General features: G+C 36.5%; 2 protein-coding genes, 1 long non-coding RNA gene and 2 pseudogenes across 3 annotated transcripts; 3 read left to right on the top strand and 2 right to left on the bottom strand.

Annotated features, from left to right (window-relative positions):
- The first annotated feature begins 2,987 nt into the window (after nucleotides 1-2,987).
- On the top strand, nucleotides 2,988-3,470 carry LOC143615361 (protein S40-4 pseudogene; annotated as a pseudogene).
- A 7,083-nt stretch (nucleotides 3,471-10,553) lies between these two features.
- LOC143615362 (CASP-like protein 5A2) lies at nucleotides 10,554-13,047 on the bottom strand. Its single transcript, XM_077088500.1, has 3 exons — nucleotides 12,659-13,047; nucleotides 10,894-11,026; nucleotides 10,554-10,812 (listed from the first exon to the last, which is right to left on the bottom strand). Exons 1-3 carry the CDS (start codon nucleotides 12,871-12,873, stop codon nucleotides 10,621-10,623), a joined length of 540 nt encoding a protein of 179 aa, XP_076944615.1. The 5' UTR covers nucleotides 12,874-13,047; the 3' UTR covers nucleotides 10,554-10,620.
- Nucleotides 13,048-23,269: 10,222 nt separating this feature from the next.
- On the top strand, nucleotides 23,270-24,240 carry LOC143615365 (uncharacterized). Its single transcript, XR_013150461.1, has 3 exons — nucleotides 23,270-23,670; nucleotides 23,764-23,834; nucleotides 23,964-24,240. It is a non-coding gene; the product is annotated as an uncharacterized LOC143615365 (long non-coding RNA).
- Nucleotides 24,241-24,677: 437 nt separating this feature from the next.
- LOC143615364 (BTB/POZ domain-containing protein At5g03250-like) lies at nucleotides 24,678-27,410 on the top strand (annotated as a pseudogene).
- A 7,721-nt stretch (nucleotides 27,411-35,131) lies between these two features.
- On the bottom strand, nucleotides 35,132-38,222 carry LOC143615359 (cytokinin riboside 5'-monophosphate phosphoribohydrolase LOG3-like). Its single transcript, XM_077088497.1, has 7 exons — nucleotides 37,897-38,222; nucleotides 37,464-37,561; nucleotides 37,254-37,284; nucleotides 36,710-36,809; nucleotides 35,726-35,796; nucleotides 35,507-35,650; nucleotides 35,132-35,417 (listed from the first exon to the last, which is right to left on the bottom strand). Exons 1-7 carry the CDS (start codon nucleotides 38,020-38,022, stop codon nucleotides 35,325-35,327), a joined length of 663 nt encoding a protein of 220 aa, XP_076944612.1. The 5' UTR covers nucleotides 38,023-38,222; the 3' UTR covers nucleotides 35,132-35,324.
- Nucleotides 38,223-72,089: the final 33,867 nt, after the last annotated feature.

Genomic DNA, 72,089 nt, shown 5'->3' with positions numbered 1-72,089 from the left:
CGCTCGTCTTTTTCTTCCTCTGATCTTACCATGAACCATGTTGATGCTGATGTCAACGGGCTTTCGTCCGTTGCCTCTGTACCGGTTATCATTCCTTCCTCCCTTCTTGATTGATGCCACAAGGTGTGCAAGTCTTCCATCCTTGACGAATGTTTCAACAATATCCTTCAAGGATGTACACTCCTCCGTACTATGACCTTTTGTCCCGTGGAAGTCACAGGATTTGCTTTGATCCGCATTAGGTCGCTGCCGGATCATTGGAGCTTTTGGCCATGGTAGTTTTTCGGTGGCAAATATCTCCGTGACGCTTTTGGTGAGTGGCGTCCACCGGTGTTTTCGGCTTGAAGGGTGTGTGTTATCCCTTCCGCCAACAAGAGGGTGAGAGCTGGATGAGGTGTCAAAGTTTACCCTTGACTGCCAAATACCTAGCTTCCTCTTTTTGTTCTGCCGGGCGATCCGAACATTGTTTTCTCTAGTCCTTTGCGTGTAGAGGTGTGTACTCTGGGGAAGATCCCTTCCCAGTTGCTTCTCCGTCTCGGCAAAGCGCTTGGCTGCCGTCATGATGGCATCCCATGTGGATGGCATGCCGTCCTTACCCGTCAATGTGCGGATAAGCTCTGGGTATTCGGCGCCCTGGATGAAAGCGGCGCGAACAAGATCTTCACTTATGTTGCCCAGACTTAGCTTTTTGGAGTTGAAGCGAGTGATGAAGTCTAGTAAAGATTCATCCTCCTCTCTCACGCAGTTGAGGATCGTCCACTGTTCTTCAGTATATTTCCTTTGTTGGCTGAAGTGTTGGCTGAACTTGTTTTGAAAGTCCGCCCAATCATAGATGTGGTGGACCGGTAAACGATCGAACCATGCCTTGGCCGCTCCAACCAGAGTCATCTGGAACATATAACACCACGTGGGCTCCGTCCAGTTACTGACGGTTGCCCCCGCAATGAATCTGTTCAAGTGGTCGTCTGGGTCGGATAGACCATCATAAGTGCCGATGTTGGACATTTGTTTGGCACTTCTCGGGGCGATTGCTTCCGCAATGTCCCTTGCAAACTTTGACTTTCCTGCATTTGCAGCAGTTGGTCTAAAGGTTTTGGAGAAGTCACGCGGGTTTCTCTCCGCATTCGTTGGTTTAAAGGTTTCTCCAAAATTCCTTGTCGGTTGGAAGTCCGTTTCCTTACGCTTCCCTTTTGCCTTATGGCGAGGGTTTGCGTCGGTATCGGATTCTTCCCGCTCATCGTCTGAGTACTCGCACTCACTGTTCATATTGAGATGTTGGCGAGTACTGCCGAATTCGTCAGCTTGTTGAAGTGAACGCAAGCGTTCATTCAACTCAGCTTGGAACTCTTTCTGACGTGCTTCGGCCCACGCCTTAACTTGATCTAGTGTTTGGCGAGGGACCCTCGTCCGTTTCTCCAACTGGGCATCAGTGAACCCCAGTGAAATATTGTTTACTGCACTTGCCCCGCTTTGGTAACCGGGGTAGTGTTCGTAAAATTTGTATAACCGCCGGTGTTCCCAGTTGCTGGGGTTGTGGTCACCGGGGTTTCTTGGTCACTTACTGGCCTTGGGACCGGAGTAACGTTAACCATTTCTTCAGAAATTTTGAAAAAACTAAGAATTAGTTCTAGCTTTTATGCACGGATGGCGCCAATGAAGAAACACTAAGTGACCCTGGGCAGATTACGGATAATATGGGGGTTAAGTAATGTTTCCCACGAGGATGAGGTCCAGCAAAGAAAGTTGTTCTTCAGGTGACCTGCAAAACAGACACCGTAAGCTCGTCACTGAGAAGGGGGGGTTCCTCCTTGTGACCACCCTCCGGCGTGAGAATCAGACTAGATTGCTCTGAATATAAGTGTATATTAAGAGATTGCTAGATAAGATAAGATAATGAGGTATCAGATGATGTCCTTACCATTCTAAGGTGTTGGAGTATTTATAGCCGAAGGTAGGTTTCCTAGAAGGTACAGCCGGCTGAATAGTATTCCTGTTCTACCAACAGTGGGCTACGCACAAGCCATGTTGGTTGGTGGATAGGCTGCGGCCGACAGTGACAAGGTCGGCTGTATACTGTTCCTTTACTGCCGGCTATGCACTGTTCCACCAACTGTAGGCTGCGCACGTCCCACAGTAAGGGTTGGTGAGTAGGCAGCGGCTAATAGTGACAAACAGTACTAGAGGGTGCACCTCCTCATACTGTTGTCGGTGAGCTGTCACCCTATGATTGGTTCATGGGTGTCTCTGGTCAGATCGTCTGTTTTGCCCATACCTTGGTAGGTATAGTACAAAAGATCTTCCAGAAGCATACGGACTGGCTCATTTGGGCGGGAGTATTCCCGCCTTGCTCATTCCTTCAGGTGACTACTGAAGTAGCAAGAGTTAGTGCCTTGTGCGTGTAGCCTTGCTATCAGTGCGGGTAGCCTTCCCTGATGGCTTGTATCCGCAACTGCGGGAACAAGCGGGGTACTTCACCATCGGGAGGCTTTCCCTGCGGGTACAGCTGGCGTACTGCGCGTAAGGTCTTCTCTGAGCATGGTGGGTCCTGCGGAAGCAGTTGGTCGTTGCGCAGACGTCCCTGTTCAAGGTGAGTCTTGCGGGTCCAACTGGGCTCTGCTGGGACCTACCTCTTCACTCTGTCATTAATATCCCAGAAAGAAACATTCTTGTAAGTCACATAAATACAAACTCAAAGTAACAATGTTATGTGTTAGGGGCTAAAGTCAAGTTGCATGTCAATATGTCATTACTCATTAATGTAATTATTAGAAAACATTAAGGATGCTTTATATAACTTCATATTTTCACATCAACCATTGTTATATTATTAAAAAAACTAATAAAGAAATTAGCCGGGCTTATCCATTACAACATTATATATACCTTGGGTGACCCATCACCAACCACTTACGCCAACCGATCAAACCCCATACCCACTTTTATTCACTTCCCACAAAACACACACAAACAACAAGCACCCCTCTCCTATGGCAACAAGAAAATTTCACCACCATGACCAAAGATCAAGGTTCCTTTATCTAGGTGGCGGCGGCGGCGGCGGCACCGACACCTTCGAAATGAACGAATCCGACCTATGGAACACAACCGGGGATGACAATTCACACGAGCATCAAAATCCCATAGCTAGAAAAACAAAGTTTCCATTGAAAGTTCATCAACAAAAAAAAACGCCTATGGAAACGGCCGCAAAATCATTGCCTGTCAACGTGCCTGACTGGTCAAAGATTTTGCGACATGAGTACAAACGTCATGAGACGAGAGACAATGATGACGAGGACGAGGATGAGGATGAGGATGAGGACAGTAAGCTGCCCCCACATGAGTATTTAGCAAGGACTAGAATTGCTTCATTTTCGGTTCATGAAGGTGTTGGAAGAACATTAAAAGGTAGAGATTTGAGTAGGGTTAGAAATGCTATTTGGAAGCAAACCGGTTTTGAACAAGATTAATTGTTGTGACACCATCGGATGATATTAAGTTAACATTAACCAATCGATGGTTGTAACTTTGTAAGTCTAACATTATGGATCAATGTCTCTCGATCTCGTAAATCGAAGAGTAAATAACTTTTCATATATTTCTCATTTTCAGCATGTATGTTATCATGTTCTTTTTTTCATTTTCATGTAATTTTTTTAATGTTTTAGACTATTTTTTTAACATCATTTTGTTTATTAGTTTCACTGGTGTCATGTTTGTCGTGGACAAAATCCTGAAACACATGATCGATCGTACAAAATGCTTTAGTTTCAACCATAAAGAAAGACCTATAGGTAACATATTTATTATACTGTCATAAATTAAAGCAATTCAGCCACAAAAGAAAAAAACAAATTTATTAATGAAAATACGATTTTGTCAAAAAGAAAGCGTGACAGATAAGAATTTTATTACGTATCTAAATCATTGGAAATAAATCGGTTGTCTAATCAAACTATTTTGAAGCTAGACGACAAGCTCTAGTAGATATTTTGGTCTTTAAATTTTAATAATTTGCAAAAAAGAAAATTATGGGGTATGGATTTTGAGAAATGCATGTAAAGAGGTGATCTAAAATCTAAATATGTAGCATGTTTGTATTATTATTTTTATATAAGTAGATGACTTTTTTGAAAAGCCTTTTAAGTAAGATTTAAACATATTAAACTTGTTCTCTTACTGTTTCAACCATTTAATGTATTATAATTGTTTGTTTTTTCTTCTTTCTATTTTCATGTTTTAAGAAATTATTAATACTAAAAAGAGCTGGCGAATAAACAAAAGACAAAAGAGCAATGTTGACTTTATTGTACGCAATGGGAGACTTTTAATAGAATTCCTGCCGTGAAACCCCACTTTGTTGAACTTTTATTGCTTACAAATATTAAAGATGGTTTATAAACTTTATATGAGTACGATATTCGTATCATGATAATTGTTATGTTTCCAAATTATTGTGATCTCTCTATTATTTGAGTTACTAAAATGCCCTATTCATTTTTAAGGCCATAAGCTGATAAATGGTTATGGTCGTGTGAAATTTTTGTTACACATTTAAGAAGATACATTGTCACTTTGTCAGAACAAAGAAATATAATATTGGCCCTTCTAGAATCCACAAGTTAGCTAGAAATGAGTTGCAACTGAGCCGGAGATGTACAATGATAATTGATGGCAGTACATGCACTAGACGTAAAGAGTATTTGGGTATGGTAGGGAAGAAAGGTGCACTGCATCTAAGATATCTCTTCAAGCTAAAGTAATAATTTATATATATCTTGATTTGCAAGCCTTTTTCTATTTCGCTAATGTATACAAACAGTCTAGTTTCTAACGTGGGAATTGTACGAATAAATTGGATAAGTACGTTTGAATTAAAGTAATTATTATTACTTTGTAGTATTACAATACTTTAATAACATTTACTTTAATTATTAATTCATTGGTTTCGTAAGGTATCCATATTTTTACTGTTGCAGTAACAAAAAGGTCAAATTTATCAAATTTAAATCATTTAAAAGTTAATCAATGGTTCCTATTTAAAAACGAAAAATACTTCAATACAGATGTGTAGGTTATAAACATGAGAAAAGGTTTTATCTATATTTTCTAAACATTTGCTTGCATTTATAAGTTATTTGTACGAATATAACCTACGTTATTTTTATTTAATATAACCTATACATGACTTGCACATACATATGCCTTATAAAATAAAGAGAAAATTGCTGATTGAGTCCCTGTGATCTTTAGACGGAGTCACAATTAGTCCCTGCAAAAAAATATGAACTTCTTACATCCTGATAGTTTACAAACTGAACTTTATGCGTCCCTCCTTCTAACAGCCGTTAAGTTATCCATCCAAATAGGCGTAAAATTACTCTCTTACCCCTGATTGATTATAAGAAATAAAACATGCCTCTTTTTGTTCACAGCCACAAAGATCAATCTGATTGTTCATATGGAACCCTAACAGCCACAATCAGTTCACAACCATCATATTCTTGCCCCTTTTCTTCCATGCTCCACTCCAGTAGTCCCTAATTCTTCTTCTCTAACCCTCAAACCCTTACCCTAACAATGGCTAGGTTTGAATTTGGCTGAAGGCTTTAGAGTCAGAGGTTTCGTTGTTATTGCTATCGATTTCAGGTAACCCCTCGAGTGTTATCGTATATCCCAGACGTATGCTAACCCGGCAGACGCTTTTTGTGCTATCTTATATATCGAAACACGGCTGCAATTGAACACATACATGAAATAGGGTTGTAATGAACGGGCTGTAAGTAATGAATGACTTGAAGGCCAGCGCCGGCGCCGACTGTAATGGTCGCCGGATTAATTAATGGTGGCCGGATTATTTTGAACGGCTGTTGTAAGTATGTGTATGTAATATTGAATGGCAGACTGTAAATGGTTAATATTGTTTAGGGTAAATGGTTTTAGATACAATATTACATAAATACCCTTAATTATAATGTTAACTTAACGGGCTGTTGGAAGGAGGGACGCATAAGGTTCAGTTTGTAAACTATGGGGATGTAAGAAGTTTATATTTTGTTGCAGAGACTAATTGTGACTCCGTCTAAAGACCACAAGGACTCAATCAGCAATTTTCTCTAAAATAAATTATACTTTTTTTTTCAATCTGCTTATACAAATTAAAGAAGAGATTAATAAATATTGTATCTCAACAATTTTCTTATACTTAAAACAATAATAAAATTGAAAAGTTAAATATTTTTTTTCTTTATGCTCTCGTAAAGATTTTGTTCTACATACGTACATACGTTCAAGTGAGTTACATATTAGTTCCGTTTGAAAAGATATTGAAGATAGTAAGAGCACCCAAATGACAACAACGAATTATGCTAAGAAACATTATTTTGTATGGAAGGTAGTAAAAACAGACGTTGACATTAGTTTAAAATTATGTGTTAACTGTGATAAACTTCCTAAATCAGTCAACCATCTCGTTGTCTCATCATGCGGTTTTGTGACCTTGATTTCGTTGCAAATATGTGTTATGCAAAGTGCAAACTACCTCCTCCCCTTCCCGTTTGTTCGACTGGGAGTTTTTGGAATACGCTAAATGTTCTCATTTTCTAAGTTCTACCAAAAGACGACACAAGTTGTGTTTTTGTACATTTTGACATATTTGGCATGCTCGAAATGATAAAATACACAACACAAAATCAACATTTGTCAAAAAATACATGAAGAGATTAATATGAAATCGTTTTATGGATAACAACATGACAATACTTTCATCCCTAGATTGATTACCATGGCCTACGGGTAATTTTAATTATCCTTTCAGTTTTCATTTGTTAAGTTTCATCTTTTAACTTCTTGATGAAAGCTTTTAATACAATAGAACATGTTCTCCACGGTTAAATAAAATACCAACTAATCGAGGTGGTCTTTTAGCCACCAAACACCCAAAAAGGTAAAGTGATTTTAATTGGCTTATCAATAGTTTAACTGTTAAAAAAACCATCAACAACTTAATTTATATTTTTTTTTCCTGAAAAGTATCGGAAGTGATAACAGTTGACCATAACTCATTGACTCCATAAGAGATTTGCTATACGTAAATGAAGATGCACGTGATTTATGTACATTTTTTAGTTAGTAATTAGTAAGCAATCAATCATATGTTTATCTTGATTACTTAGCCACTACAAAGGTGCGTCGAGCCTTCAAACTAATTAGTTAAATAAAATACAGTAATGTAATAAACTTAAAGCATATTAGGTAGGAAAAAAAGTACAAAAATAACATCACCCACTCTAATATTACTTATTACTTATTATTTTGGACTGACGTATACAAAATAAATTTTAATTATATATCAGAACCATATAAACACTTCCATCTACTGTTTATAAATGTAATCCATCAAGTGTGTATTAAATTCGTGTCTAAAGGTTTGAAATAATCTATCTTTGAACTTGATAGAAAATTATTTTACTCAAAATGAGATTTTCTTTTGCTGTCATATTATACTTTTCAGATGATTAACTACTGTTATATATTGTATATATATAATAAGAAAATATATATTAAAAAAATAAAATAATTAAGTTGCATGGGCTCATCTTGTGATCTATTGGTTTACTAAATAAAGATTAATTTGGTTTGATACACGATCATAATTAGAATCAAAATTCAATTCATAATCGTCACTTTATTCATACAACTAAAGCTATAAATCTATACATATCTATACATATCCTAAATATTCACACAGTTCAAACGCAACAAATACATTGAGTTGCGTATAAAAACGAGTAATACCGAAAAGCTATAATATACTTTACGTTTGGGTTTGTATATATTGGTGGTTTGGTGCAATGAAGATTTTTTGCTTTCATTATTCAAACAAGGACAACAGTTAAAAGAATTTAAAAAGCTTGTGAACATTTTCAACATGCAAATATTGAAATTTGCTTTTGGGATAACAGTAAAGGACAATTATTGTAAACAGAAATAGATATATATTCTTTTTTAATTAAAAAGGTTAAATTTCTAGATCATTATGATCAATAAAGTATATTAAAATTCAAGGCTTTAGGTAAAAGAAACAGCACGTTAGGTAGTAACTCAAAGTTGAACACGAGAAAGAAACTTACCATTATACCATATACATTGAATGGGGGAATATTGCAATAAACACTTTGAAAGTTTTAACCTCTGAGACACAAGAAATCGTTGCTCTTCGTTTTTTAGCGCATTTTCAAAATGTGAATGCGACATGAATCAGTCAAATTTTCAACTAAGCGTAGATTTATCCGATCACTAGTTAGGTCGATATAGTATACATCCACCAAGCGTGTAAAACGGAGTTAGTGATTAATAATATGAAAAGTATTTCTTAAACTTCCATAATCGATGTCAATGTTGGCTTTCATTTATTATTGTTAGGTTTATTTATGGACGGACGTTCTAAATACGGTGCTGAGTCATTCAAACCTCAGCTTTGGCACATTTTTTATATGTGAGTTATATTACGGCTTTTGATCAAATGTCGCGATTTTTGACTTCCAACCGTTGAGTTATCTAAACTTAATTGAAAAGATCAATTTATGCATTTGAGTTGCAAAAAACCAAGTGAAAACAAAGGTACCGAATTCGATTAATTGCTCTAATTATTTTTCTAAATGTTTATTGATCAATGCATTGCATTTTCGTGGTCATGGTTACCTTAAAATCTCACTGTAGCTTTTAGTTTTATCGTTCTTAACAACAATTTATCACTGTTTATAATACCCAACTCACCCTAACCCAACCCACAATTTTGTATAAGATTTTTTACCATCCTACTACCCTAAAAAGTAAAAAGGTAAACACGTCTAACTAAAATCCATTGAATAAAACAAACTAAAATAAAACCAATACTAGATTAACTATTTGTGTGTTGCGTACTTTGATTGTAATTCTTTTGACTATAGGAGCATTTATGTCCTAAATAATATCAAGTAGTATGAATTCTATAATATTATAAAATCTTCATGTGAAATTCACTATATTTTTTAACACCATTTAGAAATAGCCATGATACCCACTTAGTATTGTTTTAGATTTGAATAATTCATTTTAGGCTTTTAGCTATTATCAATGTTGTATTATGTGTTTAATATATTGACTGACATATTAAATTAAAAATAAATCACAAATCAATGCGGCAAATTGTAATTTGGTTGGTTTGTTTGGAATCTTGAGATAGTTTGAATAGTTGTTTTTTATTCTTGTTTATATGAAGAAGATAAAAGACTTGAAAATACACATTCGAAAGTTGAACCCTTGGTTGTCGAGATTAGTTTGGTTAAGTTAGGAAAAGCGTGGGATTTGTTTGCCTAACATTTATTCAATCTCCAGTTACGTGCTTCACGTGACTTATTAACAAATTACAATCCTTTTCTTTTTATGATATAAAACGACAAACAAGTTTTATATCATCTCTTACTAGTTACAACCCGTTTTCAACATCTCTTTTTTTTCGTTAAATGTTACTTATACTGTGTACACCAATAATTTTAGCGCACTCTCTTTTATAGGTTTGAACATGAGACCTGGCGTCTTATTTAGACATGTGCCTCGAACCCTCTTATTTAGAGGAAGTGTTTATTGTTTTACATTTTAGTATTGATAAAAAACCAATAAATACAATTTACGTTGTCTCAACTAGCGGGTAATGACCACCTCTTCGTCGCTTCTCTAGTCTTTTTCACCCCTTGCAAACTTCATATTTCATAAAGTTTCCGAATAACTTTATGAATCCGCTAGTCTCAATTTCAGGTTAAACTTAGTATTCAACGGTACAACATTTAAGGTGATTCGGAAAATCCATAAAAAAATGAGTATATATTTTCTGTAAGAAAAGCATCACAATGTTTAAGTTCAAACAACACAAAAAATACAATATAGTATTTCAATTGAAGGTTAAAACATTTGACAATTTTTCAGGTTACTATCAACATGATATCATTCAGCAAGAACTTTTTTTAGCAATACTGTACCATTAATGATTACTTAATTAGCATGTTCAATTCAGATATTGTTGATCGAGCAAGTTGATGTTGCTGCCTAGTTACTGGCAATAGTAGTTAATATTTTTAAACTATGATTGATAACACAAGTTTGTAACGAGCATACTTACTTTTGATGTAGTTACTAGCAATAGTATAACTACTATTGATCAGAGGTGCTGCTAATGATCACTTGATCAGTAACTATAAATTGATGAACCATGCAGCTAGACCAAACTGTTAGCAATTCCCAAAGGCGTTTCACCATGAGTACAACCCCTTGCAGACATATATCACAATAGTCTCAAACAAACGTGTACTTCACACCTTATGGCTTATGAAATGATGTTTATTATAATTCAGTTATAGTATTAAGTAAATTCAATTGTATTAAAATGAAATTTATGATACTAAAATCACCAAGATCACACGCTATAAAGCTAACACTATGGCGCTCAACTGAACTTAATCAAAGCCCTATAATAACCACACAAAATTTGAGATTTGAGACGTGTTGCTTACAGCCTTAGAAGTTAAAATTATAGATTACACTCCATTCAAAGATTCAAAAACTAAAAACAAGGATTCTGTGTCATCGTGACGCCAATGACCAAAAGTTGAATAAAAAAGATGGAGATATAGCAAACCAACTTATAAAAGCCATAGCTGTTGCTGACATGAAACTTTTGCAATGGTTTATGTCACATCTATTAAGATCATTGCTTATAAGAACTGTAATTCCGGCACATGCACACGCAGCAGCAAAAGTAAGGGTAGATGTGACCTGTAACAGAATATGTATCATAATTCACCATTAGATTTCTTATCATAGTTAGGATCAAGTAAAAGCTTGATGATATATTACCCCGTCACCAATGGCGTAAATGGTAATAAGTGCAGGATTCCTCAAGCTTCTTTTTACACAGAGTGCATATACATCAATCATGGCTAATGACAAACTCCATAGACTTTGCAAGCCAACAGCAGCCACAAGGTATCTAAAATTATTATCGTTGTCAGTTTGTCACACATGTTTAAAATCTAAAATAACCAATACCAACATTGTAGTCCACACACATTACAATAGTCACTCGAATGAAATACAATGAACACCGGTTTGATGGAACATCTAATACAGTTACTTTCCAGATTTAGCTCATTCAAGGGATCAGATGTATTAACTTTTTTTCTCATTAAGGCAACCCATTATGTCACCAACATATGTCCTTGTAATTTACAATGCATATTTCTCCTCTACTTATGATAGAAGGGTATAATTGGCTTTTCGCATCTCAAATATTATTATAGTTTGTAAAATTTAGGGGTGTCTTTTTGTCATTTTATACATATCCAACACTAGTTTGGCCGAAATTAGTATAAACAGAAACAAATGCATACTTGGGTTGCCTCTAGTACATTATTCCCTCATTCAATGACATATAAATATATAATAAAAAATAATTCAAACACAGAAATGGAACGCACAATAGTAATAGACCATTCTGTCAGACTTATCACCTTTTTCCTCTCACTTTCATTACGCAAACGTTTATCTTATTAACCTAACTATATGAAACCAAAATTTTGAAATTCAAGCATTCACATCCTTCACGATAAGATGAATACGAATAAAATCGTGTATTTGATTCACAATCAAGCTGTCACATAACTTTCCAAGAAGTACATCTGTATGGCCATGAGTGATGTTTCCATGTTTCCAAATTCATCTAATATACACAAGTGGATATTTAACAATGAAAACAATAATTACACACCTAAAATTTCATGCTCCTACATTTCAAAACATTTTACACAATCAAAGTTTAAGCCTTACAAAGATCGTAGGCACTAGGTATACGAAAATCTAAACATTAAATTAATGTCCCAATGCATCATCACCTGCCAATAAAAATGCCCTGCAAACTTCTGTTATCCGAAACCTTAACATGTTCATTCTAGAAAGACACAGTTTCCCCTATTATGAAAATATATATAAGATTCCACTCAAAATGAATATGTAATTCTAATACAAGAAAAAAAGAGTGGAGTGAAATCAGTTAACATGATTACAAGATTAACACCAATGATTTGTAGTGATGTGCATGCGCAATTATGCATTTTCAGCATAAAACTGTAGTAACAAGCGAACATATATCGACATTCACCAACATTTAACCATGATCAATCGAACAACAGTCACATAAAGCATGACCTCTTAAAACATCAGACCACTTAAGCTTCTTATGTTCAAAATTCCTTAAAACTAGCTTGCAACATCAATTTAAACTAGACTCATCAATCAGATTCGTACACGTACCACGTATGAATAAAATAGTAACCGACAGGATATTTTGCTACATTACTCTTTAGTTAAAGCTTAGATAGTAAGCATATCTTCTAGATATATCCCATATTCGCGCGTTCGAAGGCCACATAAGCACTAACCGATCCTAGTATCCATATGCATACACTCACATAAACATGAATACATGATAATAACATTACATAATTCACATCAATTCCTACTATATTTAAACTTTTTATAATCACATCAATTGAATCCCAAATAACAAACAAAACCCTAAATTAACAAATAATATTATTAACATGAGAAATTGGGGAAAGTTTACCGGAAAGCAGTGACGGAGGGGAAATCCGACGTGGTGGCCATGACGGTGAGAGATACGACGGTGAAGATGACCTGGCAGAGACGGAGAGCGAGTCCAGTGGTGGTACCAGGCATACCTTGTACGTCTTTCATCCTCACTCTTCGCGGCGGCGCTGCATCGTTTCTTCCGTCGATGAATGGTGGCGGCTCCACCGGGTGCACCGCCGGCCGGCTCATACGATTGGTGGGTTTTAACTTTTAATTGAGAAATTAAGTGTCGTCTGAATTATTATTATTATTATTATTATTATTATTTCAACGGAATTGATTTGATGGCGTTTGGTGGTAATCGGTGGACATCAATGACTCAGGAGGAATGTTTTGTTGAAGTCTATACCTTTTTTGCTTTGAATATTATTATCATTGCCTTTTGTTTTTTGTTTTTTTTTTATTTCTTCTTCTCCAAATATTGATTAACTGGTTTGAGAGCATTGTATCAAAGGGATGATTACTTTTGTACCAAATTCTCGGATTAAAGTTTTTCAATACTATCTTATCATTAAATCAGTAATTAATTTGGTACCGTCACGTACCTGTATGAGTACTAGTACATAAAACAATTCTGGTTGTTTGTTTCATATACAAATATCGGTTTCATGATCGTCAAAAATTTGAAAATAAGAAAGCAAAATAGTAGAAAAATGGGCACCGTACCAAAATACTCGTACCAATACCCATACTCATACCGAAAAATTATGTACGTGGTACATGTTTTTATTGATTTTCTATACGGATACGGGTATTGTACCAAACTCATCCCTAGTTTACCATACGGTAAGTTATGAAAATAAAATATTTAATAAATAACTGATATAATATAAATAATAAGCATACCAAACACTATTAGGCTATATGTAGTGGGCGCCAACATCGGGCGATTTCCGACGAGAACACCCCCCCCCGGGCGATTTTGAGGGGCGATAGGGGGGTTATTATCGCCCGTGTTGTGTGTGCGCGTATTATATATATATATATATATATGGGTGGGTTATAATAAAAAAGAAATAGCTTTCTAGGAAGAGTAATAATTAATCTTAGCCCTTGAATCTATGATCTAGTGGTTGAGATTGGTAGTTTTTAAAATACCAAATAGTTTCCTAACTCTAAATTTTATGTTATTCCTACTCTTCCTACAAAACTATGTCTTTTTATTTTAACATTTATATGTGTGTATATATATATATATATATATTTAAGTTCAAGAGAGAAGTGATCTTATTGCAATAAATGTGAGAAATAATTTCAACCAATCGCATATTTTCTTTTCTATTTTCAATTTATTTAATTAGAAGGGTGTATTAGTAAATTATCAAGTTTTGTTATTTTGGTAACTAATAATTTTTAATAGGAAGTTACTTATAATTATTATTTTTATTTTATTATATTTAATTACCATTGTTAATTCTTGAATTTTTCTTTACAAAACTAAATCATTGATTATGTCAACGTTATCAAAATAATTTGAATCACCAGATTTAATATTTTTGAAATATTTGTCCTACACAACGAACAATGTCAAATTCCATTTTTAATTATTTAAATCACAACTAACTACTACACAAAGTATTGCCCGCGCAAAATATTAACGGAAGAATTAATTTTTTTATAAAAGAGAAAAACACCTACACTTATTCGATGACGATGATGATGATAATAATAAAACTAATAATAATATTAGTAATAATTAATTTATGATGATTATTTGATAAATATACATGATAAATTAATAACATAAAAACAAGTTAATCACAATGGTTAAAAAGACCGTATCCAACTTTCTTGGCATGTGCAAGATATAAATGTAGGAACATATTATAATCGTGTATTAACATATCATTGTTGTATATGAAGAAATAGTAGTTGTGTAGGAATAAATTACAATATGTAGGAAAAATGTACAGATGTATAGGAAGAATTTGAAGAGACGTGGGAAAAACTTGAAGACGTGTAGGAACGATTTATAGATGAGTAGGAAGTAATTGCAACGATGTAGGAAGAACTTGACGTCGTATAGTGAGAATTTATTGATATGTATTAAAAACTAAAAAGTTGTTAGAAGAACTTGAAGATGTATAAGAAAAAAAAAATGATTATGTAGGAAGAAATTGAAGGTATAGGAAGAAGTTTATGTAGGTATGTTAATTGATAATAAAAAAAAATGTTTTGATAGTTATTAAAAAGATTATGCGTTGATAAATGTATATAAGTTGAGTTGAAAAAAAATGTATTTGGATAAAATAAATTCTGTTTAGGACAAAATCAAGAAAGAGAAGAAAAAAATTATAACATTTTATATTTCTTTAAGTTATAATAATTTAATTAATTATATTTATCTTTATACCTACACCATTCGATAATCTCCAAATATTAAAGATTTTGGGGATCACAACTTCTTGAAACTCATATTTTTAAGGGTGATATAATTTGAGTTAATTTAGACATGAATCATCAATCACAGGAAGCATATAAATAGATAAAGTTTTTCCTTAATTTGACTTATACACACATGACACTAGCATGAATGACCTCTTTGACTATAAGCAGGTTTCTTAATTTAACATGGCAACGAAATTACAAGATAGACCTTTTATAATTAAAAGTAATTAATGCTAGTTACCAATATTTACAAATCTGTCATAACTAATATAAGCCATTGATCAATTTAATCAATGGTCATAATTCACTTCTCACACTTCTTGCATTAAAATGACTTCTCTCTCTGAACCATCCCCTATATATATATATATATATATATATATATATAGCTACAGTACCAATACAACTCAAAAACAAAAACTACCATTTGCTGACTAGGCGTCACATGACGCAAAACGCCACATTTTGTAGCACCTCCACTACACATATCCTTAGTGCATACTCGTATATAGTCACTTTTATTTTATTTAGGGTTTTCAATTTTCAACACAAGTTAAATAAATCAAAAATAGAATAAAACATTTTTAAATTTTTTATTAATGCATTTTTTTAAAATAGTTATTAATAACAAATGTTAAAATCTAAAATTTTAGGAATGTTGAATCTACCTATATAATAAAAGAGTGGATTTTCAAGCAAACTCCTCTTACTTTTCATCAAATTTCTCTATATTGCCACATGGCATTTTGGCCTTTTTTTTTCATTAATATATTTTTCATCAAATCTATTTAATTGTCACATTGCATTTGCCATTTTATTTATTTTTTCATTAAATACTCATCATCAAATCTCTTTATATTGTAACATAACATTTTTTTTCCTTTTCATTAAAATATTTTTCATCACATCTCTTTAAATTGTCATATGGCATTTTGGCATTTTTTTTTTATTTTTTCGTTTCATTAAAATTAAAACTGAATTCACATGTAGCGCGTTCTATTTACATATTCTATTTGCAAATTCTATTGGAATATACATATTCATATCTAATCCTCAATCCTAATTCAAAGTATAAATGCGATTAAACTATACATATTCAATTCACGATCGTCGTCTGCTTTTGCATTCGTCTTCTACATTAGAATTATAAGGTTTGTTTGATTTATTCTTTTTACATGTGTTTCAATCGATATTTATCAACATGGGTATCGATTTATCGAATGCAACACAAAATTAAAACATTCATAGGAGATTCGTTGGTAAAAACATGGGATTCAATAAATTAATTATATCCTTTCGGTGCTTTGATTAAATTCAATTTATGAAACGGGACTTCTCAAGTTTTATAACTTTGGTTTGAAATTAAAGAGTTATATTCAGATTTCTATATAACTTTGTATAACATGGGCTAAGTTTGACTCAGTCGATACGATGATGAAATGGTTTCAATTCATCAGAATTTATCTTGTTTATATAACTCCGTGTCATAAATCAATCAAATAAACTTTTGATTGTTACAATTTTGATTGGTAAAGTGATTTAAAAATTTGTGCAAATTGTCAAAAAGAAAAAAACAACGGGGTTTCGATTTTGGGCAAATAAATGAAGGGTTTTAAGGAATTCGAACGTGGCTATGGTTCAACCTTACTCAATAAAAGGAATTTAGTTTTAAAAACCAGCTTCATATGTTTAAAAAATATTTTTTTCTTTAGTGCCTTTACAATTTTCTTTTAAATGTTTGTTAAACATAACTGTTAGTTAGTTTGATTAATGAGAATATATTTGAAAGTTTATTCTCACCCGATTGAAGACCGGGTATGTTTTATACGTATTTAGTGTTTTTAACATTACATATGATTTCAACATTCGGTATATGGGTTTTGTAAAAAAGTTTCCAAAGAAATATTTATGACAGTTTTGAACATATCATAAGGACATTCGTAAAAATGGAGACATTGACTTCCATTTGATCAACATCATAGTAAATTGAAACTGGTGTTTATAAAATTTAAGATGAAAAATGGATCCGACACATGTGAAAACATTTTAATTTAACTTACTTGGTTATATATTTTAATTTTTAAAATTTCATAGATCATATTTATTATGTTTAAAAATCTTTTTTTTCTAACCCGTGTGTCACACGGGATATAAGCTAGTAATATTATAAACTTATTAAAAAAGACGATGAGGTTTTATTTGGAAGTGATATATAAGTGGCAAAACTTGTATATTTTTTAAAGAGTATTGATAGATTAATATATGTGTTTTTAAATAGTTTTCGAATCATTTGAAAGCTAACTAATTTATTTATTGGCTAATGAAACACACAAATAACAATTAATTAGCATTTTATGTGTCTGTTTAAATTAAGTATGATAAAAGGAAATGAACATAAAGAAAAATAAAAACAAAAAAATTAACAAACCTTTTAGTTATATGATAGACGAATAATGTTAATCACTTAATTAGTTACAAAGTGGTTATAACCTATGGTGATTGAGGATGGACTGATGGTTTTAGTTCATCTACTAAGGCCATGTGTAGTGGAGGGGCTACAATTAGGGGCGAATTGTGACACGTGGCGCTCAGTTAGCATGGAGTAAAAATTTGTTTTTTGGGTGTAATGGTGTAGGACTACAAGTTGGGTCCACAGTGTCTTTTTTTATTATTTTTTTTAATAATTAAACTAATTAAATAAAAACCAATTTATTTAAATAATTAAATAAAAATGCATTAAAATTAAAAAGAAATACAAAAAAAAAACATAACTAATAATGCATTAAAATTAAAAAAAATACATAACTAAAAATATTAAAAAACATAACTAAATAACATACTAATATCCATAATATTTGCGAATTTTTTCAATTAGTTGTCGTTGCAATAATGCGGCCTCTTCGTGTAACCCGGCTGCTTTGAGGGATTCGTATTTTTCACTTAATTCCCGCAATTCCAACATTTGGTCAATCTTTTCGTGTTGTTTGTTGGTTTCTTTCATGACATCGTTGAGTTCCTCGACAAACTTTTTTTGTTTTTTGATGATTTCCCTCATGGTAGCAGCGACTTCCACGAGTGTCGGTTGGTTCGGGTTGTTTGTAGGATTCATTTGCTAAATTTTTTGAGGAATTTGGGTATGAATTGTGTATGAAATGGAGAAGAATGTGTATGTTTATATATATATATATATATATATATTGTTTAAATTAATTTTTTTTAAACATTTGACCGTTTTACAACGGTCATATTAATATAATAATATTATTTTCTTCTCCACCCGGCGACATGTAAACCCTGCCCCCGCCCCTTTTCGCCCAATTATCGCCTGGGGGGGGGGGGGGGGCGGTGTTATAGCCCTTCCTCGCCCCAATTCGCCCCCAACCCTCGCCCACTACGTTTGGCCTAAAGGACAATATTCTAAATATTTAAATTTACTTGTTTTAAATGTTGAGTATAAAAAGATATCAATGTCACAAATACAGCTGGTGATATGAGACATCCTGAATATAAACTGTTTTTATTTATAACAAACTAGATTGTATATTGTATCACATGGTTCTTACTTCTTTGGGTGTATATAAAGGGCATTCACATATTCTGACGTCCTTATATTAGTCAACTTGGCTTGTTTAACGCATTTCATGACAATTTTGGTGTATACAAGGGAATTCCCTTTCTATATTCTCAAAAGTAAAGTTGACTCTATTCAAGCAATATAATATGATCAAATATAAATGGTGCCAAACTATCGAAGGTTAAGATCATATTCTAGTTGCGACTTGCGAGGATGTAATACTTGAATTAAGAGGCCTAAACATAAAATGGCATATTACTCCTTGAAAGCTTAACAAAAAATCAATATGTCCTAAGGCTTAAAAGAGTTGCATCCTTGGGTCTTCCAAGGAACTTCAAGCCAAATGACCCGTCACAAGTCCATAAGGACATAGATACATGTGAGCAAGTATAACAAGCTTTTATATAATTGTATGAGTTTTGGCATGTTATGACTTTTGACTAAATTGATTTACCTCTTAATCATTTTATATGTTATCGTGTTATTTTCTTGCGTCCATATCTCTTCAATAGTGTCACGGGTACTGCTTCTGACATGAGTGGTGTTCTCTCTCTTGATTGATGTGCATAAACCGGTTAAATCTAAAATCGGTTCGGTTTGGTCAACAAAAGTCAAAATTGATTTATGATCGGTTTCGGTTCGGGTTGAAACCAGTTTCTTACCATGTTATGATCGGTTTCGGTTCGGGTTTTGACCGTTTTTTGTCGGTTTCGGTTCGGTTAACCGGTTTTGATGGAGAAAATTACAAACTAGTTCCAAACAGACGGTTTCAATCGGTTCCAAACCGGTTCGATTTCGGTTCGGTTTTCGGATCGGTTCGGTTAACCGGTTTATTTGCTCACCTCTAGAAGGCATGATTCGAAATTACCAAGGTTAATAACTAGACGGGTTTGTTACTAACATATTTATATTTAACTAGTTTTTACCCGGCGCGTTGCATCGGGGCAGTTGGGATATCTTTATATACCCGTCCGTCCTGTCGCGTTTTGAAATGCGGATTTGGTTGGTATGAGCTAGGTTCGTTAGATACCGACACTAAATAAAAAAAATTAATGTGTAAGTTAACACAGAAACAGGAGCGACACTCATATAACTAAAAATTAACATGTTAAAAAGTCCAGTCGATTACGTTCGTAACGATACTAGAATTAAAAACAAAAAATAAACTTGTCACATTAGCATATAAAAGATAAAAATGTTTATAATGATGCTTGTTCGGTCAATAAAACGCGGGCGTTGGTAAACCTGACCGTCATGATGGTGAGTCTACATGAATTCGGTTAGTATCGGTTGCATTCGTTAACATTCGTTAATTATAGTATAAACAACTTTGGTAAAACCAATCGTTAAAACCTAAAAAAAATAAATTTGTCGAATTAACATATAAAAAATATTTAAAATGACTTTATTCGGTTGGTAAAACCAGAGTGGTGCGGCCCTCGGTGTTGCGACAGTGAGTTGGTGAAAGGTGGGCATTGGTAAACACAAATGTTGTCAGTCCCCAACGTTGTAGTGGTAAGTCAATGTAAATTCAGTTGGTTTCGATTACGTCGTTACATAAACAAAGTCAATAAAACCCGAGCGTTGCTGGTCCCCGACGTTGTAGCAGCAAGTCGTCGCGAATTTGGTCGATTTCGGTAACTTCGTTACGATATTGAAACTAAAATAATAATAAAAAATAATGATAGACGCAACCAACTGTGTGGTGCCATTTGGACCAATAAAATGTCTAGCGGCACCAAACTTTCAAATTATCCTATAGTAATAATTAGAAAACTGTAATTTAGTAATTAGTACTTGATTTTATACTTGTTGATTACTAATTACTAAAGGTTGGGAATTATAGTTTATCATCTTATGTAGGAAAGCTAAATGTTTCGTGTTTACAGTTTGACAAGTCGAACATGAACATGACACAAAGCTGAAAACCGTGTCAACCAAATGAAGGCAACCATCCCTTTACATGTCAATTAAGGGTGTGTTTGGGATTGCTTATTTAAGTGCAAAAGGCTTTTTTTTTGTTAAAAGGACTTATAAACTTATGAATTTTTGAAAATAAGTTTTTTTAATAGGAGTGTAATGAGTTTTGAGGGTTAGAGGGGTGTAATAGGTAAATCCAATGTTTTCATAACCGGACGGAGAGTGAACCGGTTGTCTTACTGGTTCACTGGTTGGACCGGTTAGACCGGTTGAACCGGATTTAAGAACCGGATACAACTATAATTTATTTAAATTAAAAGATACTAAAAATAAATCAAGTATAATTTTAAAGCTAAGCCCAAGTATAAATCCATGATAGTTTATTTTACCCTTTGAAAAGCCCATAAAAAACTAGGTTAACATCTATTGTTCAGCCGCCTCCACTTTCTTTAGACTATTTTCTTCTCATCTTTTTTTTCTTCCTTTGGAGTATGAATTAAGCTTCTTCTACACGAGAATCTAATAAATGCAATAGAGTTGACGCTATATTTGTTGCTGTTGTCCAAGCTGAGACTTGTAATCTCCCTTGTATGACAGTTGAAACATGTAAAACGCACTGTTAAACTCGTAACCTGACGGGTGGTCCATTGGACAACCCTTAAGTGATATAAGACCGTTAATAACCATGCATACAATCGGTTTATTTTGTGGAATTAGTTGACTATGGTTACTCATATAATTGTAGGTAGGAGAAGATAGAGGGTGTAATTACGAGAACGTGGGCGAAAACGGTGAAGAAAATGGAGTTGAAACGAGAAAGTTATGACGAAAACAAGAAGGTCTTGTTAAAGGCCACCGTAGCTTACGGTGGGATCTGAAGAAAATGACACCGTATGCCAGTTTTAAGCCACCGTAGGCTTTTTAGAAGCCACCGCAAGCTACGGTGGGACTGACGCTAAAACTTGTAACAGCCTTATAAACTCGTTTAGGGTTGGCTTTTGGCATCCCAATCATTATCTTTCATCTAAGGACGACCTAAGGGCGATATGGAGGTGCCATAGCTTAATTTTGAGTGTGGTAATCATTAGAAACTCTATTTTGATTCGTATGCAAACTATAATCGAAAGGATAACGAACCGAATCATGCTCGGCTAAACTCCTTTGTGTTTTCCCTCGGATTGTAAGGTTTATTATGTTTGTTTGGTTGATTGTTTAGACAATTTCTGAGATAATATTTAATCTTATTGATTTCGTTATTATGGTGTTTGTGTATTGGTTGATAGATTGTTAGTTTATCGATTTTGTGTTCTAAACCGTCAGTTCTTGGTTTTGTAAGTAATCGAGATTAATCGGGAGGGATTTAGGGTTGGATAAACTAATTGGTTTTTGAGTGATCACCTTGTGTTGTATAATCCAAGTACTTGATCCTCAATTATCGCAATCGTTTACATAAACACGAACTTTGTCTGTTGTTCATCTCAGTTAAACATCAACTCTAGCAATCATGGAAACCTGAAACCGAGGGAAGACATATTTTCTCATATTGATTAAAACTTGTTTATGTGCTTTAGTTCTTTTTGTTTAAAAACCAAACAACCAAATATTTGAATTTATTTTATGCACTTAGATTAATATAGTTTAATTATAAAGATACTTAATAACGCACTTTCCACAAACTCCCTGTGTTCGATATCCGCTTACTGCTATCTAATTAGTTGTATTCGGTTTATATTTGAGTGAGTCTTCGACATCATGTCATAACCCACCTTCTTTCATCATTGTTCTGGTTAGACCGCCGAACCGATCTGCCGGTTCAACCGTTGAGCGGCCTTAACCGACCGGTTATTTGAAGATCGATCTGAACATGCCTAACCGGACCGTCGTCTTCGTCGATTCCCGGTCCTATCCGAGCGTGAAAACATTGGGTAAATCAAATCCATTAAGTTAATAAGTTAGAGATTCTTAACTTTTCAAAACTCATTTATTTTGCCTTGCTTATAAGTTAAAACCCTTAAGACCTTATGGTTTGCCAGACACCTTATTAACTTTTTAAAAAGTTTATAAGTTATAAGTTGATGAAAATAAGGAATCCTAAACGCCCCTAAAACAACACTAAAGGTGTGTTTGTTTGGGGTTGAAGTCTGAATCGCTCGGGCTGTTTGTTTCAATAAAAGATTACAACTGAATGGTTCAGTAGGGCTCTTACTCATTAGAAAAGATCGCTTAATGGAAAAGAGACAGAATTACCCACACACAACTATCGCTCGTTCCTTCCTTCTTCTTCTCTTCAGGTTTCAGCCCGATTCCAATTACAAACAGGTATGATTTTTTGTTTCCCTGCTCGATTTCTGTTATAGGTTTGAACGGCTAGGTTTAGAAGCTAGGGTTTATGGTTCGATTGATGTTCAATTTATGCTAATTGATATTCAATTTGGTTGGATCTTGTTTTGTATTGATAACCTGGTTCATCATGAGAAGTTTTAGAACCTTTAAATGATTCTATTATGGTGCTAAATCTATAAAAAAAAATTTATATACATCTGAAGTTAGAGGCAACGCTTTGATTTCGTGTTAATCATAGATCATGTATTTTTTTAAATTAAAAGTTAGCTGATGATGACTATGGTTTATGATTTTCAAGCAAATTGGATATGATTCATTGAAACTTATCATCACATCTTATTCTTAGTGCCCTTGAAGGTCCAAACCCGCCTTTTTAGTGCCCTTGAACTGATATCACATATCTCTAATGCAAAATTTTCGAGGGTAATCTGGACCATATTGGATTTTGTCTCAGCTTCATTTAAACTCGAGGGTAACTTGAACCATTTTGGGGCTTTGGACGTAGACGTAGGCAATGGTAAACCGTCATTGCTGACAACTGTTTTAGGCCTTTTTTGGTGGCCGCCTGATAGTTTTCTGGCGCTCGGTCCATTTGTTTGTTCAATTAGCTATTGTCAGAACTGGAGGTCACGAAAGCTTCCATTGTAGTCGATCTCTACTTTGATTTTGGGTAAATATGTTTGCTATTGTTTTGGAAATGGGGTCCTATTTCAGCCACAATGAAAATTCCGAGCCTTATTATAAACTACTATGCTCAATAGGTTAATATTTAATACTTTCCATATAAAGTACTTCAAGCATCCATTATTTTGTTAAGTGTCTGATTCTTATTTAGATTTTTGGTCATATTGCAGGTCACACTTACAGGTAGCATTATTGCATATTATACATTAATAGGTCAACATTGCAGCTTGCATTTGCAAAAGTAAGTGTTTTTTTGTAGTTGTTATCGTTTTATAATGGCAGTTTCTATTAATTAATGATGGTAAATTGTTTTAGTGTCAATATATGACATATTTTGTATAAAACTAATCGATATGCGATGCGGTGTTAGGGTTCAGATCGCCTGCGAGAGGGATCGATTGGTGGTGGTTCGCAGGTGCAGGTAACAACTGTCGGCATTGATTCATGTACGTTATACAATGCACGCGCGCATGGGTTCTGAAACCTCGTTAACTATTAGATTTGAAAGAAAGTAGTGGAACATTACAACACATCAGCACATGAACTTCAATTGGCATTTGAAAATTTTACTTCCGAAATATACTTGAGACGATATACTTCTTTGCCTTTGTATGTTTATTTTTAATAAAATTGTAACGGAATACTCAGTGAACATTTTATGATGTATTTTGATTGATATAATGAAAGTTTGGTCATTCAGTATAATTGTTAAAAGCTCTGACTAATCACATTTATTTCATTCAGCTCGAAATGGGTTAGAGGGGTAGAATAGTCATTCTGTACAATCATTCAGAGGTCTAACCAAACAACACTAATTGGTTCAGCACTTGCTGGCTCAGAACCTCTTAATCATTCAGACCTCTTACTTATTCAGCACTTAATGGCTCAGCACTAGATAAACATGAAATACTGTATACACATCAAAATAAAAGACATAAAATAATCAGTTGCATTTCACGTGAGCTCGTCTTGCCGGTCCTTATCAGATTGGTGGTGGAGTGGTCGAAGGTTACAATTCTTTAGGTTGAATTTGTATAGTGAAAAGAAAATGTAAATTCTTATAAATATGTTTTTACATATGTAGGATTTCGAGTGAATAAAATTAAGTTTTCACAAATGATAAATAAATATATATGATAAGCAAAGAATAAAATATGTTATGTAATTATTCATATAAAAAAAAAATAAAAAAAAGGAGTAACCTCTTCTCCCATAGACTCGGACACACAGACACACAGTCCTTCCTGTTTATCCATCAAGATCTCAAAATCATGAAGATCGTTACCAGCAAAATCATCACGCACACATCCGTTCTTTCATGTTTCATTAACTACAGACGAACGCCGTCAACATTTATAATTATAAATGGCTTGTATGAAACTCGGTACAAAACCTGAGGCCTTTCGTGTTGTAGACCACACCTGGTACTCATTTTTATTTCTTTTTATTATTATGTAACCTTTTTATGTTGTATCCATTATTTCTGTTTCAGTAACTATGAATTTGTTTTAATCATTACTAAACCTTAGATTATATCATTCAGGCAGTGTACAAGCGGCCTTCCAAGTGATGTCACAATTGAGATTGGAGAAACATCATTTTATCTTCACAAGGTGTGTGCGTCTGTAAATTATAATCATCTATTTTATATGCGGTGGTGCACGTACATGTAACTAGAGTAATTATTATTCTTACCACGCTGTTTTAAACTAGAGTACTTACACTAAACAAAATGAAGTAAAGTAATAATAATTATTCTAGTTTCTAGTTATTTGTACGCTTCTTATGGTAAGAGCTATATGTAGTTCATCCTAACAAGTTTATTTATTTAATTTGAACGCCAACAATTATAATACTAAAACGTCCAATAGTAATGAACTATAGAAGACGAAACACGGCCCGATATTTTATTTATTTATTTTACAACAGTATGTGTTTCATGTTTATTTAGTGAATGGTTATGCTTTTGGTCCTGATTCATGCAGTTCCCTTTGATTTCAAGAAGTGGGCTCTTGGCAAAGCTAGTAGGTGACAGCCCTAGTGAAGACGGGCCGATTTGTGTTCTACACCTTAATGAGATACCCGGTGGAGCTAAAACATTTGAGCTTATAGCCAAATTTTGTTATGATGTAAAACTAGAAGTCACATCCCACAATGTCATCAGCCTTCGATGTGCTGCAGATTACCTCCATATGACAGACGATTATGGAGACGAAAACTTAATTACACAAACCGAAAGCTTTCTAAACGAAGTGTTCACCACTTGGTCAGACACAATGAACGCACTCGAAAGCTGTGAGGAAGTGTTCCTGGATGCAGAAGAGCTTAATCTGATCTCAAGGTGCATAGAGTCTTAAGCAATGAAAGCGTGCGCAGGTCCTAGTGCATACAACACGTTTAATACAGGCGCCATGTCAGCAAACTGGAACGGGATTTCCACGCCTGCTAAACCGCAGTCGTCAAGTGACAACTGGTGGTATAAAGATGTATCATTTCTTAATTTACATTTATATAAACGAGTGATTCAAGCCATGGAGGCAAACGGGATGAGGCCCGAGATAATATCCGGGTCAATTGTCGGCTATGCAAAGAAATATATACCGTTAATGAACCGACAATCGAGTTTTAACGATGCAAGTCATTCCAAAACAGTCTATACACCCTCAGAAGCTGACCAAAGGGCACTTTTGGAAGAAATTGTCGGGTTACTTCCAAACCGAAAAGGGATTGTTAACACCAAGTTTCTTATACGTCTGCTTCGGTCCGCCATGGTGTTACACGTGAGCCCATCGTGTAGGGAGAATCTTGAAAGACGCGTTGGAGCCCAGTTAGATTCAGCCCACTTAGACGATATATTAATACCGAACCAAGGTTTCAATTCGATTGATACTTTGTATGACATTGATTGTTTTCAACGAATTCTTGATTATTTCATGACTGTGGAATCTGCTAGTCTTCATAATTCTCCGTGTATAGTCGAAGAGGGGTTGAAGACGGGCCTCAGTCTTTGTCATCTATAACATCGGTCGCCAATCTGGTTGATTTGTTTCTTGCTGATGTGGCAGCTGATGTCAACTTAGAGCTATTGAAGTTTCAATCTATTGCTGTTGGTGTTCCTGATTATGCTCGCCCACAATCTGATGGCATTTATCGTGCCATTGATATCTTTTTAAAGGTAAAGTTATTAACAGTTTGGATCATAATAATAAAAATGTTAATGACAGTAATAATGTTAATAATAATAATAATGACGATATGCTGCAGGCACATCCGTGGTTAGCAGACTGTGAGCGGGAGCAAATATGCAGATTAATGAATGTTCAGAAGCTATCGTTGGATGCAAGCACACACGCAGCTCAAAACGAGAGGCTTCCGCTTAGAGTTATTGTTCAAGTGCTATTTTTTTAACAGTTGAGGCTGAGGACATCAATTGCAGGGTGGTTTTTCGTGTCGGAAAATGAAGATCAAATGAGCAATATAAACGAGGGTGAAGTGGTTCAGGCACGCGGGAGAATGAGTGAGATGAGGGAGCGGGTTCTTGAGCTCGAAAGGGAGTGTGAGAAGATGAGGTTTGAGATTCGCGAAGTGAAGACTAAAAAAAGTTGGATATTTTTTTTTCTGCAAGCGAAGGAGGCATCGTCGATATTAGTATCGGTTTTTGATAAGTTGTTTTACTATTTTGTTATTTATACGGTTACTAACTTTTGTTAAATTGTTTTGAAATATTTGAAATGGAACATTTGTAGGATTTAGCAGCTTTAATTACTAACTGATATAAGTCAACTAAAAAGAAACAAAAAGATAACTGTAACCATAGTAATCTTATGTAAGCAAAAGTTTTTTGAGTATGCATTATTAGAAGGCATGTTATGATTTTGGAAGCTGAATAAGTCTTTATTTTAGTTCAGTTTAATGATTTAACCATTTGAATAATAAAAGTTTAGCAGATGATTAAACAACTTGTTATGTCTAATCAATCTTTAAACATAATAGCAACCAGTATCTAATCAATGCTATCTAAATCAATACAATTTTGCATTCTAAACAATACTGGAAGAGAGATTTCAACAATGAATTACAACATTGTTTCAGAATTACATCCAGAAGATGAATATACAAAGAAGATTGTAAGTTTTCAGGGATCAAAACAAAACAATACCTCAATTTGAATAGGCGGAGCGGAGGCGAATGGAAGGGAGGAGCTGTTGAAGGAGGAGGTGGGCAGCGAGTAAACGAATAACGGAATGTGGAGAACACATCAAAGTTGAGATTGTCATTAATCAAATTGTTAGTACGGGTTAATATTGACCTATAGTGTCGTGCCCCTTCGCCCAAGCAACATGACAATTTATCTCCCAATTGTGTACTGTACCGTCTTTTTTTTTTTTTTTTTGCTTTCGGTACTTGTGATAATTTGAAGTTGTATAAATACTCTTGATTCCCAAAGCGTAAGTCAAAAGTTTTCCATGACATATGTCTTACGACGATTTGGTGTCTTTGAAGGGGCCGAAATGATGTGATTTTTAATGGGAAATCAGCACAACTATGCATTGTGTTGGGGAAAATAAACGCCTTGGGATATTATGGCTGTGCCGCAATGAAATAGATCCAACATGATGGATATAACATGGGAGACTTTGAGGTTTTTAATTTGTAAGTATATTTTGTGTTGTTTGTAGTATGTTTTAATGACTATAATCAAAATCGAGAGGTGGAATGTACTTGGCGTGGTTAGTATCTTACTATGTTGTTTGGTGGTTAAGTTAACATAAAACGAAAAACTGATGATCTCACTTGACCCCTGATAATCACAACTATGTAAACAAGAGAAGGTTGGTGTCACTTGACCTAAGACTGATAACTTGATTCCGCCCCTAAAACAAATAACTCCAAATTTAAACAGTTTATCCGCATGTGTGAAGAAATGTATATTAGATTTGACAATAATTTTCAAGAACAATTTCTTTTTCATAAGACTCCTCACTATGGACAGCATTGGGGCGGTTTTGGAAGTGAACACCGCAGAGGGGCGAAGTTCCGGGAGGGAGGGGGCTCACAAAAATGTCAAACCTTCCAAAATAATGGAAAAACGATAAGACGTTAGCAACTGGGTCTCCATTGGAGTCAATGGATAGCTAAAAATTCTAAAAACCCTTCAACAAATTACGGTTGGAAGTTTCAAAAAGATCAATTAAATTACTGTAGCCAAAACTACGTAATTATTAGTTATGGTGGAACCCCTCTACCTGTGCATGAAAAGCACGCCATAGAAACCATTGAGCAGAGAATTATCTCCAACCGGCTCGATGTAGGTCCTGCCACCAAAAAATTATTGTGTCAAGAAGTGGCACGCATTATAGAAGATCATACATGTGAAGAGTGCAGAGAAAGTGACCTCCTCTAAGAAGAAATGATAGATGGTACACGTGAATTAGACCCTACACATGGGTACATCAATTAAAAAAAAGCAAGCATGTGAATAAAACAAGCTAAGCGACAACCACCAGTGAAAGAATGGAGGAAACGTAATTACGACCCCACCCAGGTTCAATTATGTAAAATTACGTAAGCAAAGAGAACTTTACGTTCATTTTCCTTTCTATATATATTATAATGTTTGTAAGGGAAGGTGCATCGAACACTCTCCCAAAAATCATTTTAATTTTCTTTGTAATCCTAGCTATGTGTGAGTAAGCTCTCCTTTAGGGGAAAATGATGTAAAAATCAAGAAGTTTTTCCTTCAGGAAGAACAGTTATGAAATAAAATATTTCATTTTTGTCAAAAGTTCTGAATTTTGTTATGAAACCTGGAGTCTTTGAGTCATTTTTATTTCCGTCAAGACAGGAGGTCATAGGAAGATAATGATTGGATTGGTCACTCGTCACTAAGGTTCAAAGACAATTGAGATCTAAGGTATATCTATTTCATAACTATTATACTTGAATAGTTTTTACTCATTTTTCCTTAAATCAAAAAACTATAATTTCTTAAATTATATTTCATACAAAAATCATGACAAGATATCCGCGGCTCACGAAGACCAGCGGTATGGGGGTGTTTTTGTGTGCCCTCTACTTAGGGATGGGCAAATTCGGGACTGGTAACGGTTGGTACTGGTACCGGTACCGAAATCGGTACCGTTTTGGTACCGTCGGTACCGAATCAGTACCAACGTTTTGAGTTTCGGTACCGGTACCGGTACGGGACCGGTATTCCCCGAAATTTTACCTTAAATACCGGTACCGTCTCAGTCCCGTACCAGTACCGGTACCGAACCGAATATTTCGGCACCGGTACCGGTACCAAGAATCCGCGATTTTCGGGACCGGGACCGGTCGGTACCGGTACGGTCCCGATCTCATCCCTACCTCTACTTTTATACTCTCTCTCTCTCTCATACCCACACACATGCACGCACGCACGCACGCACGACACACACTTATATATATAATGAGGAGGTAAAGAGGCTTTAAACCATATCGGGACGTTATGGAGAAGGGCTTCGAAGTCTCGTTTCCTACGTGGTGTTGACGTGAATGGGTCCATAGTGAACAGCCTAAGGGTGAAACCGTGGAGGGTATCATATATATCAGCTTCATGTCGGAATTTTTTTTTTTATTTTCTTGCGTCCCTAAACCTGTTTTATTTTCTTTTCCATCAATAAACCATTTTCAAATAAACAATAAAACTAATATATTAGTATAAATATAAAATTAATTAAAAAACAAAATTGTAGTAGTAATAATAATACTATGATTTAACCTAATTTTCCAGGAAAGTTTTCAAACACAGTCACCACTCCAGACGAAAAATTTTCTTACAACACCCCTCTTCCCCCCTCCACCCACCCACTACCACCACCACCACCACCACCACCACCACCAAAACAAACAAAAAAAAACCCAACCCACACAACTCACTTTCTTCAAATAGTGACATAGAGTTACCCTGAAGTGAATTACACTTAAAGATATATCTCAAGAATTGGGTGTTTAAATATCAACTCGAAGTTTTAAGAGTACTCAAAGTTAAGATTAAGTAATTATTATTTATTGAGAACATAGTTATTGTTTTTTAGCAATTCTACATTTTATTAAATATAAGATGTTTTAAAAGATAGTAGACTATATTATAAGATGCGACGTCATTACAAATTTGATATTTATTTTGTTCCTGCTTATTGTTGGTGGTCGTTACACTGTCTTTCCTACCTCCACCACAAATTTTATCCGAACTTATCTAACTGTTAATGCTGAATAAAATTATTAAATTAATATGTTTTTATATTACAACCATTTTTTGTAAAGTTTATATATTATAATTATCTTGTCTTTTCTAACTCGTTGAAGACGTAATTTTGATATCATATTAGATGGTTAAGTTGATACAGTGTTTTAACTAGCCTTGTTAATTAAACTATAATGGTAGAGTTGTCACTTTTACCCCAAACTCGAAACCAAACCTGAGAAACCCGTACTCAAACCCGAATTAACCATGCCCGAAAAACCCGAACCCGAGAAAAGACTAACCTATACCTAAACCGAAGTAATTCAGATTGGTTCTCGGGTTTGATTTATAAGTTTCGGGTCAACCCGAATAAACTTTTAGTTTTGAAATTAAAGATATTTTTAGGTTTAATATGCTAACAAGTATTAACCACTAAAATAATCAGAATCTGACCCTAATCGACTGTTGACATTCCAACTATTATGGATCGATTGTTTATTGTTAATTTATGTTTTTCGTTTATTACTAATAGCAACCATAATCAAACAACCAAATCACACTCGAGTACTCGATTGGAGACGATTATGTCTTGACTTTTTTATTTACACCAAAAGTCCTTTATAAAAAGTGCATTAAAAATTCGGTTTTTGACCAAAAACCGCATTAATTTAACTTGAGGGACTAAAGATGTAAAATGTGCAAAAACAGCTCTAGTAGTTATGTTCCTAATCAGTTTCTTCCCTATATTCAATTTATGTGTCATCATCATCGTACTCAGTATATCCCACCAATAGCAAAGCTATAGTAGGGTCTGAGAAGGGTAAGATGTAGACAACCTTACCTCTACCCCATAGGGATAGAGAGGCTGCTTCCGGTAATTCAATTTATGTGTGAATATTCAAATTTACTTTCAATTTTCGAAATACACAACATCCAAAACCTGTACAAAATTCTTGAATCGTATTATGATTTTATCCGGTCAAATCATAGGTATACACTCTAATTATTTGATCTGAAAGCGAATACACAACTTCAGAATCTTCCAGTATACTACTTTATACGAATTTCTCCAACATTAATGACTAACTTTATTGTTATTATAATATAACTTTCGCAGTCGAAAATAAGATGGATAATAGTTTGCATACCTCTTTTATCATTGATAGATATATTGATGAACATGACGAAGTGAGCTTTTATGGTTTTTTTTTATGAAAAGCAACGAAGGTTGTTATGGAGGTCAATCTCTTTTGTTATCTACCGTGGAAATCACATGGGCTTTCTAAATATTTAATACGTGTAGGGCAATGCCATGATGATTGAGATTTTAGTTGCCTTATAATTTTTGGGTTGTAAAATTTTATTTTATGGAGGTTATGTTTTTGTTTCCATCTTTTATTACGCTAAACATGGGTGAAGCTTGCTTATGACCCCGGGTGACCGTTACTGTTACGTTACTACGTTAAAGAATTCTCTTTTATTTATGTAATTTTATTGTTTCTGCCCGTCTAATGTGTTGCTAGTTAGCACCTTATAAATTTGTTGCCTTTCAAAATAAAAAAGAATAATCAAATTCCTTAATGGCATTTGGCAAGATTTTTTTTTTAATGGACTGCATAATAATAACAACCAAAAGTGAGATAAAGGGATCCAAAAAGAGAAGAGCAATCCTAATTGACTACCATACATAAAAAATGGACTTCTTAATAACCAAGGTGATTTTGTGTCACATTCCTTGATTCTGATGAATTAAAGCAAGTGTTAATAACTAAAAATTGAAGGCATAATGGCATATATTCACTTTGGTTTTAGTTATGGTTTATTTTTAACCAATACTACAACATACATTATAACTTTGATTTAGGATATTAATAAGACGTCGACTTTGAATTTTAAAAGACGGTAGTCAGAATTATAATGAAGATGAAGAATATACATGAAAAATAATAATAAAAAAATCAGAAGATTATGAACACGTCTAACAAGAATTAATGGGTATATGATTTACTATATTAGTTAAGCTTCATTGAAATTTCCATATATATTAGATAGAAAATATTAATTCCGTTTATTGTAAGTAATTATCTTCATCATATTCGATAGCCTCTTTATCCTTTATCAAATTGGTGTGAGTCCGCGTCCCATAAAGTGGACCATATGTGGATAATAGAAATAGATTTAAGGGGATGAGTGTTGGCATATATATAAAAAAAAGTTATCTTCACCATAGTTAGAAGGTATTGTTTTATTAAGTATACTTTGTAATTATTCAGTTATTCACATTGTTTTAATTCAAACTAGAAAGTTATTATTGTTCATGCTATATAGCTATGTCAATGACAAAACATGTTAGAACGGGTGCGTTATGTTCTAAATAAGATCACAAAAGAAATCACAAATTTTAAACAAGAATAGGAAAAATGGGTCCATATGACACTATTTTTAACCATCATGTTGTCCTAAAAGGCCATACACCTATATAGACAAAATATGAGGCATAGGATTGGAGATTGTATTTCCTATGGTCCAATCAAGAATCTGGTGTTAATGTCACTGTTGAAATCAATTGTGTTGGCATTGCCTAAAACATCAACACCAACTCTGTACCTTGTAATTTGGTCAAATCATGTCTACTACATATTTACTCATTTCTTTTCTCTTCACCGAATCATGTAACTCGTAACAGGAATCGGAGCATTGAAACGGTATGGTAAGAATTGATTAAGAACCATATTAAACCGCTAGTTTATAACCGGGTTGGAAACCACTCCTTTAAAACTGTTGTGAGTAGGTTAAAACCAAATCAAACAAATAAAAACCTAAGTCGGTTTGGATCCAAATCAACCCTTTTCATTTGAAAACCAACTGGAAAAAAAAACCGATTTTGACTTTTGTTGTTCTAAACCTGAACCGAAACCAGTTTAGAGGAAAACAAATCACGTTTGTGCACCTCTACTTCAACCCATTCAACGAAAATCACACATTTATAATTGAGCTTGTATCCATTTTCATAAAGAAAATATTTGAAATAAGTGCCAACATTTTCTTTATAATATTTTCTTTTGAATTGGAAAAACTATAAACCCTAACATCCGTCACACACTTAGTGAATCCGCATCCAGCCACCTTAATATCATTTTGTCAAACACGTGCTAACTAGCATATGATATTGTGTTTAAAAGTTAAATATATTTTATACTTACATGAAACACGGGTTGTTTCATATGTCTACGAATAATTACCTTGAAAATGCATATAAATGTTTTTATTTGCTATTCACCGGTTAGTTTGAAGTTCAATTTGCAACACGTATGGCATTATTATATCACACAGTCACAATGGTGATCACTAGCTTTTCCCAGAACTTTTCTTTCTTCAATTTGCATCATTAACTATAAATTAAAAGCTTCTAAACATTTTCAACATGCTAATATTGATACTTTGCTTTGTTATAATTACAAACAAGGACAATTATTGTAAAATGAATAAACTGTATTCTTTTTTATTGAAAAAAGTTTCGGATGTGTTGAATTCACTTGATTTTTATGATGAATATATTTCATTTAGTTAGCTCTTTATGTTAAAAAAAGAACTTTATATAGTAACTTCAAGTTGGACATGAGAAACAATGGTGCTTTCTCAACTTTCTTATCATATACATTGAATGAGATTCTCTTTAGATATCAACAAAAAAATTAAACATGGATATTCCTCCCCAATACGAGTGGTGTACCCTGCAATTGGGGATCCTACATGCCGATCTTACGACCAATATTAGAAAGGTAAATCTCGTATCACATAATAAATCAGATGGTGTCAAAATTTGATCCCCCTATACCCCTATACATTGAGTTAAACCTAATGGACATAATCCTTTTTTTTTACTTTTGATATTTGAAATAGAATCCAGTCAATTGTTTAGAATCAAAATCTATTACCTTATTAGACCCTGTTGTAAAATCAAGTTATTCCTTTAAGCAATCTCTTCGTAATAGATAATAGAGAACATATGATATTTCAAATTATATTAATCTATGTGTAGATAAATATACACAATTGAGTTTAACATAATGGACATAAATAAAATCTTGGTTCATTAATGAAAATAAGCAACTATTGATTCATTTTGTTGAGCATATTTTGTAAAACTTAATCCATAGCAACTTATAAATCCCAAAGTGTAACACATAAACAATTATAACATTGATTGGCATAAGAAATTTCATCTCAAAGAATCCTTTTGCATCTAACACTTTTTTATCTTACAAAAGGAACTAAAGTTGCATGGAAAGGGAGAAAAAATAAGTTTCCCACAAATTTTCTAAGTCATTTCTTCAATAATTTACAAAAAAAAAAAAAAAAACAAGAAGATTAATCCCCTTCACACCAAGATTCTAATTAAGCCAAAACCCCATTCAAAGTTAGTACCTTTTTCCACTTCCACAAATTCCTTCATAAAAAAACAAAAAAAAAAAAACAAAATACCCATATGATTTTGATTAATCACCTAGAAATATCATAGTCATTGTACCCAAGTTGTTGCTCCATTTCCCAGCTCAACTTTGAAGCAACTCTTTCATGGCAAGGCACATACTCCTGTTATTAGTCAAACAAACAAGGTCAATGTCATGGTCAAACAGTTGACTTTCAAAATTCTTGACCTAAAAAGTCAAAGGCTTCATTACCTCCAGTTTTTTAACCAAATCCTTAGCAGTTGGCGCCAACACGATGATGTGGCGAGCACTCGGGCTGATGAAACCTTCCTCAACCGCTTTATCGATAAACGACAGTAACGAGTTGTAGTATCCATCCACATTCAACAATCCAACCTGCAAGATTTAAATTTTTAGTTAATTAAAATTCATTTGCTTTGAAATACAAGATAATATATGACCGAAAGTTACCGGTTTATCATGAATGCCGAGTTGAGCCCATGTGATCACTTCAAGTAGCTCTTCAAGAGTACCATATCCACCTGCATTTCACCTTACAATATATAACTCTTTTCCAGATTAAATTACAATAATAATAATAATAATAATAATAAATTCTAACTTCTTGAAAGAAGTGAATTTTACTAAATTTGTCAATTGCCTTAAGTGGATCAGAGCAGGTGATTGATTGTACACTTCATGGAAAATAATAAATGAACTAACAAACAAATAAGTATTTATGACACAAGGTTTAATCATTAAGGAGACAATCACTTTCATGGCACAACTATGTATTTCTTAACATGATCACAAAACACAAATACAAATAAGTAAAACATTTAATGAAAGCAATGGACTTTTACTTCCAAATCTGGTGCATTTTAGTAATCATAGACTAAAAAGCTCAATATGTACCTTCTACATACATTATTGTACCTTTGTCATTGGCAAAACCAAGTACTATATTTTCTCTCACTTATCTATAAACCAGAATCATTTTTCTTGATTATTAACTATAGTTATAGAATTGGAATCATAAAAGAAACAACTTGCTATATATATTCTACTTTCTTGCAATTTAAAACACAAAATCATACTTTCATATCTATAAATATTTAAATAAACTTACATGTGTATAGTATCAGTATCCCTGTTAGTTGTTTCTATTAGTTTTTATTTTATTATCCAGTAAATATGTTTATGGGGTGCATCCATTTTATTTTATAAAAAGGCAACAAGACCACATTCATTTTACCTCATTTTTTACCACAACTTCATGGTGTGCATCCCTTTTATTTAATAAAAAAACGCACAGCAGCCTAGATAGTATGGATTATATATATATTTTTAGTATGTAGGTCCTGTATCCCATACCTAAAAGTCAAGTAAAATTGAACCTAGCATTAAGCAACACCTCATGCAAACTACAATGGTCAAATGCCTATGAGTATTAACCTGGTAAAGCAATAAAAGCATCAGAATGCTTTGCCATTTCTGCTTTCCTTTGATGCATATCTGCAACTGCTTTCACTTCTCCTACAGTCTCACCAGTCAACTACAAGTCAACAAAAATAAATTTTAAAAAAATAAAAATAATAATCTAGAGAGAGAAATGGCAGTAAAGCAATGATGAGGGTTGCAAGAATGGTGGACTTCCAATAATCTTTTACAGAGTCAGCACTTTTTACACTGTTTGCAGTACACATACTCATACATATACATCCTGATATGTGTAGTATATCTATATATCTATATCTACATGTATATTCAGAAAATGACAAGGAAGAAAGGTACAAGAGGTTAACTGTACAGGCTGAAGTTATCAGGAAAAAATGACACCACAAAAGGAAAAAAACATACAAATCATTTCAAAGCAAAAAAACATTATATCCTAATATCCATTACCTCAATTTTCTTTAATAACAAGTAATTATATTCATACATTTTCCATACCAAGAAATAAAAATTAAATATTTTTTTTTAATTTTAAAACTCATACCTCTCTAGGCATGAGGGTCTTGGGAATAACCCTGCAGAAGAAAAGAGACAAGAACATGACAAAAAGTTAGTTTAAAATCAAAGAAAAAACCCCAACAACAAACACACTGATTCTGTTCCTAAATGTTACACTTAATTAAAAAATTTACCTTTTTAAGGTCATAATAATAATAAATAATTAACTAACACTCCATTACTTATTATTACTTACCCTATAACATGGCGACCACCCTCATGAACAGCTTGAGAAACCAATCCCATTAATCCAATGCTTCCTCCACCATACACCAAATCAATGTTTCTTGAAACCTAAAAATAAAAATCACATCCTTTTCACATTACATCCAAAGAACACATTTTTATTGTTCATTGATAAAACAAGAATCTTGGAAATGTAAAGATAAAAAGAAAGAACACATTTTTATTCTTGACTTTGAAACAAAACCCTCAAAGCTTTGAGCTTTTTTATTCTTGAAAAATAAAAAAAATAAAAAAAGACATTCCAGCAATAAAGATAACAGATAAAACAAGATTCAAAACAAAAAGTAACTTTTTCAAGAACCCCATAAAAATAGAAGAAGAAGAAGAAGAAGAAAAAAGAGATTGAAAATCCCAAAAAAGAATGAAGTTGTTATATATGTTACCAATTCTTTTCCAAGTTCAATAGCAGCATCTTGGTAGCTGGTCTTCTTGCCTTGACTACTTCCACAGAAAACACAAATTCTTTTGAACTTTGATATTGCAGCAGCATCTTTCTCCATTTCACTCATGTCACTATCTACTTTTCCTTTTTATAATAATAATAATAATAATAATAATAATAATAATAATAATGGAAAGAAGAATCTGCTCTGTTTAAACCTTTCAAGAAGCACACACAATAAGCACAAATATATAGCGTGTGGCAGAAGATAGGAGTGCAGGATTTATAAAACAATAATATTTGAGGGGTGGGGGGTGATTGTCTATTCTGTGTTTGGCTTAGACCATTCATTAATCGTGCTGCTTGTATTTATAAAGAGGATTTGGCACGTGAGAGACCTTGTATACCATATATTAGCTAGCACGTGTGCGATAGATACCATACCATACACCATACCACTTATTTTCAATTCAAATTTCATAATTTAATTATACATACAAGTTTAAGTTTAGGTGGTGTAATATTCCAGCTTGCTTCTTAAAAGACATTTTTGATATTCATAAACATGTATCCGATAGATATCGAGCGTAGGAGGAAACTGATTTAATCGATTATATTGGTGGCGCGCTGGTGTTGTATAGAAGCAACTAGTTCACCCTAAAATATATCAAGTTTTAAACGTGATCGTATACCACTATACGGCTCGTATAGTCGTTTTCCAGCAACGATTAACAGTGGTCAAAAGGCAACCTGAATTTTTCTACAAATGTTTTCTATACGGACGTATAGCCCTATACGCCCCGTATAGGTTTTATGGTTTAATAGGAAGCAATACGAGCCATTTAATGCTTATACGGCTCGTATATGTCTATACGGTCGTATAGGCTACAAAAAAGCTGTTTTTTCCCTTGTCAACTATACGGATAGGCCTATACGGATAGGCCTATACGAACCATATAGACATGTGTGAAGTGGTGTATGAGGATCACATCCCTAACAAATTTATTGTAATGAATATTTTGGTTATGAAAAAGAAATACAAAAGATGATGATAATGATGTGGACAATGGAGGAGGAAATGATAGATGGATTACTTGGAAAAATCATTAAGGTGAAGGATGGTGAAGAAACGTGAATAGGCTCACTGGTAGACGATCAACTTTCCTCGGATATGAGTATGCTATTTCACCGATGGTTCTCCGGAGTATGAATTCTTCCACCTACAAAACGAGCAGCACCGTGAACTTACCCCTCAGAAAGGGACAGAGGGGTCCTCTTTGGGGTAACCCTCCGGTGTGAGAATAAGAGATTGTAGGAGAAAATAATAATCTGAGAGTGAGTAAGGAATTGGAATGTATTTTCTTGCTTACCTCCCCTTGTGGAGGTGGTGTGGTATTTATAGTGTTAGGGTTTCCAATGATTGGGCTCAGATCCCATTAGGGCCTTTTTGGCCTTCTCCTATTGCTTTGCGTTTTTCATTGATTATTCTCTGACCCAGGTATTTCACCTGACCCATGTGCAATCACGTGGTAGCACATGGGTTTTGCTGAGTTGTCCACCTTTCATTGGCAGCTGTCAACATCAGCATATTCTTATTCCTTAAAGGATACCTTCTGGAAGGTTGTCTGACGAGCACAATCAAGGTTGTCCTTATCCTGATTTGGATAAGGACGAGGTTGATTATGTGCATGTGTGATATGCGCCTATCCTGAGGATGCGCGAGGTCTTCTCTTTATTCTCACGCGCAGATGTTTCATGCGCAGATGTGATATGCGCAAGCATATGTAATATGCGCCACGCGCAGATGTGATATGCGTGAGCATATATGATGCGTGAGCATGTGATATGCGCCACGCGCAGATGTGATATGCGTGAGCATATATGGTGCGTGAGCATGTGATACGCGTGAGCATATGTGATGCGTGAGCATATGTGATATGCGTGAGCATATGTGATATGCGTGAGCATATGTGATATGCGCCATGCGCATAGGTTTTGGCTTTGTGCCTTCATGATATCTTGATTTCAAGCCTCTTGTCTATATCTTGTGGGTTGACCCGCCCCGCTCGATGTTAAGGCCGGGTACATACCTCTTCAAGCCCCCCCAGTCTAATGTGTGTCTTGTCTCGCGCGAGCGAGGTAAGATAGATATTAGACTTAATAGTTCTCTTTTAATAGGGTTTGTCTTTTCCTTTTTTATTTCTCATCGTTGCGCGAAATTCTACCCTTTTGGTTGAAATGAATACTCCATGTACGTGGTTGGTTGGTGCTGACATGCGTCAGAGATGGAGACATGTGTCAGACTTTTCGTGTGCTCGAGGTGCTACAGTTGCCTTTCCTGTCCCCTCACACAGTGTCAGGAACACGTGTCGCGCTCGTGTTGGCCTGCACCTGCGAGTGGGGGCGCGTGAACTCTGATCAGTACCTGTTTCGTTCCCTTTTATGTCCCCTCACACAGTGTCAGGAACACGTGTCGCGCTCGCGTTGGCCTGCACCTGCGAGTGGGGGCGCGTGAACTCTGATCAGTACCTGTTTCTCTCTCTCCTGGGCCTATAAAAGCAAGCCTTTTGAGTTGTTATTCTTCATCTTCATTGTTATTTCAGAGCTTTTTCGTTCCTTCTATTTTTATTCCGATTAAGAGCCTGTCTTTTGCTTCCAGATTTCCGTTCTTGAAGTAACCTCTGTTTGATTCACAGTTGTATGTCTGATAACCCAGACGCCACAATCTCCCCCAGCAAACGCCGTGTAAAATCATTAGTCATGTCCACTTTGAAGAAGACCGGCAAGGGAAAACGGGCTGCCGAGGCCTCGTCGGAGGAGGTGGGGAAGGGCAAGACAGTGAAGAGGTGGGATGAGATTCCCTGCAAATTGAGACAGTCTGATTTCGACAGTCTCATCGCCTCTTAGGGTTTTCTCCCTGAGTACGGCTGTCTGCTCCCGGCGGCCGGGCAAACGGCGGCAGATCCGCCAACCGGCTATATCTCCTTATACTGCCATTTTTTCACTCACTGCAACCTTCGTCTCCCGATGACAAGGTTTATGGGTGCGTTGCTTCAATTTCATGGGATTCACATATCCCAAGTCCATCCTTTTGGACTTGAGCGCATGACTCGTTTTGAGTTCATGTGCAAAGCTCAGCGCGAGGAGCCCACCCCTCGGCACTTTCAATATTTTTATAAGCCAAAAATCCAAGATTCTTGGTTCTCGTTCATTCCTCGCAGTCAGAAGGTTAAGTGCTGCAATGTTTCCTTCAAAAGCCTTCATGACTGGTCTGAGAAATTTTTTTATATTAAGGCTGGTGTGGTTCCCATCCGCATGACCATGCGCGCGATCACTTCTACGCCCGCGGATGAGAATGTTCTTAAAAACCCAACTGGCGCATGGGTTAATAAGTTGACTGCTGAACCATCCCCCGCCAAGAATATTTGCGAGGAGGCGCTGGTGGGGGTTGGTATGAGCAGGAGGTGGACCGACAGCGCGACTGAGCCTGTTATCCAAGTTGATGGCTTATGTGAGTTATTAGCTCATTGCATTATTTCTGCGCGAATATAATTCGTTTTGCTGATATCATTTGTCTTGTTTTATGCAGTAAGCAAGGAGTACGTCCATGCCGCCTATGATGAGCATATGGAGGGTGGCTCTGTCGCGCTGGGCGCTGGGGAAGTTGGTTTCCCCGATCGCTTCGATGATATGCTCATCCCTGTTGATTTGGGATTTTGCTTTGACAGCGATGCGCCTGGTAGGCCTTTGTACTTATGCTTATGCCTTTAGAATACCAAATTTGGTTAACATTTCTGTTGCACGTATTGTAGATGCGCTCGAGAACTATGAGCTGGAGCTCGCAGAAGAAGAGGTGGAGGAGGAAGCTGAGGTGCCACAACTCAAGCGTAAAGCTAAAGGGACAACTGGCGCAGGGGCCAGTAAAAAACAGAAGAAAAATGATGCCCCTGTTGCTCAGGATCCTCCTACTCAAGCGAAGGGACTTAAGAAAACCAAGGGGTTTACCTCCAAGTTTTCCTTGTCTTCTTTGCCTCAAGGTGTGGGCAGTCCTCCTGTCCACACGAGGTATGGTGCCGCCACCTCCTCTCTTCGCGCGGCGGAAAAGGGAAGCGGCGCTGCGCCTGCTGTTTCCTCTTCTCCAACAGGTATACTTTGTTTATACTTTATGGTTTTATGAGCGTGATTCCGATAGAGTTATTAATGAATCTTTGCTCACTCAAATGTTTGTAGAGCCGGCGACCTTGGTGGATCAACCTCAGGCGCAACAAGGTACCGAGGCTACGCCGAAGGTTGCTTTGAAGTCCCCTGTTTTACCCTCGAAAAGGTGGAAAATGGACTTCATGGAGATGTTTAACTCGCGAACGGCGGTGCGCCAAGGTATATATTGCGCTTTTATTTTCTGACTTTTTTCTTTTAAATCAAGTCATGAATCATTTCTCTTTGTTGGTTTTTTCATAGGAATTATAGCTGGCACACAAGCTGCTGGCGGCACTGCTGGCGCCGGCGCCAGCGCCGTTGGTTCTGCTCCTGCTCCTGCAAGCACTGAATCTCCCCTCATTGGGATTACTAAGGAGCAGGAGACTGTTTTACGCGCTGATCTAGCGGCGTCGAGACCTCCCTCACCTCCTCCTGCGCGCAGCCCTCCTCGCGAGACTGGTTTTGATTTTTCCAAGTCGCAGGAGAAAAGACCTGTTACAGAGGATGATGCGGAGGTCAATTTTGAAGACTCCGATGGTGGCCGCGCAAGCCCTGTAGCGCCACGAGATTTCGTGGCGCAGCCTTTTCGTGGGGCTGGCGCTGACTTTTCTGCTTGCTCTCCGCAGGTATAAGTTCGTTTTGCTCCGCTGCGCGGACTTCCATATTAGTGTTTAGATGACTAGAACGTTGCTTTGTGTTTGCAGGAAGCCGATCACATATACCGCCCGAGATGGAATATTACTGAGGATAGCTCATTTCAGTCCATGGGTGTGTGTGAAGACTTCTGGGCTCACTCTGTGCCTCCAGCTGAAAGGAGGTTTCAGGAGGACCGCGCTCGCGTGGACTTGCTCAATGACCGTCTTTTTGCTGGGTCTGCGTTCTTTGCTGCATCCCAAGAGCTTCGCTATGATTATGTAAAGGTGCGTGATGCTCTTGCGGAGGCCAAGCAAGAGGCTAAGGTGTCTGCTTGGAATCTTTCTGACGCTCGAGAGAGAGCTGAGAAACTCCAAGCAGAACTCAGCGAGAACCGAGCAAGTGCCAACGCTGCCTTCGTGAAGCGCGGGCGTGAGCTGCATGCTGCGCGGGAGAAGATGCAGGCAGCAGAGGCGGATGCAGCCAAGTACGCGCGGCGAGTGCGCGATTTGGAGCTAGATGCAGAGGCGCGTGATCAAACTCTTGTACAGGCTATCACTGACAAATCTTTATTAGAGAGTGAGGTTGCGCGCCTGAAGAAAGAGCTTAAGGCCCCGCGGGCAGAGAAGGATGAAGCCCTGGCGACGGCAGCGTCTGGCCAAGAAGAGCTCGATGCTGCGCGAGCGGAAAGGAATGAGGCCTTGGCGGCAGCAGCGTCCGACAGAAAAGAGCTAAAACAGACCAAGGAAACTGTTGAGTTGTTAAACTCTCAGATTCCTGCTCTTGAGACGTCTGTTTCTTCCCTCGCGCAGGATCGCCAATGGCTAGTTTCACAGGGTATGACTCGTTGCGCTTTTGCGATGAAATACTCAGACGAGTTTCAGACCCTTGTGATGGATTGCAACGCTGCCTCGCGCTTGGTGGGTCGAGCTGAAGGGTTTAAGGATGGCTGTGAATATAGCATGCTGAAGAAGAACCCATCCGACTACCCTTATCAGCTCGACGTCGTCTGCGCTGACATGGCCGAGGTGGGGGAAAAGTATTTGAATACTCCCATTCCCATCCTTGAGCAGGTATTTTAACCTTAATGAGTTTACCTTGACTTATTTTCCTAGTCTTTTTGTACTCATACTTTTCCTTATGATTTGCAGATAGCCTCGCTTGCTGATCAGCCCGATCTCGGCGCTCTAAAGAAATTACTTGACGAGTGTGAAGGGGCTGGTGGTGGCGATGATGGCGCGGGCAATGCTGCCTCTGCTAGCGGCTCTGGCGTGGCCAAAGGACCCGCTCCTGACACTATTGTGATAGAAGACGACTCCATTCAAGACGAACAGCTTGACTATGGCAAGTTTGGAGATGACGAGGAGCGGGCTGCGCCAGATGCTGAGGGAGGTAATGATGAGGGCGATGAAGAGGCTGACGTTGATATAGAGACTTGAGAAGCCCTTCATGTTTTTTTTATTTGTAGTTTGTATCTCATCATTTTGTAAATTTGTAAATTTTAATGTTTTGGAATGAAATTTTGTTTTTCCCTTATTCGCATCTTGCGCATTCCCCATTCATCTCTTTATATTGCATGTTTGCTTGTTGAATATAAGATATGCTTGCACGTTGAAATTTGAACAAGGTTGTAAGGAAATTATTTTACTTAATCCTTGTCATATTTTAAGTGATTTTGCAATATCCTGACTATGCTGACACGTGCCTTGGCGTTTCATTATTCCTCTTTTGCGCGACGTTATCGCGCATTTATTATAGGGAATTATGAGTTTTTTTTAGCCTTTACGTGTCAGTATGTGTTACTCTGATATCCATTACAATTCCATGCGCGATCTCGACCTGAGACCTTAACAACTATGTTTTGGCATGTGCTTTGCCTTAGTTGTGCTTAGGTATTTTTATGGTCTAGCTGCGCAGCATGTAGGATGGATGTTGTGAGTGATTTGAGCTAAGGCCCGTATTATTGGGCTAAGGCCCTGAGCTAAGGCTCATATTATTGGGCTAAGGCCCTAACGTTTTAGAGTTAAAACTCGTTAACGCGTTTGAGCTTGAAGCTCGCGCATGTATGTTTTACTTCGTTTTATTTTTAGTTTTGATGTCAATACAATGTTGTCATATTGCTCAAAATTAATAAAGGGAAGTGTGAAACATGTATGCAAAAGGTAATAGAACACACATTAAGAGAAAATAGCGCTTATCATTATTCATAATGGCTTAAAAAGCCTTTATTACAAACTTGACAATTTTTACATGAAACATTTTCTAAGCTGTGCTGCGTTCCATGCGCGCGGGATCTTCATTCCATTCAAATCTTTTAAAGTGTATGCGCCTTTTCCCAATTCTTCCGAGACTTGATAAGGTCCCTCCCAGTTGGGGGACATTTTTCCCGGAGGTATTGCGCGGCTAGCTTCATTGTTCCGAAGGACAAAATCGTTCTTCTTGAAGTGGCATTCTTTCACGCGTTGATTGTAATATTTTTCTAGTTTTTTCTTGTATTTGGCTTCACTGATGATAGCCGCCTCTCTGCGCCCTTCAAGTAAGTTGAGATCCAACCTCCTTTCGCGCTCGTTATCAATCTTACTCATCATGAGAACTCTATGGGATGGGCATCCAATTTCTGCTGGAATCATAGCCTCCGTTCCATAGGTTAGGCTGAACGGGGATTCGCCATTGCTGGTTTTGCTTAATGTCCTGTGCGCCCACAGGACATTAGGTAGCTCCTCGACCCATGAATGGGATTCTCTTTCCAACCTTTTCTTCAGCCATTCAGCAAGCTTTGGTTCGCGCGCTCCACTTGGCCATTCCCCTGAGGGTGGTATACTGAAGTGAAGATTTGGTTGATGCGCAATTCCTTGAGCCAACTGGATATCTTCCTGTCGGTGAATTGTTTGCCATTGTCGCTCACAATTTCCATGGGCAGGCCAAAACGGCATATGATGTGGCTCCAAATAAATTGCTTCATCGCCTCGGCTGTGATTTTTGCTAGTGGCTTGGCTTCAACCCATTTTGTGAAATAGTCTACTGCCACAACCAAAAATTTTACTCGCCCTTGCGCTTGCGGTAGGGGACCCACAATATCGATTGCCCATTTGTGGAAAGGCCATGCGGAGGTCACCGGAATCAAGTTGTTCTTTGGCCGCATGGTGTTTGGCGCATAGCTCTGACACGCTTTGCATTTTTGGATCTCTTTTAACGCGTCCAAGTACATGCCTGGCCAATAGTAACCTGCGCTCATTGCCTTGGCAACCACCATGCGCGGGCCAGCATGTATTCCACAGATTCCTTCGTGTATCTCTCTGATCACATAGCTTGCTTCCTCAGCATCTAGGCATTTCATGAGCGGTCCAAGATAAGAGCGTCGATATAACGTACCATCAAGCAGTTCGTAGTTTTGCGACTTGTGTCTTATCTTCCTCGCCTGTGCGCGATCGTCCGGTATCTTTCCCTCCTTCAAGAATTCCATTAATGGAGTTATCCATGATGAAGGTGTTGTATGAATTACAAGGACAGACTTCGTTCCCACCGACGGGTTGCTCATTACTTCCACCCTGACATCTTTGCCAAAGTGATCGAAGCTGGTTGATGCCATCTTACTCAGCGCGTCGGCAGACTTGTTTTCACTGCGCGGAATATGTATGATTCTGAAGAAGTCAAATTGCTCGATGAGTTTTCTCGCCTGCTCTAGATACAGAGGCATGGTGTTCTCCTTGGCATCATAAAGGCCATTGACCTGTGCTGCTACCAAGTATGAATCAACATGGGCCTCTAGCTTTTTAACTCCGAACTTGTGCGCGATGCGCAGACTAGCCAGCAGGGCTTCATACTCAGCTTCATTGTTGGTGCTCTTGAAATCCAACCTGATTGCGTAAGTATACTCATGACTTTCTGGATCCACCAGCTTGAGGCCTGCGCCGGACCCTTCATTGTTTGAAGCTCCATCAGTGAATAATCTCCAAACATTTTTTTCATTATTGGCTTGCGGAGGGTCTACCTCGCGCTGAGCCTCTTCAATTTTTCCTTCAGGGATTTCTGCGATGAAATCAGCTAAGACTTGTCCCTTTATTGGACGGGGCTTATAGGCGATCGTGTGCTCTCCTAATTCCAGCGCCCATTTTGTCAGCCTTCCTGAGAGCGCGGGACGCCGCAAGACTTGCTGGATGTTGTAACCAGTCAAAACTTCAATAGGATGACCATTGAAATATCTATGAAGCTTGCTCGACGCGTGTGTTAGTGACAAAACTAACTTTTCCATGATGGAGTAGCGCGTCTCAGGATCTGTCAGCACCCGACTCACATAATAGATTGGTGTTTGGATTCCCTTGCGATCCACCAACAACACTGCGCCGATGGCGCGCTCTCCTGCTGACAGGTACAATGTTAGAGTTTCGCCAGGAAGTGGAGCTGTGAGCGCAGGCAGATTTATCAGACATTCTTTTATCTCACTAAAAGCTTGCTCGGCCTCAGGCGTCCACTTGAATTGGCTTTTCTTTAGGCAATTTCTCAATGTGTTAACAAATGGGGTAGATTTGCTTGCATGGTTCGCTAGGAACTTGTTAATTGATACCAATCTACCATTCAACTTTTGAACTTCCTTCATGGTGGATGGTGAGGGCATGTCAAGGATAGCCTCCACCTTCTCTGGGTTCACCTTGAAACCATCCTTGGTGACCATTACACCTAGAAATTTCCCTTCTTCTACGCCGAATGTGCATTTGCTCGGGTTGAGCTTCATGTTTACTTCCTTTAGGCGCCAAAGAGTTTCTTCGATGTCTATGAGCATTTGTTTTTCCTCCCTGCTTTTAATCACCAAATCATCTACGTAGACTTCTAGGTTTCTTCCAATTTGCTCGTTGAAAACCGCATCCATGAGTCTTTGGTAGGTGGCTCCTGCATTCTTCAAACCAAATGGCGTTTTTGTGTAACAAAAAACACCCTTGTCAGTTCTGAAGGCAGTCTTGTCCTCGTCTTGTGGTGCCATTTGAATTTGGTGATAGCCCTTGTAGGCGTCCAGGAAACATTTGAGCTTAAATGGCGCCATAGAGTCCACTTTCGCGTCAATGTTTGGGAGGGGGTAACAATCTTTTGGACATACTTTGTTGAGGTCCTTGAAATCAATGCACATCCTCCATGACCCGTTGCTCTTCTTTACCATCACAGGATTAGCTACCCATCTTTGGTATCGTATTGGGCGGATGATATTTGCGCGCAGTAGATCTTCTACTTGCTCATTCATGGCCTTTGCCTTCTCATCCCCCATGACTCTCTTCTTTTGAGCAATTGGCTCTACAGACTTGAAGGTGTTGAGAGAATGTTGCGCCAGGCCTCGCAGAACTCCAGTCATATCAGAATGTTGCCACGCGAAGACCGACATATACGTTGTGAGCAATCTTTTCATTCTCAACCTTGTGTCGTCTGATATCGTAGCTCCAATTGTGATTGTTTGCTCTGGGAATTTTGGGTTGAGAATCCATTCCTCTGGCGCGTTGTTTGCCATTGGAAGTTTCATTCTCCCTTCCCTCGGTATACTTGTCACTGCGCACAAATGATCTCGGTACACAAATGTTACACCTGTTGGTGTTGGGAACCCCAGCGCGCCGTGCGCTGGTGATGGTATGGCGTTGAATTGAGCAATCGTTCCTCTACCCAAGATCATATTGTGGCATGAAGTGGTGGGCAAGACCAAGAAGTTGACAATTTCGGCTCGCTTGTGTTTCTCATCCCCCATGGTTAGTTCAAATTGTATCTGACCTAGGGGGTGAATGATTTCATTTGAAACACCCGAGATTGGTGCATTCACAATTTAGAGCCTTGCTTGGTCTGCTGGATCCAACTTTCTGAAACATTGCTCATACATGATGTCTGATTCACTGCCAGTGTCCACCAGGACTTTTGACACTTCATAATGAGCAATGTGTGTAGTGATGACTAGAGGACTGCTGATAGACGGGCCTCCCCTGATTCTTGGGAAGATTACTTGTTGCTCGCGCCAATCTCCTTAGACTTGCGCGCTTCTCTTTCTCGATCTTTGCCCTTGCCTTCCTCCCTCGGCTACACAGATTCTTTTGAACTTTTTGCTGGCTGAGGCTCCATCTGGTTGTTCATTCTCTGGTCTTGGGTTTTTCACCAGGTGAGCCAACTTGCCTGATTTCACATCTCTTTCAATCGCATCCTTCAAATGGTGGCATGCATCGGTGTTGTGCCCTGTGGACTTGTGAAACTCACAATACTTGCCACTGTTTGATGGTCCCTTGTGGAGTAATGGCTTGGGGCTTTTAAACTGGACATTCTCTGTGCTTAACACTTGTGAAGGCGTTTTAGTGAGGGGAGTCCATATTCTTGGTAGAGGTCTGTTAGGCTCTCTGCCGCCTTCCCTCTTGTCACTTTCTCCGCGATTACGAATGTCTTTTTGGGGCTGGGGTGAGCTTGGTTGCGCCTGCTTTTCTGCGGGAGAAAAACTGGTTTGTTGCAACCTGGACCATACGGAGTTCTGTTTGCCCCTCCTTTCATTGTTGCGCGGTGCTTCTGTTTGATGCCCTCTATCTCTTGCTCTATCTTGGGCAATTTGTTTTTCATTTCGCGCGAAGACTCGCGATGCTTCCATTAGCTTGGCCCAAGTGGTTGGCATGCCATCTCTGCTCACGAGAGCTCTGCGGAGTTGATCACTGCGCGCACCTTTTATAAAGGCCACGCGCAAGAGTTGTTCAGTGATACCTCCAATTGCCAGAGATTCCTGATTGAAACGGGTTATGTAGTCTTCAATGGTTTCATCATTCCTGCGCACGCAGTGCATGATGTCATCGGGGTCGCGCGTGTGTCTGCGCTGCTGTACGAAGTGAGCCTGGAACTTCTCCAATAGCTCTTCGAACCCATCGATTTGTCCAGTCGGCAAGCTTTCGAACCAGACACGCGCTGCGCCCGTGAGGCAGCGAGCAAACATGTGACACCATGTTGGCATCGTCCAGCTTTCTAGGTTTCCAGTGTTGTAAAAACCTTGTAGGAAATCGTCTGGATTAGTTGTGCCGTCGTACTTGCCCAAACCACTTGGCATCTTGGTTTTGTGCTGAATGGGAGCATTCACGATGCGCTCAGTGAATTTTGAATGCTTCACCAAGATGGCTGGCCTGTATGGTGTGGTTACGTCCACTTGCCCTCTCGCTGGTGGGTTGTACGGTGTGTACAGATCCATATCGGCTTTGGCCCCAGGCGCTATATTCATGTGCGCTGTGACATCTGCCCCGATCCGACCCGACCCAGGTACCCGTTTCCCTTATCCGATCTCTTTCTGTTATGATTTAATATTTATTTATACTTATATTTTACTTTTAATAATAATAATATATTTTCCTTCCCGCCTCTTTCTCTCTCTTTCTTTCCGCCTTCCTTTTTCTCTTGTCGCCGTCCCGCCCTCCTGTTTAACCCCTCTGACTTGTTTCCCTCTTTTTCTCCTAACTCTCCTTGTCCTTTGTTTCTTCCCGCCTAAGGTTGTCTGCGCTGCTCCACGCGCCAGACTCCTTGCAAGGAAGCCTGCGTGAAGACCACCTGTTACTGCGATACGCGAGACGAACTGCCCCCGCAGCGCGCTAAGGATTTAGTTCTTCCCGCGGCGCGCTATGGATACCGTTCCTCTCGCGACGCGCTAAGGAATATAGTTCTTCTCGCGACGCGCTTAGAATTAAAGTTCTTCCCGCGGCGCGCTTAGAAATGTAGTTCTTCCCGCGACGCGTTAAGGTTGGTTCAGTCTGCCTTCGCGCTCGCGCACTCTTGACCTTCTGTGTCTGCCTTCGCCCTCGCGCGTGCGCTCGAAGCTTTCTCGCGCGTACGCTCGAAGCTTTCTCGCGCTGTCTTGTGTCCTTTCTTCTGTTTTAACTTGCTTATTTGTTTTTGATATCTTATCTTTTGTGCTGTTGACCTAACCTACCTTATGTCTGAAAAGCCACTTTTGGCGCAGCATGCGCACCAACCCCATTGGTTGACAGAAAAAGTGACTGACATTATCTTTTGAGATCTGCTTTTCCATGCTTGACCAGTACCTTTAACTGACCCGCCCATGCCTGTTTACTGTTACCTGTCAGCTTTTCCTTTGTCCCCTGCAGCTGCCATATCTTTTGATATCTTTTGCTTTTGGAATCTTTTGCTTTTTGAGGTCTTTTCCTCTTTTCTAGGGATTGTGTTCCCTAGGGTTTCCCTATAAATAATAATGTTAATTTCCTAACACTACACACACAAACATTTAATTTAACCTCCTCCTTGCTCTCTCTGCCGCCTCCCTCTCTGCCTCCGTCTTCCTCCCTGTTCTGCCCTGCTTTTCCGGTAATATATATTATATATAATAATTTACTTATTAATTATGCTAACTTATATTCAAGACTTAAAACCAATCGTTAAAACAATAATCTTTAATTATAGGTTAACTTGTGCTTGTTTAAAGTTGGTTCTTGCTTTATCTTACACCGCACCGTTTATCAAGTGAGTAATCTCGTACCTAATCCCTTTTTATTTTTAATGTTTTGGGATGTTCATGTGTTCGTACAAACTTGAGTCTTAAACTTGTTTATGAACTTTAGTCGCGCAGTATCCCATGTGTTGAGGACGTTTACTTGGCTGTTTATTTGTATGTGTGTATCATTAACCGCTTTGTTCGGTCTATTCCGCAGTTTTCATGGATCCATTAGATGAACACGGGAGACCTATCGTTTACGGTTTTCTTTGTTTTACACTTGCACAGATGTTTTCTTGTTTTTGTGCTCATTTGGGAGCACGGATTGAACTATGAACTATGAGCTATGATCTATTTAGGCTTGATCACAATCTGATTGCACCCTTGTTAAACTCCAGACATACACGTGTTGCGCGCAGATTTATTGTTATCTACGTATTGTATTAAACTTGATTTCTCACCAACACGCAAGTGTTTGACGTTTTATTTTAACACATGTTCAGGTTTGCAGTAGCTACATTTGGAGCTTGTGGACACGTAGGACGTTTTTACTTTTGGACTTAGATTAAAATGTATCAAGACATGTTATTGTTATTCGAATATTTTGCCTTATAATATAATGATTTATGTTATCTTCTGTCTACTTTGCATGTGCGCGAATGAATGTATTTATTAAATATTGACACCCAATAGTGTCACGAGTAATGAAACAATATGTGGCGCCCCGATGTATAATCCGCCTTTGGTCGGGGTGTTACATGCGCGCGGAGCTGTGAGCCTCCTGCATGAGTATCTCGCGTCTTCCTCATGCTGTGCACTTCTTCATCACTAAAATCAGCGTGTTCAGTGTGAACAGAGTGACCATCTTCCGGCGCGCACGCCCTTTTTGTTGTTCCTTGAATGGTTTGCTTATCAAACGCGAGCCTTTGTGTTAAGTCGGCTAACTTTTTGTGTTTGACTAGCTCATTGTATTTGTCCATTAAACGTCGTTGTTCGTTTATGAGCCATTCTTTAGGGTCATTGGTTTCAACTTCTGGACCCATTGGTCCTTTTTGTTTCGCGCCAGTCAGATTTTGGAACGTGAGATCGTCTGGAGGAGTTTCAGTCTGGCTATGAGGAGTTGTGATGAAGGGATGGTTACTGGTGGTGCGCGCAGAATCACGCGGCACCCTCAGAAACTGCTGTCCCTCATTAACATCCTCAAGCTCAATATCCTCCAGAACTTGATCGTTGTTTCGAACACCAGAAACCATGGTGAAGTTTTTCAGAGAGAACTGATGAGTTGGTGATTTTGTTGCCGTTGTAACAGGTGATGGCGCCAATGAAGAAACGTGGATCGGCTCACTGGTAGACGATCAACTTTCCTCGGGTATGAGTATGCTATTTCACCGATGGTTCTCCGGAGTATGAATTCTTCCACCTACAAAACGAGCAGCACCGTGAACTTACCCCTCAGAAAGGGACAGAGGGGTCCTCTTTGGGGTAACCCTCCGGTGTGAGAATAAGAGATTGTAGCAGAAGATAAGAATCTGAGAGTGAGTAAGGAATTGGAATGTATTTTCTTGCTTACCTCCCCTTGTGGAGGTGGTGTGGTATTTATAGTGTTAGGGTTTCCAATGATTGGGCTCAGATCCCATTAGGGCCTTTTTGGCCTTCTCCTATTGCTTTGCGCCAGGTGTCCTTAGGACACCTGGTGCTTTTTCATTGATTATTCTCTGACCCAGGTATTTCACCTGACCCATGTGCAATCACGTGGTAGCACATGGGTTTTGCTGAGTTGTCCACCTTTCATTGGCAGCTGTCAACATCAGCATATTCTTATTCCTTAAAGGATACCTTCTGGAATGTTGTCTGACGAGCACAATCAAGGTTGTCCTTATCCTGATTTGGATAAGGACGAGGTTGATTATGTGCATGTGTGATATGCGCCTATCCTGAGGATGCGCGAGGTCTTCTCTTTATTCTCAGGCGCAGATGTTTCATGCGCAGATGTGATATGCGCAAGCATGTGTAATATGCGCCACGCGCAGATGCGCCACGCGCAGATGTGATATGCGTGAGCATATATGATGCGTGAGCATGTGATATGCGCCACGCGCAGATGTGATATGCGTGAGCATATATGGTGCGTGAGCATGTGATACGCGTGAGCATATGTGATGCGTGAGCATATGTGATATGCACCATGCGCATAGGTTTTGGCTTTGTGCCTTCATGATATCTTGATTTCAAGCCTCTTGTCTATATCTTGTGGGTTGACCCGCCCCGCTCGATGTTAAGGCGGGTACATACCTCTTCAGATGGTGATACACTGATATGAAACATCCTTAGTGACGTATGACTTGTGCATTACAAATGGTCTAAATGTTATTTTATTGTAAATACAAGTTTCTTATTAATGTTATCATTCTTAAACAAAATACTCGAGAGGTTATTTTCTATAGAGAAGTTAGCCCCAAATACAATAGTTTTTAGTATGTGGTGGATCGTCCATTTTATCCAAAAAAAAAAAACGAATGAGAGTTTGAGTCTCAAATCAATTTAATAGTTATTGATTGATATGATGATAATTTCATAATTATTTGAAAGTTATTGATAGGTGGGAGAGATAAAATAGGTAATTCACTTTTCTATTGATTTTTTTTTCAATTATTTTTTAAACTCAAAATAAGAACAATGGGTCGATCAATATGATTGTGAAGAAACTGAGATTTCTTACCAATCTCCACAAAAGTAACAACTAGCAACCATAAGCTTTAGGTTTTGAATTATTTTTCTTATTGTTGCATTAGTTTACATCGGCATCCCTTAGATTTATACTTCATAAATTAAGAAAATATTTTTTAAAAGTTTAAAAAGATACTTTCTATATATTTCGTAAATAAGAAAACAGTTAATAAATAGCGTGTTTTAGAACTTAGTTTATGTTTAATTAATATGCTTTATGTTTTTTGAACGCCCAACGAATCCTCCAAATCGGCTACTTGTTAAATTCATCACATCGGGATACCCTCGTATTTCGATCCGTGAAAAACCCGCACTTAAGACCAGCGTCTGTGAACACTCGCCTGAAAACACGACAATGCGGTGAGGTAAAAGACGTGAAATTATAAAAATGAAGAAGTACATGTCTAACTTCTTTAAATTTTATCAATAGTTTATTTATTGTATCTTAGTTATAACTATTTATAATAGATAGATGTAACTCGTATTTTCTTCTAATATGAAGTGTAATATCAAATAAACGATCTCTCTTTCGTATAAAGTATTAACCTAAAGTTCAAGTGTAATATTTGACATACTCAAAAACAATATTAAGTACCTTAATTTAATAAAAATAAATAAATAAAAAGGTGCTCAATCTTCAAAACTATCCTTGTAAACAAGCTTATTAATACTCACACCACTTTGATCATCAAAGAATACACAAGTGAGAGTCTTTGGTGGGTGTATCTTTGGCACATGAGAGCATTCACATCCTATTCCATATATTTTCTCTATAATTTAGCTAAAAAACATCAATTCATAAATTTATCTATCAATTTTTAAAATTCTTTCACATTCTATTCCCTATTTATATCCATAAATTAATTTTTTATTATTTTTTTTTCTCTTTTGTCTTATTATATAGTAAATGGTGATTGAGATATATATGATATATTATATGGTATGGATAAAAAATGAGTCTATATATTTAGGGATTTACTTTAGAGCATTCTCAACCCATTCTCTAAAGTTGTCAAACTCATATAATTTAGGGTAAATTTTAAGAAAACCATCAAAATCACATCTCCAATCAATTCCCTATTATATGGATGAGTTATATGGCAACTAAAGTAAATCCTTAAATATAGGGACTCATTTTTTATCCATACCATTTAATATATCACATATCTCTCAATCACCATTTACTATATAACAAGACAAAAGAGAAAAAAATAATAAATAATTAATTTATGGATGCGAATAGGGAATATAATGTGGAAGAACTTTGAAAAATGATAGATAAATTTATAAAATGGTGTTTTTAGCTAAATTATAAAGAAAAATATATGAAATGAGCTGTGAATGCTTTAATATATCACATATCTCCCAATCACCATTTACTATATAACAAGACAAAAGAGAAAAAAATAATAAATAATTAATTTATAGATATGAATAGGGAATAGAATGTGAAAGAATTTTAAAAAATGATAGATAAATTTATGTAATGGTATTTTTTAGTTAAATATAGAGAAAAATATATGGAATGGACTGTGAATGCCCTTAGTTGTCAGATAACTCATCCATACAATAAGGAATGGATTGGAGAGGTGATTTTGATGGTTTTCTTAAAATTTACCCTAAATTATATGGATTTGATAACTTTAAAGAATGAGTTAAGAATGCTCTAAATACGTTTGTCCAATGTCATAAATTATTATTTCACATGTCATAAAGTAATTCACCTTTTAGCTGCCCAATAAGTTATATAAAAATCATCAATTTCCAACAAATTAGGCTCAGTTTTAGATAATACCAGAGGAAATAAACATCAACACCCATGACTTATTTTGTACTATAATTATTTTTTAAAAAAACAAGTATTTTATGCAAAGTGGTGTATCTTTGAGCTATCAACTATTATTTTAAAAGAAGTATTTTTTTTTCACAAATGATCTTTTTATTTCAAACATGACATTTGTCACATAATTATTATTATACATCAATCAGTAATATATATATTTTCCAATGTTATTTAAACAGAGGAAAATGTTAAAAATGGACATAGTGAAACGGGTCATTTGTTAAATTTGTGCATGCGGATATGTACTCATCTTATGGGCAAAAGGATAGATATCCGAAAAGATGACCAAATAAAATAGTGTGTGTGTGTGCTGCAAATGAAAAAAATAATAATAAAAATGTGTATCAAGTTATATATTAATAAAAATATATAATCTTAAACGGCATGCATGTATAACATCTAGAAAACTTTTTTTATACTTTATAAATGGCTGAATGTTATTCATTTTGTGTCGGGATTTAAATAATTTTAAGTTAAAAAAGAAAGAAAGAAAAAACATGTGGGCATTGGCTTATCAAGTTTGTACCTAATTCAGTAATCCAGCCTCCCTTGTTGGACACAGTTGTTGTATTAATAGGAAACACTTATTTTTTATTATTCCCCATTTTGCCCATAACAATTTCACCGGGCATGCTATGCTGTCCCCGACTCCCATTCTCCCCATTTTGATCTGTACCTCACTAAATATTATTAACATAGATATAATACCATTTTGATAATTTATTAATTAATTTTTACTGCTATATGAACCCTCTATTTTTTTACTGTATCTATTTAGAAACATTGATTGAGGACGTGGGTAGGTCTATCACAAAAAACAAAACAGATAACTTACCAACTTATAACGCCGGTAGCTCTGCCTCTCAGGGTCGTCTTTAAGAATCGTTAACGTTTTTTAGGCCGACAGCGAAAAAAAGTTTGGACCTTAAATAAAAGAGTTTTTTTTGTTGGGTTTAAACTTTATAACAATTAACTTTTTTAATTGGAGTTGTGTAAATTTTTTTTAATAAAAAGAACGGTGACTTTCTCGTATTTAGGCTACCGCACTCTCCAAATTTAAAGAGTCTCGATGCCCCATTCTAGCCTTAAATGAGTTGAGTAAGTGACTTTAGTCATTCAAAATACTTATTCATAAAAAATGTATAATTTTTTTTTCTGAAAAAAAATAAATTCGGGTCTATCGGGATAACCGGGCCGAAGACTATCGACCACTTTGTCCTCCTCAAGTGGTCATATATGCTAGGCTTGCTAGCTCCAAACCTCAAGTGGCGAAATGGTTACAGCATATATTGATGGGACAACAGTAATGGTTAGAAGTTTGCATGCGTCAAATACAAATGGTATGCCAACTGTAGCACGTATATTTAGAAAAAATTAGAAATAGATTTAGAAAAACATGTGGAGTTAAAAAAAACACATGACAATAAACGAATACAATAAGATAGTAGGTATATTCATTTTATTTATACTTCATAAATCATAATTCCCAAATGGGCTTTTATGCAATTCATCTAGTTTTCCTACATAGTTTCCACTCATATATTATTTGTTTACTATTTACTATTTATTATTAATAAGTACCCGTATATGAGGGAACTGTCGGGCATTGGAAAATTAATATTTATTATAATTTATGTATATTTTGTTTCTTCATGCTTGCACGCGGGTTCATTACCCCCATGTTTTCTTGTGTTAACAAAGTGTAATTTCGTAAACTAAAAAATGAGTTGATAGTTAGGTTTGAAGCAGAAGAAAGAAAGGTTATAGACCCGGTATTAATGAATAAACGGCAAGACACAACGACTAGAAAAATGGTGGAGTTGCAGCCGGAGCTACCACTGATTTCATCATCGATATGTATAGAGTTCGATTAAGTGTGAGGACAACAAATGCTACTAGATAATAGGGGCGTAGTTTCTTCACCTTATGTATCCTTAGGTGAGTGAGATGATCATTGGGGTGAGAATAAATGGGTTGTTTTTTTATGTAAATTGCATAAATAGTCATTTTTATTTGTGAGAAAAATTAAATAGTTAATTTACATAAATTTAGCAGAACTTTTACTAGAGCTTAATGTTAGAACCTAACATGTTACAAATTGAAATGTGTAAATCTCAAATTTTATACCTTTAGAGTTAGATATCATTAACCTAAATTTGTTAATTACTCTTACCAAACAACATTTTATCCTAATTTTGTTCCAAAACAAGATTTGACATTCTTATACTTTCAACAATGTTGATTGCATTGCGAAGAGGTAGGGTCCCACACCCACCTAAACATCCGTAGGTTGACCCACATCCTCCGCGAAACAGTAATAAGCGCCAAGTACAAAAACACACGGCCCTAACAGGGGTCCAACCTCACGTCAAACATTCCCTGACATTCCGGAAATGGACTTTCAGCCAATGCACATAATAAAGTGCAAGCCCCTGATTTGTGGATTTTCTGACATGGCAGACAACCCACAATTTCTCTCCTCCCTTTAGGCTATAAATACCACTTTACCTCCAATGGTAAAAGGATCTTAACTTCTCTGTGAAGAATACTCACGAGTGTTCCATGTTACCTTGTGTTCATACTTATATCCAGTCTCTTAAACTGATTCTCATACCGGATGATGGTTATTAAAAGACACCTCCCACCCCATCTTCTTATCATAATGAGCTCACGGTGTTCTGTTTTGCATTGATATCACTCTAATAAGCCAGATTATATAGTAACCTAAAGACTAAGTAATTAGACCGAAGGTTAAATCAATGTTTCTTCACAAAGATTATCAGGTACCATATTAGTAGAAATTCATGATTATTCATATTACACTTTTTAATTAAATTAACAAATAATGTACAATTATTATATGTATATATTAATTCTTAAGTGTTAGTTTACTCACTAAAACTTACTATTCATAAGCACAATCAATTGCTTTTAACCACTTGTGCATGGAAGTTGGTCGTGCAATGCATGAGCTCGGTATTGAATCAAATTTATATCGAATCGTACGTTGAAACATTGTTTTGGTCGTGCATTGCTTGAGCTCGGAATTGAATCAAATTTATATCGAATCGTACGTTGAAACATTGTCATATGTATTTAAATTTGGACTAATACTAAGCTATGAAAAAAAACTTATAAGATGGTTTGGTCCGAAACACGTGTGTAAAATATAATATAATTTTGTTTTATCGACAACAACTTAGTTTTTACAAAGACAAACTTATTTTGACATATGTTTTGATATAAATTTATTTACATCGAGCCACTATAACTTGTGGACAAGCTTTACTAACATTATGTTTTATTAACTAATGTGTATCAACATTTACTAGTTAGTTGTTAAAAGATATCCACCTGTTTACGTCTTATTGTATGGTTTTTACAGAAGATAAGGTACAAAAAAACCCACACAAATTTAAGGTGATGAGACTGTTGGTCCCCATCCAATATGCTTAGAAACAACACATTAATGCCATTAACATGGGACACTATAAAAGACAACTCCCTTATTCTATCTGCATACAATGTGGAGTTGTGGTTGTAGGGGTATGGTACTAAAACCCGGTTCTACGACGGAGTTGTGGTTGGGCCGAGGGGGTTTTGTGGAGGTAACCCTAACTGGGCTAGGCCCATTAGGGTACCATGATGGTGGCCATGAGACTCTATATAAGGAGGTCTCCACCTCCTTATCATAGGTCATGCTCAATAAGAGCCACCACCACTTTTTGTGTCTGTGAACAAGAAATCCTCAGGATATCTTAGCAGTCACCTCCACTCCCCCGAGAACCATTGCAGGTCACAGGCGCAGCTGAAGAAGAAGATCAAGACGTGGTTCGTTCATCTCGAAATCCGTGGAAACATCGTCATGGATCAGGTTAGAATCATTTCGTGCTTCGACAGTGGTCACTCACGCATGCACGTGTTTGCCTATTTATATAAATAAGTAACGTATACGTAACGTTGCAACCTTAAAACTGCAATGACTGTGTGATCATTATACGACAAACCATTTAACTAAGATTGAGTGATTGAAAGTTATAAGATGGGTTGGCTAATCTTATCTAGTCCCTTTATTTCAGAACAAACAGAAGAACTTTATTTGAGTGATTACTTAATGGTGTAGAAGAACATTTCTTCATTGTTTAGGTTTAGCATGTGTATACATCAATTTGGTTTTTAACACCAATTAACTAATTACATGGTTGTGTTTGTTATTGTTTCAAACATTGATGATTAATAAAGGATCAAGCTAGAGCACAAACTTCACTTACAGTGGCTCAACCGGGATTGAAATTGTGTTGTACCATTAAAAATGTGCAATCATATACTTTTAACATACATGGTATAACAACATAGTCATATGATGCAACAATTATAGATTAGAGGTGCACAAACCGGTTTTTTTAAAAAAACCGGTTCGGTTGTTAACCGGACCGGTTTTTTTGGCCCGGAAAAAAACCGGTTCGGTTAATAACCGGACCGGTTAATAACCGGTTTTTTGCTGTCAAAACCCTAACCGGTCTAACCGGTTAGGACCGGTTTAGAAACCGGTTAGAACCGGTTAATAAACCGGTTTTTTTATTACCCGGTTTTTTTTATTAACCGGTTTTTTTTTTTTTTTTTTTTTAAATTTCGCGGTTTCAAATACGAATATTTGTTTTTTATATTTTGTACTTAATGAAGACCATTATTTTTTCACAGTATAAACAAACCGGTAACTACAAGGCAAAACGGTAACTACAAGGCAAAACGGACTGACCGAAGCCATTCTTTGCTTTCGTTGTTAGGGTTCTTTGCTTGGAAGATGAGTATGAGTGTGTGTTGGTGAATGTGTTTTCAACAAACCAAAGATTAAAAACACATAACTTTCATTTATAGTTTTTACATTAAAAATACAAACATTAAATCGTTATCGCATATTCGTAACTCAAAAAATACAAACATTAAATCATTAACACTGAAGAAATCTCTGCCAAGAACTGTTGTTCATGATTTAACTCAAAAATACAAACATTAAATCGTGAACTAGCAGATGCTCCTGTTGTTCCCAATCGCAGTTTGTTCATGATTTGCCTCCATGTTTGCTGTTTCTTTAACTAAATTAGAAAAATCCAAATCAACAAGTAAATAAGAGCACATATTAGGAAAAAGAATGCTTAGACACGATTACATGAACAACTTGCTGTTTCTTACTCATGATTTGCCTCCATGTTTGCTGTTTCTTTAACTAATTTTCTTCGCTACCCGATCCCGAGCTATTTCTTAGGTAATCGTCGTACGCGGCTTCTTCATCGGTCATTGGTTGAGTGTGTCCTTCATTGACCTCGTCTTCATACAAGCCCGCTTCATACTCCATTTCCCCCTCGAGTGAGCGTTGATGTTGTGCCCTATCTAAAGAGTCCAAGTAATCCTTGTAGCAAATCGACATCTCTATTGCTGGTGCAGTGAGTCGAGTCCTCCTAATCGATATAACCCTGCCAGAAACAGAAAAAGCAGACTCCGAAGCTACCGTGGAAGCTTGGACCGTTAGTAAATCTTTGGCCATGGCGGCGAGGATCGGAAACTCATCCTCCTTACCTCTCCACCAAGCCAGCAAATCAAGACTTCTAAATTCATCCGGAGTCATGTGTTTCACAAAGTTGGTACCACCATACCTTCCAAGTTCACTGCTTGGGGTGTTTACCTTTTGACGTTTACCGGCGTCTTCCCAAATCATGTAGTACATCCCCATTTCAAGGTCGGTTTGGGATTGGGATTGGGCAACAGCTCTTAACGAGTCATGAATTTGGGAAGACGACCCGTATTTTGTAAGGTAGACATCATACATGTTTGACAAGGTGGTGTTGAAAGCATTCTTTAAAGTTTGGCTATAATAGGGGTTTTGATCGTCGTTTAACCCTAGCTCATCACAAATTTTTTCTATTAAAGCTTCAACACCACCAACATTGATGCAAGGGTTTAACGCAGCAGCACATGTCAAAACAGCGGGTAGTTCTTGAAAATATTTTCTAAATTTTTCTTTCATTTTTACACCCATATCAAAATAAGGTGCACCCCTACAATGAAGTTCACTCAACTTTGTGCACATGACAGCAATTTTTGGTAAAACAATGGGGCTTGTTGGATAGTAAACCCCGGATAAACTAGTTGTGCAAGATTTAAAAATTTGAAGGACCTCCGTAACGATCTCAATCAATAACCAGTTTCTAGGATCGTACGGTGCACATTTACCCCTACTTGACAAAATTTGATGAAACGCAATTAATGATTCTTTTTGTTGGATGGCTTTCTCAAACATATTACAAGTCGAGTTCCATCTTGTTGGACAATCCCAATTTGGCCCCAACCATTGACAATTAGCTTCTACACAAAATTTTTTGTATCTTGAAAATGTTTTATTGTTGCTAAAAACATCTCGTAACATTCTTTTAAAATTGTTTCTTTGCGTTTCGATCACGTTTAACCCATCTTGCACGGCCAAGTTGATAATAAGTGCAATGCATCGGCTATGAAAAAACGCTCCATCACAAATAGGTTTATACTTTAATTTTAAATGGCCAACCGCGGCCGTATTGTTGGACGCGTTATCAAACGAAATTGAAAAGATTTTATGTTCAATCTTGTATTGTCGAATGACTTTATCCAAGATTTGAAAAATATTTATACTCGTGTGCGGGTAATCAAACAATTGAAACGCAACGGTTCGTTTCATCATTTGCCACGACTCGGGGTCAACCCAATGAGCCGTCACACAAATGTATGAGTCGGGGCGAACCATGAGGTACCGACCACACATCCGTTGTTAAGTTTACACCAGTTTGTAAGTTTGAAAAGTATGAAATTAGTTCGGATTTAGCGTTTTTCCATGCTTTAAGACAATCTCTTCTAAGGGTCGAACGACTTACGTGTTGGTAGCGTGGTTGAACATAGTTTTGCATCATCTCCGTGAATTGAGGGTTGTCGAAGTGGTTGAAAGGAAGTGTTTGTTGAATCACAAAGTTTGAAAACTGTTGACGTACCGCTTCAACGTCGTACGTAAACACCGCTCTTTGATTCGTCATCTCCGGCTGCGAACTACTTCCCGATTCGTCCTTCAAGGCCTTGCAAAAGGGCCTTTGTACATGCGCTTTTAAAGTGGAGTTTGCATCTTTGCCATAAAACTTCAAACAATGTTTGCATCGAGCTTTTTGGCTACCGTTAGACATTTCGCATAGGTCGAAATGTTGCCAAATATCATGGTTTCGTTTCGTGGGGATGACCCGAACGACCGTTTCTCCCGTGTTCGAGGCACCCATGTTGACGGATGAAGCAGCACTTTGGGAGGCCATGATAATCGACTACGAAATAAGAGTGGTATACTCGAGTATGAAATAAACGACTACGAAATAAGAGCGTATGGAGTGGTAATGTGGTATAATTGAGCGTGAGATAACAAAATAATCGCGTATGAAATAAACGTTTAGAGCGTTTGGAGTTGTATAATCGAGTGTGATCTAACCAATACCCAACCTAAACTATATATAGATGTTTGTGGGGGTAAAATGGTAAAAAAAAAAAAAAACGGTCCAAAAACAAAAAAAAAACGGGCATATAGCCATTATAAACCGGTTTTTTTATAAACCGGTTAACCGGTTTTTTTATAAACCGGTTAACCGGTTTTTCCATAACCGATTAATAAAAAAAACCGGTTTTTCCATTAACCGGTTCGTTAACCGGTTTTGGATCTACAACTTGTAACCGAAAGACGAACCGGCGGTTTCTAAACCGGTCAAACCGGTTTTTAAAAAACCGGTTTCCGGTTTAAACCGGTAAACCGGTTCCCCAACCGGTTTTTTTGGCCATCTCTACTTCACCCTTTCTTCCTGTCCGCGCATTTCCACTCATACGGTTTTAGGTGGTTCACAATATTTGAAGTGTTTTTAGATAAATGTTTATATTAGATAACAGATTATAATGACACCCCATCTAAGTTTTCCAAGTGGCAAGTTTTCTAAGTCATCCAAACGTGACATGTGAAAAATATGATATTTTTTGGGTATTTCTGATAATATCAAATCTTATTTCTGTTTTGATATTTTTCATTTCGGGATTTTTAGCTCCGATTAGTAAAGGACCGGAGAAACTTTCTAGTTATGAATCAGGTATAGAACCAATAGGCGACGCTTGGTTACAATTTAGAATCCGCTATTATATGCTTGCTCTAGTTTTTGTTGTTTTTTATATTGAAAAAGTTTTTCTTTATCCATGGGCAATGAGTTTCGATGTATTAGGTGTATCTGTATTTGTAGAAGATTTAATTTGTGTGCTTATCTTAGTTGTTGGTTTAGTTTATGCATGGTGAAAGGGAGCATTGGAATAGTTTTAGCTCCCGAATATTCAGACAATAAAAAGAAAAACGTAAAAAAATTGAGATAGTTATGAATTCCATCGAATTTCTCTTATTTCATCGAACAACCCAAAATTCAGTTATTTCAACTACATTAAGTGATCTTTCAAATTGGTCAAGACTCTCTAGTTTATGCCTGATTCTCTATGGTACCAGTTGTTGCTTCACTGAATTTGCTTCACTAATAGGCTCACGATTCGACTTTGATCGTTATGGACTAGTACCAAGATTTCAAATAGCAGATTACGCAAACCACCATTTTAGGACGATAACTTGGTCTTGGATGATGACATGGATTGCCACTTTGAAAGTTGGTGTGCCATCATAATCAGCTATCTAAGATAGCAAATTACCTAAAGGCGTTAAAAATTTAGTCAGTCATCTAAAACCATTTTTTTCCTTTGTAAAATGTAAACCACCTAATCCAGAAAAACAAATCCCTCTCAATCTCTCATACACCATCCAATTTAGAGATTGAGCAAATGGTACAGGATTGAAGTGGTATTGAATCAGGTATTATTGGTACCAATCCCGTATAAACTATTTAAGGTTTTGGTATTGGTGTGGTACCTGTTTTTTACCGAACTTTTGCCTTCTGTATCGTACTAGGCAGTTTAGATATAGTATCATTTTTGCGAATCTTGGTATAATTACCAGTAATTCGAGCTCACCCATATCCAATTTCCATCAAAAATTACATTTAAGCATTGTATTCATTAAAATGTAAAATAAAGAAGATACATAGATAAAGGCCATATTATCATAGTTATGATTATTATAGTTTCGAATTATAACTAAGTAATTGGTTGGAGGGGAAACTACACAAGAATATAATGATTGGAAAAGGCATTTATATTTACTTAAGACAAGTGATGTGATGACCTACCCTTTAAATCTTTTGTTTTAGTCATTTTTGTGAAAAGTATTAAATTCAAATTGTCTTGTGTAATAATTCATTCTTTTTTCTTATTTTGTAATCAATGTTAAAAGTCAAGAGATTCGTATAAACACATGTACAAAACGCTCATGCTTTATTTGTTTTCCCTCTTTCTTTGATTTCATCTCATCTCCTAAATCTTTTTAAAGAGTATATACACGTACATATAGTGTATTTACACATGTATTTAGACAAAAGACTATAAATATTTTAACTTATAGTGTATATACACATGTATTTAGACCAAAGACTATAAATATCTTAAATATGTTATTATTAGTTTTGTTACGAATGCTTTTATATGTATATTCTCAAAAGGCTAAAGTCATTTATTTATTTATTTTTCTGAATATGAGAATTCAAAAAACTCATGGGGCTTTGCCAATATCCTGCTAACTAACATGATAAAATAACTTGCATCTTCAACTAGTGTCTTCATATTTGGTAGGAGAATAGTGGAAACAAATTTCAAACCTGAGTCCTCTAGTAAAGAGAAATTGGGTGATTACCGTTACACCAACACTCATCAAACAGTGAAAAGTGGTTTTGTTATGTGCTTGCCGACTAATACTACAAAAGACATAACAAGAGCCATAATTATGCACATAATTAATTGTTTAAAACGACCCGTCGCACCAAAATTCTCTCGAGGTATATTTCCATGGATTCACCAAGAAGTTAATAATGAAGTTTGTGACTAGATTTTGAGACCCATAATGTCTCCCCTTTTGCTGAGCTTGTCTCACTTTATCAAGTTGTTTCATGTCTCATCCCTCATCACTTTGTCCACCACCCCTACCTTCTCTTTCTTCACATTCATAGATGCATGGGTCCAGGTTGAAGTTATTATTATACATGCAAGATTCAAAACCCTTTGCTCAAGTTTTCATGTGCCAAAAAGACCGAAACATAAGACAGACAACAAAGCCACTATTCGGTTATCATGGTTATCCGATAAGGGTGTTTGCCGACGAGGCTAGTACATGGTAAACGTGCTAGAACACTCGAGTGAAAAGGGACAATAGTATATGAGCATGTTCAATATGTCCACTCTTCATGGAAAGCCTGTCAACAAACCACTAACTTTCATCAATCAAAAGATAAGAGAAAAGAGTACATACACACCAAGTCATGAATCACAATCTTTTTTGTGTCTAATTGTTACACAACACGTAGTTGAGTTGTGCCATATCCTTTTCAGTTTTGTACTCTAATCTCTGATTGACATTGTGATAGTACGTACCCATTTGACATTCATGATCTTACACAGTTACACTTAACTTAGACCATCTACATCAACATTAATAATTGAATAATTGCATGGCATAATGTTGGTTTACTAGCAAACAATACTATAATAATGCTTAATGTCACTCTTTTGGCTTCAAGTGAAAATTAACCAAGACATAAGGAATCATTGATCATGTCACACAAAGTGTCTAAATTATAAAATAATGTATGGGGTCAAAGTAGTTGTTTTAAGTGCGTTAGGCACTTAATTAGGTTAAGTGGTGTAAAGATTGTTTGTTTATCCAAGGTGTGGTCCATTGCACTTGTACCCATTATTATCTTGCTAGTTGATCATGGCTACTAACCCACCCCATTAATTATATATCAACTAACTAGCTAGTCACTTGGTTTTGACAATAGAGTCAATGATCTTGTCCCCTACTAACTGGACTTGGCCCATGAACTAGAGCTTGTTTGGACATGCTTTCTTATCATATGGTTCATGAATGTCTTGGGCTCACAATAGGGCTGCTAGACTAGGTGGTTTAGCCATAACAGCAAACATGGACCATAGGGTGTCAGCAAACTCCCACCTGGTTCTACTTGTACATGTATAGTTTCAAGGGCCACACCTTAATGATAATGGACAGAGACATGTGAACTTACTTGACAACAAAATTAATGAATATGTTATTATTCTGGTTTCTCATGTCTTTTTGGTGCACAGTTAGTTGACTTGTGGAACCTGTGTTGTTCATAACTGCTAGCAGACAACAAAAGGCATTTAAAGAATTATAGCTGCAAGACAGGATGTCATGTGGTTCTGAGCTTTGCTTCAGTTACATGTTTACATTGTATTATTAGAATGATGTTACGTCTAATATGACCATAGCAAGAAGCAACACTCCTGTGAATGATATGATTATGATAAAGATGCAGCTAGAAATTATTGTTGAAACGACTAGGCCTGTAAACGAACCAACAAGCCGGAACAGGGTTTGTTTGTGTCGGTTCATTAAGAAAATGAATACGTTCGTATTTTTTCGTTGATATTCAAAACAAACGGTTTACGAGAACAAAATAATCACAATGAACATAATTGAGCGAACATAAACAAAACCAAATAAAAGTCAACATAAATAAATATCCAATTCAAGTCAGTGGCATTATCCTTACTTCCAACATTTCAAAAGTGAACAAAGATATGATAATTAAGTATAAACAAATGTCTAAATACTATTAGATAATTTGAAAATCAAGTCAATTACAAATCACCATCATCAATCCATCCAATGATCCATGGTATTAATCAGCAATGCACCATTAAAGTTACTTGTACTTAAAATATAAATTCGAAACTTGAACGAATATTCAAATGAACATAAACAAACAAACATAAATGAACGGATATGAACGAATGTAAATGAATGAACATGTTCATGTTCGTTCGTTCAATTAAATGAACAAAAAATTTTGTTCATGTTCGCTTGTTTATTAGATGAAGAACATAAACAAACTTTCTACCAAACAGTTCACGAACGATTCACCGTTCGTTTACAGACATGCAACTTACATATAAATGATGCATACAATTGCAGTAGGAACCTGGGGAACTCCATTGATTAGCTAGAAAGTAGAAATAATCAGAATTCCAAAAGACGAAGGCCGGGTCTTTATGTAACAAGAGATAAAGTGAGACAACATAACTAACTGGTGCTAGATGCCATATTCACAGAAGGTGTGGTATTTATATCCTCTCTAAAAAAACTGTTTTACTGTGATTAATTACTAATCAAATGTTTAATATACCTTTTAATAATGGCATATGATATGCATATTGTTAACAGGAACAGTGACCACAGTAATACTTTGCAACATTTGTCTAAAACCAACCATTTTCCCAAATATAAATTCTACATAACATTAGCATTTCAAAACTAAACCAACTTAATAAAAAAACATCTACCAAACTCAAAATGCCACCGTTACCACGCTATCCCGTTTACCAGCTACCCGTCTACTTGCCAATTCACTAAACTTACGAGCAGCGTCACGCAACGCCAACAGATCCACCAGCTCAACGTACTCTTCCACGCCTCGCAACACACTCCTCTGCGCTTCAGACATTTCCTCATCGTCACATCCCTCTTTCAATATCCCCAAACACAAATTCACATCCACTTTCCTCCCGAATTCTTTCCGTTTCATCTCTTCAACCAACTCCAACCCGTCATCGATTCTATTAACTCTCACATACCCTTTAACCATCGTCACATACGTAACCAAATCCGGCTCAGCGTTTCTCCCCTTCATCTCCACCACATCCTTCCTCGCATCATCCATTCTCTCAACCATCACGTACCCGTTAATCAAACTATTATACGTAACCAAATTCGGCTTCTTCATCTCCGCGAAAACCCTCTCCACGTCTTCCATTTTCTTAACTTCCGCATACCCGTTAATCATCGAATTATAAACAACCAACTCCGGCTCAATTTCCCGCCTCTTCATCTCCATCAAAAGCTTCTCGGCTTCTTCCATTTTGTTCACCTTAACATACCCTTTAAACATGTGTATAAGTATGTTGAACCGGAACTATACCTTCAGACAACATTCTATTAAAATACTTTTCAGCCATTGCATACTTCTTGTGACTTATGAACACATCCAACATAATATTATACAACTTAACCGTCTTAACAACACCCAATTCTTCCATTTTTAAATAAACCTTGACACAATTCTTGACTGCATCCCATTTTCTATTGCCTTTTGAGTAATCATGAATCAGACGAGTAAACATATCTTCATTATAATCAATACCCTTTTGGGGTATACCCAGTAAAGCCTTCTTAGCATCATCAAGCCTTTGATTCACAAGCTGATCACTTGAATTTGTTGAATCTTGATTTAGAAGATATGGGTTTTCTTGATTTGGGGGTTTAGGTGTAGATGAAGAGAAACGGTATACGGGTATGGGTATTTGGGAGAATTGGAGTTGTTTCAAGAGTCTTGATTTTGATACAATAGCCATACGGTAATAAGCCATTTTTGGTGAGTCAGTTTAGGGTTTTGTAAGGTTCTGTACTGAGTTGACTCAACTAGGCATGTGTAGAGTAGAACGACGATAAACAAATGGGTTGGATCGAAGTTTAAAGCCGGGTTTTTTTTTGCTAAGGCGGTTTGCATTATTAACCGAACCGGGGTGGTCAACAAAAATAAATACCCGGATCTGGGTATAAAGCGGTTTATGATGGAAAATGTTGAAACATGTCAAATCGATTGGAGTCGGGTTCAACTGATCTAGGACAAAAGAAGACGGTTTTCAGACATGTTTTTTAAACGAGCTTTGTTCGGGTCTGAAACGAGTTTGAGGTAACGAGAGTGCAAATTGGTATATGAACTACGGGTTGGGTTGGGTCCAATCCGGTTTATCTGGTGAAGTGGGTCGAGTTAACTGGGTTGGCGGGCTCAACCGGTTTTTTACATGTCTAGTTCCATACAAGTGAGTTTTGATTTTGATTGAGAATGTAGTGTCTTAAAAAGAAATATTAGTTACAAAGTAAAAATATATAGTTTTGTCATTGTGTAGACTCTCTCATAATCATCAAATGATTATTGTCTCTTAAGCTCACGCTGGTCATTCGGGTGTTGATACAAAAATTCATAGTTCTAGTGTCGAAACTTCAGTAGTAGCATGAAGGATTAGACTTCTCCATTCCAAAGTCGTCTCGGTTAGTGTTGCGTTTTATCTCGTCTTCCCATATAGACCAAACTATGTACATGACTACATGAACGGGTGTTACGCTCATTCTTATCATTTAGAAACTTTATTAAATATATGAACGTGTTGACTTGACAAAGGGTATCGTATTTGTTGTTGAATTTTAAAACTTATTAGTAGTTCTTAATTTTTATTATTATTTATGTTTTTTTAATCATTTTTGCTTTAACTTGTAGATTTTTATGATCATTTAATGTTGTATCACTCTTTTTTGGGCATCCTTAGCTAACATGTGGAATTCTTATTGGGCTTGTGATGAGACACGATCACACTAATAGAAGGATATGGCCCTTTAATCATATGGATTAGGATAAAAGCAGAAAATGGGCCGATAGCCCACCTTCAGACAAGTGAACTTTACTTTTTTTTATGTTGCCAAATCTTAAATAACCCTTAAAACGTATGTTTCTCATGTGGATGGCTGCTTTCCACATCATCTCAAGCATTCTACCAGAATTCACGGGTATGTATCTCACCAAAACTCATATAGCCCTTAAACAGGGTATAACATCTCAATAAATTAAATTTTAATTTTACCAAATATTTGATATGAAAATCCAAAAAAATAGAGATGTACTAAAAATTAATATCCGATTTTTTTTAAAAAAAAATATTATTTGTAATTAAAAAACAATTTTATAGTAAAAACAAATAAGTGGGTCATGGATCTCACCAAATCCAGATAGCTGTTAAACGAGTTATAAAATCTCATTTATTTGTGAAACTCTTTCATCATCAAACCCTAAATATATTATTAACTTCTTTACAATAAATAAAATTAAAATCCAAAAAGATATATATATATATATATATATATATATATATATATATATATATATATATATATAAATTGTTTTGTGAGAGTGTGAGAAAACTTTAAAATAAAGTACACCATCTAAATAGGACACTATACCATGTAAGTAAGAAATATACAACTTTTAGAAACTATCAAAATCTTTCCAAAAGTGCTCACTGATGTGCTCAATGATGTTGCCAAAATCTTTCCAAAAATTTAATAAGCAAATTGGACATTATTATTGTTTCAAACACTTTCCAATGGATCACTCTAGCTTCTACCCGGTTGCAATCTGAGCTGGACGTGTAAGTAACTCATTAGAAATTGACCTGTTTCTAGCTATTAAGCAATAACATGTATCATGTGTGGATAATTTCTACAAGAAGAGTTGAATTGGGCATGTGCCTCTTAATTTAGAATTGGGTAGGACCTAATGGGCTAAGCTTGCTAAGGCCTGGGCTAAGGTATATTGAGACACACCTCTACTATTGTGGAGTAATATTAATAAGGGATATTGGTTTAGTGGTTTTTAATACTCTCAACTTTCCCTCATTGGTAGATAACACTCTCAACTTTTGATTTGTCATCCACCACTCCCAACTTTCACCATATTTTCCTGTACCACTCCCCGTCTAAATGAACACTAACCTCGTTAATGTTTTGGACTAAAAATGTCATTCAAATTAATTGAGGGAGTAAAACATAAATTTTATTTTTAACACACAACCTCCATTTCCAGTGACTTCGTTTTTCCGGTGACCTCTTTTTTTCCGGCGAATTTGAGTTTTCCGACTACCTCGTCTTTCAGAAAATGGAGAAGGTTCAGAGGTGTAAAAAGGTGATGGAGATCATGAAGATTGTGCATGGGTGGAGATATGATGAAGATGGTGCTCGCCGGAAACCTGCAACTCGACTTTTCGGCACGCAGGCGATCCCGGAAGGTGGCTGGGTGAGACACCAGTGGTGGACGGGGGCGGGGGTTGCGGTTTTGGGGCGGTGGGCGGTGAAATGATGGATATGGTGTTCGCTGGAACCTGCAACTCACTGGAAAACTCAAATTCATATGTGAAGCTCGGTGAAATGATGGATATGGTGTTCTGAAATACGAGATAGCCGGAAAACTCAAATTCTCCGGAAAAACGAGGTCGCCGGAAAAACGAGGTCACCGGAAATAGAGGTTATGTGTTAAAAATAAAATTTCTTTTTTACCCCCTCAACTAATTT

Source organism: Bidens hawaiensis, unplaced genomic scaffold (genome assembly GCF_021521415.1).
Source record: "Bidens hawaiensis isolate Kalapana, Puna unplaced genomic scaffold, B.hawaiensis_p1.1 tig00042687_1, whole genome shotgun sequence".
NCBI classification, from domain to species: Eukaryota; Viridiplantae; Streptophyta; class Magnoliopsida; order Asterales; family Asteraceae; genus Bidens; species Bidens hawaiensis.
The sequence above is the reverse complement of the archived record's forward strand: the minus strand, read 5'-3'. Positions and strand labels throughout refer to the sequence as shown.

Coding starts and splice junctions, on each gene's coding strand:
- LOC143615362 (XM_077088500.1), bottom strand. CDS start 12,873: ATGAGCCGGCCGGCGGTGCACCCGGTGGAGCCGCCACCATTCATCGAC. Junction 11,027..12,658: donor CCCTCCGTCACTGCTTTCCG/GTAAACTTTCCC, acceptor TAATAATTTTAG/ATACCTTGTGGCTGCTGTTG. Junction 10,813..10,893: donor TTTACGCCATTGGTGACGGG/GTAATATATCAT, acceptor ATTCTGTTACAG/GTCACATCTACCCTTACTTT.
- LOC143615359 (XM_077088497.1), bottom strand. CDS start 38,022: ATGAGTGAAATGGAGAAAGATGCTGCTGCAATATCAAAGTTCAAAAGA. Junction 37,562..37,896: donor TTGAACTTGGAAAAGAATTG/GTAACATATATA, acceptor TTTTATTTTTAG/GTTTCAAGAAACATTGATTT. Junction 35,651..35,725: donor TCGGCATTCATGATAAACCG/GTAACTTTCGGT, acceptor TAAATCTTGCAG/GTTGGATTGTTGAATGTGGA.